Here is a 59,945-nt window from a genome sequence, read left to right as displayed (position 1 = left end):
GCCCCCTACCTTGTGGCCTCCTCCTTTGTTTCTTGACGTAGGGTCCAAGTCCTCTGGATCACGTTCGTTCTGAAAATCACGTTCCCAAAGGTTTCATTCCGTTTGGACTCCGTTTGATATTCTTTTTCTGCGAAACTCTCAAATAGGCAAAAAACAACAATTCTGGGTTGGGCCTCCGGTTAGTAGGTTAGTACCAAAAGTAATATAAAAGTGTATAATAAAGCCCAATAATGTCCAAAACAGAATATAATATAGCATGAAGCAATCCAAAATTATAGATACGTTGGAGACGTATCAAGCATCCCCAAGCTTAATTCATGCTCGTCCTACGCAACAAGGGGTTGGCAATCTGTCAAAGGTTATGTGCAAGAATAAATTGTATGGTGTTTGATAAATAGATAGATTGATCTATGCAAATAAAATAAAAGTAAATAAAGTGCGGCAAAGTGTTTTTAGTATTTTTGGTTTAATAGATCTAAAAATAATATGATGGAAATAGACCCGAGGGGCGTATATTTCACAAGAGGCTTCTCTCGAGAAAATAGCATACGGTGGGTAAACAAATTACTATGGGGCAATTGATAGGAAAGCAAATAATTATGACGATATCCAAGGCAATGATCATGCGTACATGCATCACGTCCAAGATTAGTAGACGGACTGCTACCTGCATCTACAACTATTAATCCACGCATTGACCGTTATCCAACATGCATCTAGTGTATTAAGTTCATAAAAAACAAAGTAATGCTTTAAGTAAGATGACATGATGTAGACAAGATAAACTCACGTATGAATAAACCCCATCTTGTTACCCTTAATAGCAACGATACATGCATGTTATGTCTTGTTCTGTCATTGAGATTGAGCACCGCAAGATCGAACCCATCACAAAGCACCCTTTCATGGCAAGAAAAATAAATTCAGTCGGCCAAACTAAACCAATAAACCGGACAAGAAACACGAGGGTACTCAAATCATGCATAAAAGAGTTCAGATAAAAATCAAATAATATTCATGGATAGATCTGATCATAAACTCACAATTCAACGAATCCCAACAAACACACCGCAATAAGTCATTACATCAATTAGATCTTGAAGAACATCGAAGAAAACATTGTGTTGAATATCAAAAAAAAAAGAAGCCATCTAGCTACTAAACTACGGACCGTAGATTTGTGGTAAACTACTCACGCATCATCGGAAGGGCAACAAGGACGATGAAGAACCCCTCCGTGATCGTTCCCCCCTCCGGTAGTGCCGGAAAAGGCCTCTAGATTGGATCTCGTGGTTTTGCAACTTGTGGCGGCGGAAAAAATATATCGTCGACTCCCCTAGGAATTTTGGAGTATTTATAGAGGCGGAGGTAGGTCAAGACGGTGCCCGTGGGCCCCACTACCAACCAGGGCGTGTCGGGGGCCTCTGGCTCACCCTGGTGCCTAGTGGGCCCCACGTCCATCTTCTCGTGGCCTCCAGAAGCTTCAAGGGTCTCTTATCACCAGAAAACAATCTCTAAAAAATTCGTACCATTTTTTCTTCGTTTGATATTGATATTCTGTAAAGCGAAAAAAACAAGCAAAAAACAGCAATTGACACTGGGCACTAAGTTAATGGGTTAGTTCCAAAAAATATATAAAGTTGCTTGTAAATGTATATATAAAACATCCAGAATTAATAATATAACAACATGAAACAATTAAAAATCAATGACATAGGACTTAAATGTGCTTTGATTATTACACATCCAGATGTGCTTTAGCAAAACCGTTTGCTCTTCCTCGCCAACACCGCCTTCTTCCTCGGCCGTTATCTCAGCTGAGCGAACTTCATCCTCGTCGGCAGCTGAGCGAACTTGGTCGTCGCGAGGCGAGCGAGCGGGGTAGTAATACACGCAGCAAGTATTTTAATTTCAAGTGACCTAGGAAAATACTCGGTGTTCGTACATCAATGGCAGTGAGTGCCAACTACTAAAATCAAACTGGAATCGGACGGCTAGCGGCCCTTATCTAATTTACGAGGAACAGGAATTCACGCACAGAGGCTTGATCTTTGATGCCACCTTTTCAATGCATCGATTATATCAAACCGCACCAAAGATAGACCCAGCAATATGATACGTCCATTGCCAACCAACATGTGGTTGTATAATTAGGCCACTTCCCGTGCGTAGATGCTTAGATAACAGTAATCCACTTCTGAGCCCAGGTTCAGCTGCACCCGCCCTGACAGAAAAAATCAAAACAAATACTAAAAAATTCAAAAAAATCCAAAAAACGATTGTGTGGTAGATAATTTGATGCGTGAGGTCCACTCCAATTTTCAAATGATTTGGACATCTGAGCAGCTCTCGGCAAAAAAAAAGAAATTCGAGGTCTGTAAAAATGTACACTGTTCATGCACTATTCTGACTCGATTTGTCTTTTTTGCTGAGAGTTGCTCAGAAGTCCAAATAACCTAAAATTTGGAGCGGACCTCACGTGATAAGTTGTCTACCATGCAAAAAAAATTGAATATTTTTATTTTTTTTTTAGATTTTTTTTCTGGACGGATGCAGATGAGCCTGGGTACCGAAACGCCGCACTCCTTAGATAAGGTGCTAAGCGTATTAAAAAGTTTAGCAACTAATGCTCACAATGCATAGGTGCTTTATTTGTTCCTGCTAAGCTCCCCTCATTTAATGCTTTATCAACTAAACTATTTTATTCATTTGTGGGTTTCTTTCATTTAATTATTTTTGCCTAGGTTCATGTATTTGGCATTCGTTCTTTCTGGGTCATAAACTCATATCTCTCCTTTTTATTACATTGTCATATCAGATTTTTTTTACCTACATGGCAGCCTTAGCACATGTACTACCTCTCTCTCAGTTTATAGGGCGCGCGTACCCCTAGGTCGTCAATTTGACCAATCTAATACAAGTCATATATTACAAAAAATATACCAACATAAACTTCGGAGTTTCTACTTTGAAAAGGTATAATTTTTGTGTTATATAGTTTATATTAGGGTGATAAAATTGACAACTTAGGTATACGTGTAGGACTTGTAAATTGAAACGGAGGTAGTACAAGATGAAGCATTGTGAAGGGCCTTAAAGCATGGTTAATAATATAGCCAGCTGCTGGCTACATAGACATGCCATGTCATTAAGAGTTAACATATTAATTACTCATACAATAGAGTTGGCTATAAGGTTGGCTATAAGCCCACAACGTTTTTTCATTTTCCATCTATATCTTTCTTCTCATCAAATGCTTCTACCTAAGAGCACTCACAGAGTCTGACTCTTGCATAAAAGCCCACTCCTTTACTTTTTTCTTGTCTCTCTTCTTCAACAAAAATGCCATGTAAGCAAGCTTATAGCCCACTATTATACTTGCTCTTAGGAGGATAGTGGTATCCTTAGCCCACGAAGGTTCGTATTTATTCTAAATTTATTTTAAGATTTCCGACAATGCACTATCAGTTAGGGAAGACGTTTCCGTCGTCGACTACGAGGCGCCTACAATGACTTTGTAAAATTTCAAGATTATATGCTGGCTCTATCTATCAGAGATGTTCATAAAAGTAAGGTGTGTGTGTGTTTTAATAAGGTTAAATGTATGCGCGTATATATGGACGCTTGCACGATTGCGCCTATGTTAAAAAAATGATACGCCCATTCTTCACTGCGCCCATCCAAAAAATGCCCCAAGCCTTGGCATCCGTCTCCAATGGACGGAAGAATGGTGCATTGGTCGAAAATGTTCGCAGTTCGCGGAAAGCTCCTCAATGATTCTTCGATTTGCATTTTGCAACATTACAAAGGGGGTCGCTACCAATCAAAGCCCGTACAACAAAGCATAACGAGTTCATATTTTCCAAACACCCAAAACGAGTTCCTCACTACCAAAATTGTATAGCTTAGTGTAGAGTCGCGCACGCAATCTCTACAATAAGCTATCATATGAGCGAAAACAAAAAAGCAAAACTGCAGTATGGTCCTCGTAAGCACGATGACGATAGCGTATCAGTTGGCCGAATATTTCTTTGACAGCGCGTCGAAGTGTTTCCTTTGCTGCAACCAAGAACAGCGGGAGATGTAAAGCCGGTGATATGACATTATTATATATACCAGTGAAGTACTATCGTAAGATCGACCTGTTGTCGGCATTTTTATCGTACCTGTTCAGATACCGAGGGCTTTACTTTAGAGAGAGCATGCTCAAAGTGCCGCAGTTTAATCTTATTAGTCAAGTCAGTACTCATTGACGAGTCCCCTTTCGCCAGGAATTCGCACCGCTCTTCCAATGCTGCCATCGCTGCTTCATTCACCTGAACAAGGAAGGCATGCTCAAACAGGTTAGCTCCATTTTGAACATTCCCAAATCAGATGCTTCGTATGCAAACAGATTGACACTTCTATTGATCCAGATATTTGGTGGCGTTTGGAAGAGCATCGCCCAAACATAAGCAGGCAAGCAAGCAGCGATGCAGCTTTCACAAACTCAAACAGCAGGGGAACTCAAGGAAAAATCAGAAAGCTCACCAGTGATGCCAGGTCGGCACCAGTGAGATTATTGCACTCCTCTCGACGTGCAATTGCGTTCAAATCAACATCTTCAGAAAGAGTTTTCTTTTCAGTATGTGCTTTCAATATCGCAACCCGCTCATCGGCACCAGGTAAAGGTACAAAGTGTTTCTTCCCAAATCTGCCAGGCCGTAGGACAGCCTCATCTATAACATCAATTCTGCACCAGAAATAAAGCAGTGGTATCAACCACCCACTCAGGTATAAGCATGTACAAAGAAGCAATCAGTAGCTGACAGTACCTGTTCGTAGCTCCAATAACATAAACACCATGACGCTGATCAGCACCATCGAGTTCAACAAGTAACTGCGAGCAGAGCATTTTCATTTTTGATTAACACAGAACAAAGAGAGAAAAAGTGTCAGAGAATCTCTGTATTGCAAACACAGGTGACCAAGACAATGTTCAAACCTGGTTTAGGAGACGTTCAACAACCCATCCTCCCTCTTTCCCTCTCTTTGTTGTCAGAGCATCTATCTGCCAAATCACATGGAACAAACACTTCACTTGAGCACGGTAATTCGAGAAGCATTTTCACACCCAACAGGTACAAGCTGCTTGACTACTTGCTGCAAGTTGCTTGTCTACATGCTGCAACTTGCTACCCAGTATTCATAATTGTTCTAAGCAACTACAGTGTTCCTCAAAAGAATAAATACACAATAGGCAAACAGCTAAACAAAAAAAAATACCTCGTCAAAAAATAGGATGCATGGGGAGTTAATCCTTGCACGGGTGAATATCTTCCTTACTTCTGATTCACTCTCCCCAACATACTTGTTCAGTAGCTCAGGCCCCTACAGTTCCAGAAAAAAGGAACATCTTAGCAGTCTATACACAATAGAAATTAGTGAAGTAAAAATACGGAAATGTAATCAATTACCTTAATGTGAATAAAATTTGCCCCTGCATCATGTGCAACTGCTTTTGCTATTAGTGTTTTCCCACAGCCTGGAGGTCCAAACAGCAAAAACCCAGCTTGCATGTTCACTCCGAAATCCTTGAAAGGCAGACAACAATAGGAGAACATGAAGACCAAATTAAGTATTTCTAGGAAACAAAAATTAAGCATTTAAAGCACCCATGAAGTGCTACACCTTATAAAATCCAAATAAGAACCACAGATGTCTATGAACTACCTTCAGTACGAATTCAGAAGCGGCTTAAACTTGCTGTTACTATGGTGACCAATTGACCAGGTTAAATGCAACAGACAGAAGAAAGTAGTGTAGAACGCAGCCCATGTGATTACCTTATAAACTTCAGGGTGCTTGATACAACGAACAATGCACCGGTCAAATTCTTTCTTTAACGAATCAAGACCTCCAACATCCTCCCATGTGACGTCAGGCACAGAAGAAAATCCTTCCCTTCTCAATGATGGTTGAACCATTGTGGCTGCTTCCTTCAGGGATTGAAGCAAGAAAGTGTGTCAAAGATGGAACACACTACTAAAAAGCTAATAGCAGAGGAGGACAAAAGGACAGGAACATGGCAGACAACAGACAATGAAAACGATATAATGTATGTTCAGACAGCAGGTGGTTAATAGAAGAAAGAAAAAATGATCCCATATGGCTTACCTCAAAGTCATCCATAGTGATACATAGGCTGTCCATTTCACCTTCACTCCAAGGATGTCTCCACCAGTCCTGCTTGTTGTTTAGATCACCCCCACCACTCTGCTTTTTTCTTTCAACAATTATTCTCTTCATTGCCAGATTCCCTGCTTTATCTACCAATGCCTTCAAGTCTGCACCAACAAATCCTGGGGTAGCCCTTGCTATCTTGAACAGGTCAAATTGGTCTTTCTCAAGTGTTAGGTTCTGAGTAAGCATCTTCAAAATCTGTTTCCGTCCAATCTCATCTGGAACACCAAGAGATATTTCTCGATCAAACCTCCCTGGTCTCCGAAGCGCTTGGTCAACAGCATCAGGCCTATTGGTAGCTCCAATGACAATGACATAGCCAGGCTTCTTTTCAGATGATTGCGAGTCCAAGTCACCACCATCTGATCCAACATTCTGGTGGAATTCATCCATGCATGTCATTAACTGTGTAACTATCCGCCGCTCCATTTCACGTTGCAAATTCTCCCTCTTGGATGCAATTGCGTCTATCTCATCTATAAATACAATTGAGGGAGCAGTTCTGTACGCCTTCTTAAACAAGACTCTAATATTTTCCTCAGAAGCTCCTGCACGAGTACAACGACTATGAGGCGAACTTCTATATTGGTCTGACAGATAAAATTTAAGTAGTAGGGGAGCTGAATATAAAACTATTGAAGACAAATGAGAAACAACTTAGAACAGTGGATGTATGAACTCCTTAAGTGTAAATTTCACATTCGGATCATGAAGCAGTATTGTTATTACTTCGCTAGTACTAGGGTAGTGGATGGTTGCAAATTATACCCTATTGATATGCACACACAAAAAAAATCCTCACTTCCCAGGAAAGCATCAAAGCACCTCTGAAAAATTATTCTTTAGTTAATCCTGGCTGGTGGGAAGATGGATCCATCACCATGTATCTAAACCTTTCACTACCTCTTTAAGTACAATGCTTTAGTGACCACTATATAGTTCTTGAGAAATATATGTCCAACTACTGGCAAATGGCAGTGCATAAAAGCAAAGCTTGGCCAGGTGCTTCACTTCCACAACTTGTTTTAGGGAGCTACACTTCGACAACTAAGTTCAATTATTCAAAGCAGCAAAAACCAATTTCACAATATAGAACTTAAACAGTAGCTAATTGAATTAAAGACCACTTGCGCACAATACTAACCTTAATCGCTGGCTATTTATTTGTCAGCAGTTTCAATTTCTAGTTGGAATGCACTGAGGAGCTTGCATTACAAAATACTAACATCTATAGAGTTCATCAGTTAGCATGTACGTATAAATTTTGCTCATCGGCCAGATGGGCTGTGATATTCTGCAAGTTGACCCCAAGAGAAACCAGCATAGTATTTCCAAAATCATCATTCCTTAAATACTGTTGCATTTCACTTGTTTCAAGCATGATACATGATGGGTAAATATCAAATTAATTTTCATATGCATACACAAAGGTTAAGAACTTCTGCAAATTTATAGTGCAAGGAATCAAATCAGATAGCATACCAGAGACCCCAGATACGACTTCCGGCGCGGATATCTTGTAGAATGGCACGCCAGTCTCATTGGCGATTGCATGGGCGAGCGTGGTTTTCCCACAGCCCGGCGGCCCGTGCAGCAGAATCCCCGCCACAGGCCGAACCCCGAGCCGCAGCGGCAGCTCCGGGTGGCACAGGGGAACCACCACCTCCATCATCAGCTCGTTAATCACGGACTGCATCCCCCCGAGATCAGAAAACCTGGGCCCCTTCGCCCCTCCGCCGCCGCCTCCTTCGCTGGCCCCTGCCTCCTGCTTGGGGTCGCCGCCGCCGCCGCCATCGGTCGTGACGCGCCGGCGGGGCTTCTCCGAGTTGAGCTCGATCTCGAGCTGCTGGCTGGCGGCCGCGGCGGCGGCCGCGGCGGGCTCCTTCCTGGGCGTGAGGGAGGCGTAGCGCGTGCGGAGCATGGCCTTGGTGACGTCGAAGGCGGGGGGAGGCGAGGGGGCGCGGGCGTCGTCGTCGTGCTCGGAGTAGGAGGTGGAGGAGGAGGCGGTGGCGTGGGCGTCGTGGCGCCGGCGGCGGGAGGAGGGGGAGGAGGCGCGGGAGTCCACGTCGGAGTCGGATCCGTCACCGTCGGCGCCGGGGGCGGGGGCGAGGGGGACGGTGAGGAGGGCGCGGCGGACGGCGGCGACGAGCGGGGCGTGCTGCTTGCGGCGCAGGTCCGGGTGGCGGGCGCGGAGCGCGGCGGCGACGTCGTCGGCGCAGCAGCCCGGCACGGCGAGCCCGGCCTCGGATATGACCCGCCGGAGGTAGGACTCGAAGGAGTTGGACCGCACCGCCCGGAAGTTGCGCGGGCGCTTCGCCATCGGCGGCGGCGGCGGCGGCTAGGGTTTGGGATGGGGAGGCTCGGGTGGTCTGGCGGGCGCGGCGAAGGGGGAGCTGTGATGTCGAAGGGAGAATATCATCAAAAGCCCCCTCCTTTTTGGCAAAATACCACTGAGGACCTTTTTGTACTTGATTGAGAACTACTTTGTGGCACAGGGACTCGGAAGCAAGAATGGCGCAACTTTTTATTTTTAATCTTTTTATGTGGTGACATGTTAGCTAGGGCTCCTTTGATTCAAGCAAGTTGTACAGGATTTTTGGAGGATTGAATCCTTGGGAATTTTGCCTACGTTGGTCCTTGATTCATATGATCATATTCCGCAGGAATTTTTCCTATGGAATCTTTTGTACTGCAATTTATAGTAAATCTAACATCCACTCCAACCTTTTTTCACCATTCCTTTATTTTTCATGTGGCATCAAACACTCCTTGATTCTATACTTTCCTATTTCTGTATTTTTTTTCAAAACCCTGTGAATCAAAGAGGCCCTTAATAGCTATGAGAAGTGAAAATGTGGGGCTTAATAATAGGAATTGTTTGGTTGGGGGAGAGTGGAAGAGATGAAATCTTTCAAAAAAAAATACTAGAAATTAAGCTAAAATGAATAAGTGAAAACTATGTTTCGAAAGTTTTTACTGCCTGTTTGAAACACGTGATAGGAAAATATATAGGAGTTGGATGTCTTGTGGGATCATGTACTATAAGCTAAAACAGAGGAATCTTACATCTTACATTCTTAAGAAGTTGATCCCCACTACTAAGAGTTCTCTCAACATGCACACACTCCACCTCAGCATGTATGCCACATCAGCTTTTTAGTTCCCACTACCACTATTTCCCTCACCATGCGGCATTCCAAGTCACCGGATATGCCATGTCAACAAGGAAATCAATTTCCACTACTATACTATATCCTGTACGAGAAACTCCTATACCTCTTTATTATGCGCAACAACTAATCCATTTCCTTCTTGCTCTTCATCTTCTCCTAATCAACGACGCCGACTCCTCTTCCGTTCCTCTCAGTTACCTCCACTTCAATTTGTTATAAATCTCCCCCTCCCAGCCCCTCTCCTCCCGTACTCCCAATTAAGGATGACACATCCCTGTTCCTCTCAGTTACCTTACCTTTATTCTGTTATTAATCTCCCCCTTCCTGCAGCGCCTTCCTCCCGTCATACCAATTGAGGTTGACGCTCCATGGCCGTCTTCTTGATCTGCACTTGTTGTTGCAAGGATAGATAACGATGAACTCTTAAGGAAAATCTCCTGTCCTGCCGAGCAAGCTGCTGCTGAACGCCAACTGCGACCTCAAGATCTGCCACTTCGGTCTGGTGTGGCCATCGTCGGAGAGCGACATGATGACAGAGTACATGATCACCCGGTGGTACCTGCCCTGGAGCTACTGCTCAACTCCATCGACTACTCCGCGTCCGCTACCATTGGCGTCTAATCCGCTGGTTGCATCTTCAGGGAGATCATCAACCACGCCCCGCTCTTCCCCCTGAGAAACCACAACGACCTGCGATTTATCCCGAGTTCCGGACGCGCGACGGTACATGAGGCACCTGCCGTAGTTCCCCCTCCTGCCCTTCCCGGGACAGTTTCTGAAGGTGCAGCCCGCCGCGCTGGACCTCATCGAGAGGATGCTCACCTTCAACCTGCTGCAATGGATCGCAGGTGAGTAATACGTTGGTGTCAATCTGCTTCAGTCTAATTTGGTCTTCACGTGTAAATTTTGTAGTACCACATGCATGCAATTTGCTGCCGTACGGGTGCCGTGCTTTGCACGACCAGTGTTGGGGTTAGTCCGCCAGTGTGTTGCTTATATAGATGCAATCAGCTGCCAGTTCAACCCCTATGTTTAAGATTATTACATGTGCACATGTGCTTCCTTTTTAGACAAAAATCAGGTGTTCTGCCTACTATATTAAAAAAATATCTTAGTATTTTTGGAGCTATCTTCTGTTTACTAAAGGACTATGTATGTAATGCAGAGTCACAGTTTTTTAGAAGAGCAAATCTCTATTTGGCAACAAATAGAAATTGAACATAGGCTACTCCTGAAGCATTGGTTCGGAAGTCAAGGAGGATTTTTTTTTTTTGAGGGACGGACGTGATGCCATGGAATCAGACCCAATCCTTAGGCCAATTCCCACATTGTCCATTTAATTCTTTTTTTTTTGTGTGTGTACAGGGAGTATCCATTTAACTCGGTATGAGTAGCGGTAGGATTTCTATAGGGGCACTTCCTTTTGGGTTGACGGGTTTTCTGCATGGATTTAATGCCATGCCTTTGATCAATTGGGTTCATCGATTCCCACTATTCTTATACATGCCAGTAAATTTCCATGATGCTAAGACAATTTATTTACTTGCACTCTTCTCCTGGTTTGGTTGCTCTGTATGTATGTTTTTACATGTTGTTTTTCAGTTTCTCAACATCCTTGGTTTGCTCATGAAGGTCGTTACAGTGAAGCAATCTCTAAGACGGGCTCCAAAAATCAATCAAGTTCAAGAGAAAATATTTCCTCACATGCATTCCTTCCCTAACCCCACACACATGCTGGTGGAGGACCCACGCTCAAAAACTTCCTGCTAGCATGTTACTACAATAATTTGAGGAACACTTAGAAGCCCATCCATATTGGCTCAAAAAACATGTATAGATTGTTAATGCGCATAGTGTAATGCATTGTAACAATCCAACAAATGGTAACACCCAAACATTCAGCCTATGTTGGTATGTGATTTTCCAAATAATACTCTTTTTTCATTTTCTATCTAATGTTGACTAAATAGTTTAAGTCTTAAGTCTTAGTTTAACCCGCCCCTTCAACTTATACAAGGAGGGGCAGGGCACCCCCAAACAGCATGTAGGGTTGTTACCGGATGATGTTTCCCGGTCTTGTGTTTGTTACGTATCTCGATTCCGCTCAACCCCTCTCAAGCTACCACATAGATGCGTTGGCCTCACGACTAAGTTCTCACACTAGGACATCTGTCGTGACAATTCCACGACAGGTACGACACAGGCAGTGCCGCCGCCCAATCTAAGGAGATTTTGGGTTTTCACACGAGCATGGGGTCGGGGTGGAGGGCAAGGACCTCGACGGCGCCTGCAAGGAGGAGAACGGCAACCCTGGTCGTCGCCATCGTCGGGATGAACGAGTCATCCAGAGTTTACTCCGGTTCGAGGTCACCTCGACCAGCCCCCGCGAACGCATCGAGGCCGACGACCGCGATCATAAGCCACCAAGTGCAGCGGGAGAGAGCCTGCAACGCGGAGGAGATCCACCGGCAACTCACCGCCCACGCGGTCAAGATGCTGTCCATCCACCCCCGCGAACGTCGCCAGCCGAGGGCGTCGTCGCCATGCCTAACGGGGCCGCCGCCCCAGGTCCAGGTTCCCCCACGATGGCCGGAGTGGCGAGATCCGCCACAAGCGACGAGATCCGGCACCGCGCGATCGACGCCATCGCCCAAGCCCGCCGTCGACCGAGCCCACCATCGCCGGGAGCCCGCACGCTGCCGGGAATCCCACACCCATGGATCTGTTGGGGAACGTAGTAATTTCAAAAGAAATTCCTATGCACACGCAAGATCATGGTGATGCATAGCAACGAGATGGGAGAGTGTTGTCTACGTACCCTCGTAGACCGAAAGCGGAAGCGTTAGCACAACGCGGTTGATGTAGTTGTACGTCTTCACGATCCGACCGATCAAGTACCGAACGTACGGCACCTCCGAGTTCAGCACACGTTCAGCCCGATGACGTCCCTCGAACTCCGATCCAGCCGAGTGTTGAGGGAGAGTTTCGTCAGCACGACGGTGTGGTGACGATGTTGATGTTCTACCGACGCAGGGCTTCGCCTAAGCACCGCTACAGTATTATCGAGGTGGACTGTGGTGGAGGGGGGCACCGCACACGGCTAAAAGATCAACTTGATCAATTGTTGTGTCTATGGGGTGCCCCCAGCCCCCGTATATAAAGGAGCAAGGGGGGTGTGGCCGGCCAGGAGGAGTCCTACTCCCACCGGGAGTAGGATCCCCCCCCCCCCTTTTCCTAGTTGGAATAGGATTCGGGAGGCGGAAAGAGGAGAGAGAGAAGGAAGGGGGGGCGCCGCCCCCCTCTCCTTGTCCTATTCAGACTAGGGGGGAGGGGCGCGCGGCCCAGCCCTGGCCACCTCTCCTCTCTTCCACTAAAGCCCACTAAGGCCCATTTACCTCCCGGGGGGTTCCGGTAACCTCCCGGTACTCCGGTAAAATCCCGATTTCACCCGGAACACTTCCGATATCCAAACATAGGCTTCCAATATATTAATCTTTATGTCTCGACCATTTCGAGACTCCTCGTCATGTCCGTGATCACATCCGGGACTTCGAACAACCTTCGGTACATCAAAACATATAAACGCATAATAAAACTGTCATCGTAACGTTAAGCGTGCGGACCCTACAGGTTCGAGAACTATGTAGACATGACCGAGACACGTCTCCGGTCAATAACCAATAGCGGAACCTGGATGCTCGTATTGGCTCCCACATATTCTACAAAGATCTTTATCAGTCAGACCGCATAACAACATACTGAAGGAAATATGCCCTAGAGGCAATAATAAAGTTATTATTTATTTCCTTATAATCATGATAAATGTTTATTATTCATGCTAGAATTGTATTAACCGGAAACATAATACATGTGTGAATACATAGACAAACAAAGTGTCACTAGTATGCCTCTACTTGACTAGCTCGTTAATCAAAGATGGTTATGTTTCCTGACCATGAACAATGAGTTGTTATTTGAGTAACGAGATCACATCATTAGTTGAATGATCTGATTGACATGACCCATTCCATTAGCTTAGCACCTGATCGTTTAGTATGTTGCTATTGCTTTCTTCATGACTTATACATGTTCCTATGACTATGAGATTATGCAACTCCCGTTTGCCGGAGGAACACTTTGGGTGCTACCAAACGTCACAACGTAACTGGGTGATTATAAAGGAGCATTACAGGTGTCTCCAAAAGTAGATGTTGGGTTGGCGTATTTCGAGATTAGGATTTGTCACTCCGATTATCGGAGAGGTATCTTTGGGCCCTCTCGGTAATGCACATCACATAAGCCTTGCAAGCACTGCAACTAATATGTTAGTTGTGAGATGATGTATTACGGAACGAGTAAAGAGACTTGCCCGTAACGAGATTTAACTAGGTATTGGATACCGACGATCGAATCTCGGGCAAGTAACATACCGATGACAAAGGGAACAGCGTATGTTGTTATGCGGTCTGACCGATAAAGATCTCCGTAGAATATGTAGGAGCCAATATGGGCATCCAGGTCCCGCTATTGGTTATTGACCGGAGACGTGTCTCGGTCATGTCTACATTGTTCTCGAACCCGTAGGGTCCGCACGCTTAAGGTTACGATGACAGTTATATTATGAGTTTACATGTTTTGATGAACCGAAGGAGTTCGGAGTCCCGGATGAGATCGGGGACATGACGAGGAGTCTCGAAATGGTCAAGACGTAAAGATTCATATATTGGATGATATGGTTAGGCCAAGGGGTCAAGCCCATGAGGCTTTAGATCGGTGCAAAAAGGAGTTTTGCGGAGGCCAGGGGGCCAAACGCCGGAGACCCTGGCGTCTGGCCCTGGGCCAGACGCCGAGGCCCATGGCGTCTGGGCCAGACGCCAAGGATTGTGGCGTTTGGTCCTGGAGTCCGAGTGGGACTCTTGCCTTTCGGGCAAAACCGACGTTGAGGAGGCTTTTGCTCCAAGTTTCGACCCCGGGGCTCAACATATAAATAGAGGGGCAGGGCTAGCACCAAAGACACAACAAGTTGATCCACGTGATCTATTCCTTAGCCGTGTGCGGTGCCCCCTGCCACCATATACCTCGATAATACTGTAGCGGAGTTTAGGCGAAGCCCTGCTGCTGTAGTTCATCAAGATCGTCACCACGCCGTCGTGCTGACGGAACTCTTCCCCGACACTTTGCTGGATCGGAGTCCGGGGATCGTCATCGAGCTGAACGTGTGCTCGAACTCGGAGGTGCCGTAGTTTCGGTGCTTGATCGGTTGGATCTTGAAGACGTACGACTACTTCCTCTACGTCGTGTCATCGCTTCCGCGGTCGGTCTGTGTTGGGTACGTAGACAACACTCTCCCCTCGTTGCTATGCATCACATGATCTTGCGTGTGCGTAGGAAAATTTTTGAAATTACTACGAAACCCAACAGTGGCATCCGAGCCTAGGTTATTTATGTTGATGTTATATGCACGAGTAGAACACAAGTGAGTTGTGGACGATACAAGTCATACTGCCTACCAGCATGTCATACTTTGGTTCGGCGGTATTGTTGGACGAGACAACCCGGACCAACCTTACGCGTACGCTTACGTGAGACCGGTTCCCTCGACGTGCTTTGCACATAGATGGCTTGCGGGCGACTGTCTCTCCAACTTTAGTTGAACCGAGTATGGCTACGCCCGGTCCTTGAGAAGGTTAAAACGGAGTCTATTTGACAAACTATCGTTGTGGTTTTGATGCGTAGGTGAGATTGGTTCTTACTTAAGCCCGTAGCAGCCACGTAAAACATGCAACAACAAAGTAGAGGACGTCTAACTTGTTTTTGCAGGGCATGTTGTGATGTGATATGGTCAAGGCATGATGCTGAATTTTATTGTATGAGATGATCATGTTTTGTAATCGAGTTATCGGCAACTGGCAGGAGCCATATGGTTGTCGCTTTATTGTATGCAATGCAATCGCGATGTAATGCTTTACTTTATTACTAAACGGTAGTGATAGTCGTGGAAGCATAAGATTGGCGAGACGACAACGATGCTACAATGGAGATCAAGGTGTCGCGCCGGTGACGATGGTGATCATGATGGTGCTTCGGAGATGGAGATCACAAGCACAAGATGATGATGACCATATCATATCACTTATATTGATTGCATGTGATGTTTATCTTTTTATGCATCTTATCTTGCTTTGATTGACGGTAGCATTATAAGATGATCTCTCACTAAATTATCAAGAAGTGTTCTCCCTGAGTATGCACCGTTGCCAAAGTTCGTCGTGCCCAGACACCACGTGATGATCGGGTGTGATAAGCTCTACGTCCACCTACAACGGGTGCAAGCCAGTTTTGCACACGCAGAATACTCAGGTTAAACTTGACGAGCCTAGCATATGCAGATATGGCCTCGGAACACGGAGACCGAAAGGTCGAGCGTGAATCATATAGTAGATATGATCAACATAACGATGTTCACCATTGAAAACTACTCCATCTCACGTGATGATCGGTCATGGTTTAGTTGATTTGGATCACGTAATCACTTAGAGGATTAGAGGGATGTCTATCTAAGTGGGAGTTCTTAAATAATATAATTAATTGAACTTAAATTTATCATGAACTTAGTACCTGATAGTATCTTGCTTGTTTATGTTGATTGTAGATAGATGGCTCGTGCTGTTGTTCCGTTGAATTTTAATGCGTTCCTTGAGAAAGCAAAGTTGAAAGATGATGGTAGCAATTACACGGACTGGGTCCGTAACTTGAGGATTATCCTCATTGCTGCACAGAAAAATTACGTCCTGGAAGCACCGCTGGGTGCCAGGCCTGCTGCTGGAGCAACACCAGATGTTATGAACGTCTGGCAGAGCAAAGCTGATGACTACTCGATAGTTCAGTGTGCCATGCTTTACGGCTTAGAATCGGGACTTCAACGACGTTTTGAACGTCATGGAGCATAGGAGATGTTCCAGGAGTTGAAGTTAATATTTCAAGCAAATGCCCGAATTGAGAGATATGAAGTCTCCAATAAGTTCTATAGCTGCAAGATGGAGGAGAGCAGTTCTGTCAGTGAGCATATACTCAAAATGTCTGGGTATAATAATCACTTGATTCAATTGGGAGTTAATCTTCCGGATGATTGCGTTATTGACAGAATTCTCCAATCACTGCCACCAAGCTACAAGAGCTTCGTGATGAACTATAATATGCAAGGGATGAACAAGACTATTCCCGAGCTCTTCGCAATGCTGAAAGCTGCGGAGGTAGAAATCAAGAAGGAGCATCAAGTGTTGATGGTTAACAAGACCACTAGTTTCAAGAAAAAGGGCAAAGGGAAGAAAAAGGGGAACTTCAAGAAGAACGGCAAGCAAGTTGCTGCTCAAGAGAAGAAACCCAAGTCTGGACCTAAGCCTGAAACTGAGTGCTTCTACTGCAAGCAGACTGGTCACTTGAAGCGGAACTGCCCCAAGTATTTGGCGGATAAGAAGGATGGCAAGGTGAACAAAGGTATATGTGATATACATGTTATTGATGTGTACCTTACTAGAGCTCGCAGTAGCACCTGGGTATTTGATATTGGTTCTGTTGCTAATATTTGCAACTCGAAACAGGGACTACGGAATAAGCGGGCACTGGCAAAGGACGAGGTGACGATGCGCGTGGGAAATGGTTCCAAAGTTGATGTGATCGCGGTCGGCACGCTACCTCTACATCTACCTTCGGGATTAATATTAGACCTAAATAATTGTTATTTGGTGCCAGCGTTGAGCATGAACATTATATCTGGATCTTGTTTAATGCAAGGCGGTTATTCATTTAAATCAGAGAATAATGGTTGTTCTATTTATATGAGTAATATCTTTTATGGTCATGCACCCTTGAAGAGTGGTCTATTCTTATTGAATCTCGATAGTAGTAATACACATATTCATAATGTTGAAGCCAAAAGATGCAGAGTTGATAATGAAAGTGCAACTTATTTGTGGCACTGTCGTTTAGGTCATATCGGTATAAAGCGCATGAAGAAACTCCATACTGATGGACTTTTGGAACCACTTGATTATGAATCACTTGGTACTTGCGAACCGTGCCTCATGGGCAAGATGACTAAAACACCGTTCTCCGGTACTATGGAGAGAGCAACAGATTTGTTGGAAATCATACATACCGATGTATGTGGCCCGATGAATATTGAGGCTCGTGGCGGATATCGTTATTTTCTCACCTTCACAGATGATTTAAGCAGATATGGGTATATTTACTTAATAAAACATAAGTCTGAAACATTTGAAAAGTTCAAAGAATTTCAGAGTGAAGTTGAAAATCATCGTAACAAGAAAATAAAGTTTCTACGATCTGATCGTGGAGGAGAATATTTGAGTTACGAGTTTGGTGTACATTTGAAAAACTGTGGAATAGTTTCGCAACTCACGCCACCCGGAACACCACAGCGTAATGGTGTGTCCGAACGTCGTAATCGTACTTTACTAGATATGGTGCGATCTATGATGTCTCTTACTGATTTACCGCTATCATTTTGGGGATATGCTTTAGAGACGGCCGCATTCACGTTAAATAGGGCACCATCAAAATCCGTTGAGACGACGCCTTATGAACTGTGGTTTGGCAAGAAACCAAAGTTGTCGTTTCTTAAAGTTTGGGGCTACGATGCTTATGTGAAAAAGCTTCAACCTGATAAGCTCGAACCCAAATCGGAGAAATGTGTCTTCATAGGATACCCAAAGGAGACTATTGGGTACACCTTCTATCACAGATCCGAAGGCAAGACATTCGTTGCTAAGAATGGATCCTTTCTAGAGAAGGAGTTTCTCTCGAAAGAAGTGAGTGGGAGGAAAGTAGAACTTGACGAGGTAACTGTACCTGCTCCCTTACTGGAGAGTAGTTCATCACAGAAAACTGTTTCAGTGACACCTACACCAGTTAGTGAAGAAGCCAATGATAATGATCATGAAACTTCAGATCAAGATACTACTGAACCTCGTAGATCAATGAGAGTAAGATCCACACCAGAGTGGTATGGTAATCCTATTCTGGAAGTCATGATACTAGATCATGATGAACCTACGAACTATGAAGAAGCGATGGTGAGCCCAGATTCCGCAAAGTGGCTTGAAGCCATGAAATCTGAGATGGGATCCATGTATGAGAACAAAGTATGGACTTTGGTTGACTTGCCCGATGATCGGCAAGCAATTGAGAATAAATGGATCTTTAAGAAGAAGACTGACGCTGATGGTAATGTTACTGTCTACAAAGCTCGACTTGTCGCAAAAGGTTTTCGGCAAGTTCAAGCGATTGACTACGATGAGACCTTCTCACCTGTAGCGATGCTTAAGTCCGTCCGAATCATGTTAGCAATTGCCGCATTTTATGATTATGAAATTTGGCAGATGGATGTCAAAACTGCATTCCTGAATGGATTTCTGGAAGAAGAGTTGTATATGATGCAACCGGAAGGTTTTGTCGATCCAAAGGGAGCTAACAAAGTGTGCAAGCTCCAGCGATCCATTTATGGACTGGTGCAAGCCTCTCGGAGTTGGAATAAACGTTTTGATAGTGTGATCAAAGCATTTGGTTTTATACAGACTTTCGGAGAAGCCTGTATTTACAAGAAAGTGAGTGGGAGCTCTGTAGCATTTCTGATATTATATGTGGATGACATATTGCTGATTGGAAATGATATAGAATTTCTGGATAGCATAAAGGGATACTTGAATAAAAGTTTTTCAATGAAAGACCTCGGTGAAGCTGCTTACATATTAGGCATTAAGATCTATAGAGATAGATCAAGACGCTTAATTGGACTTTCACAAGCACATACCTTGACAAGATTTTGAAGAAATTCAAAATGGATCAAGCAAAGAAAGGATTCTTGCCTGTATTACAAGGTGTGAAGTTGAGTAAGACTCAATGCCCGACCACTGCAGAAGATAGAGAGAATATGAAAGATGTTCCCTATGCATCAGCCATAGGCTCTATCATGTATGCAATGCTGTGTACCAGACCTGATGTGTGCCTTGCTATAAGTTTAGCAGGGAGGTACCAAAGTAATCCAGGAGTGGATCACTGGACAGCGGTCAAGAACATCCTGAAATACCTGAAAAGGACTAAGGATATGTTTCTCGTATATGGAGGTGACAAAGAGCTCACCGTAAAAGGTTACGTTGATACAAGCTTTGACACTGATCCGGACGATTCTAAATCGCAAACCGGATACGTGTTTACTTTAAACGGTGGAGCTGTCAGTTGGTGCAGTTCTAAACAAAGCGTCGTAGCGGGATCTACATGTGAAGCGGAGTACATAGCTGCTTCGGAAGCAGCAAACGAAGGAGTCTGGATGAAGGAGTTCATATCCGATCTAGGTGTCATACCTAATGCATCGGGTCCAATGAAAATCTTTTGTGACAATGCTGGTGCAATTGCCTTGGCAAAGGAATCCAGATTTCACAAAAGGACCAAACACATCAAGAGACGCTTCAACTCCATCCGGGATCTGGTCCAGGTGGGAGACATAGAGATTTGCAAGATACATACGGATCTGAATGTTGCAGACCCGTTGACTAAGCCTCTTCCACGAGCAAAACATGATCAGCACCAAAGCTCCATGGGTGTTAGAATCATTACAGTGTAATCTAGATTATTGACTCTAGTGCAAGTGGGAGACTGAAGGAAATATGCCCTAGAGGCAATAATAAAGTTATTATTTATTTCCTTATAATCATGATAAATGTTTATTATTCATGCTAGAATTGTATTAACCGGAAACATAATACATGTGTGAATACATAGACAAACAAAGTGTCACTAGTATGCCTCTACTTGACTAGCTCGTTAATCAAAGATGGTTATGTTTCCTGACCATGAACAATGAGTTGTTATTTGAGTAACGAGATCACATCATTAGTTGAATGATCTGATTGACATGACCCATTCCATTAGCTTAGCACCTGATCGTTTAGTATGTTGCTATTGCTTTCTTCATGACTTATACATGTTCCTATGACTATGAGATTATGCAACTCCCGTTTGCCGGAGGAACACTTTGGGTGCTACCAAACATCACAACGTAAGTGGGTGATTATAAAGGAGCATTACAGGTGTCTCCAAAAGTAGATGTTGGGTTGGCGTATTTCGAGATTAGGATTTGTCACTCCGATTGTCGGAGAGGTATCTCTGGGCCCTCTCGGTAATGCACATCACATAAGCCTTGCAAGCACTGCAACTAATATGTTAGTTGTGAGATGATGTATTACGGAACGAGTAAAGAGACTTGCCAGTAACGAGATTGAACTAGGTATTGGATACCGACGATCGAATCTCGGGCAAGTAACATACCGATGACAAAGGGAACAGCGTATGTTGTTATGCGGTCTGACCGATAAAGATCTTCGTAGAATATGTAGGAGCCAATATGGGCATCCAGGTCCCGCTATTGGTTATTGACCGGAGACGTGTCTCGGTCATGTCTACATTGTTCTCGAACCCGTAGGGTCCGCACGCTTAAGGTTACGATGACAGTTATATTATGAGTTTACATGTTTTGATGAACCGAAGGAGTTCGGAATCCCGGATGAGATCGGGGACATGACGAGGAGTCTCGAAATGGTCGAGACGTAAAGATTCATATATTGGATGATATGGTTAGGCCAAGGGGTCAAGCCCATGAGGCTTTAGATCGGTGCAAAAAGGAGTTTTGCGGAGGCCAGGGGGCCAAACGCCGGAGACCCTGGCGTCTGGCCCTGGGCCAGACGCCGAGGCCCATGGCGTCTGGGCCAGACGCCAAGGATTGTGGCGTTTGGTCCTGGAGTCCGAGTGGGACTCTTGCCTTTCGGGCAAAACCGACGTTGAGGAGGCTTTTGCTCCAAGTTTCGACCCCGGGGCTCAACATATAAATAGAGGGGCAGGGCTAGCACCAAAGACACAACAAGTTGATCCACGTGATCTATTCCTTAGCCGTGTGCGGTGCCCCCTGCCACCATATACCTCGATAATACTGTAGCGGAGTTTAGGCGAAGCCCTGCTGCTGTAGTTCATCAAGATCGTCACCACGCCGTCGTGCTGACGGAACTCTTCCCCGACACTTTGCTGGATCGGAGTCCGGGGATCGTCATCGAGCTGAACGTGTGCTCGAACTCGGAGGTGCCGTAGTTTCGGTGCTTGATCGGTTGGATCTTGAAGACGTACGACTACTTCCTCTACGTCGTGTCATCGCTTCCGCAGTCGGTCTGTGTTGGGTACGTAGACAACACTCTCCCCTCGTTGCTATGCATCACATGATCTTGCGTGTGCGTAGGAAAATTTTTGAAATTACTACGAAACCCAACACATACGTTGTTCCCTTTGTCATCGGTATGTTACTTGCCCGAGATTCGATCGTCGGTATCTCAATACCTAGTTCAATCTCGCTACCGGCAAGTCTCTTTACTCGTTTCGTAATACATCATCCCGCAACTAACTCATTAGTTGCATTGGTTGCAAGGCTTAAGTGATGTGTATTACCAAGAGGGCCTGGAGATACCTCTCCGACAATCGGAGTGACAAATTCTAATCTCGAAATACGCCAACCCAACATGTACCTTCGGAGACACCTGTAGAGCTCCTTTATAATCACCCAGTTACGTTGTGATGTTTGGTAGCACACAAAGTGTTCCTCCGGTAAACGGGAGTTGCATAATCTCATAGTCATAGGAACATGTATAAGTTATGAAGAAAGCAATAGCAACATACTAAACGATCGTGTGCTAAGCTAACGGAATGGGTCATGTCAATCACATCATTCTCCTAATGATGTGATCCCGTTAATCAAATGACAACACATGTCTATGGTTAAGAAACATAACCATCTTTGATCAACAAGCTAGTCAAGTAGAGGCATACTAGTGACACTCTGTTTGTCTATGTATTCACACATGTATTATGTTTCCGGTTAATATAATTCTAGCATGAATAATAAACATTTATCATGATATAAGGAAATAAATAATAACTTTATTATTGCCTCTAAGGCATATTTCCTTCAGTCTCCCACTGACACTAGAGTCAATAATCTATATTACACAGTAATGATTCTAACACCCATGGAGCCTTGGTGCTGATCATGTTTTGCTCGTGGAAGAGGCTTAGTCAACGGGTCTGCAACATTCAAATCCTTATGTATCCTGCAAATCTCTATGTCTCCCACCTGGACTAGATCCCGGATGGAGTTGAAGCGTCTCTTAATGTGCTTGGTTCTTTTGTGAAATCTGGATTCCTTCGTCAAGGCAATTGCACCAGTATTGTCACAAAAGATTTTCATTGGACCCGATGCACTAGGTATGACACCTAGATCGGATATGAACTCCTTCATACAGACTCCTTCGTTTGTTGCTTCTGAAGCAGCTATGTACTCCGCTTCACATGTAGATCCCACCACAACGCTTTGTTTAGAACTGCACCAACTGACAGCTCCACCATTCAATGTAAACACGTATCCGGTTTGCGATTTAGAATCGTCCGGATCAGTGTCAAAGCTTGCATCAACGTAACCATTTATGATGAGCTCTTTGTCACCTCCATAAACGAAAAACATATCCTTAGTCCTTTCAGGTATTTCAGGACGTTCTTGACCGCTGTCCAGTGATCCACTCCTGGATTACTTTGGTACCTCCCTGCTAGACTTATAGCGAGGCACACATCAGGTCTGGTACACAACATTGCATACATGATAGAGCCTATGGCTGAAGCATAGGGAACATCTTTCATCTTCTCTCTATCTTCTGCAGTGGTCGGACATTGAGTCTTACTCAACTTCACACCTTGTAACACAGGCAAGAACCCTTTCTCCGCCTGATCCATTTTGAACTTCTTCAAAACTTTGTCAAGGTATGTGCTTTGTGAAAGTCCAATTAAGCGTCTTGATCTATCTCTATAGATCTTAATGCCCAATATGTAAGCAGCTTCACCGAGGTCTTTCATTGAAAAACTCTTATTCAAGTATTCCTTTATGCTATCCAGAAATTCTATATCATTTCCGATCAATAATATGTCATCCACATATAATATCAGAAATGCTACAGAGCTCCCACTTACTTTCTTGTAAATACAGGCTTCTCCAAAAGTCTGTACAACAAATGCTTTGATCATACTATCAAAGCGTTTATTCCAACTCCGACAGGCTTGCACCAGTCCATAAATGGATCGCTGGAGCTTGCATACTTTGTTAGCTCCCTTTGGATCAACAAAACCTTCCGGTTGCATCATATACAACTCTTCTTCCAGAAAACCATTCAGGAATGCAGTTTTGACTTCCATCTGCCATATTTCATAATCATAAAATGCGGCAATCACTAACATGATTCGGACAGACTTAAGCATCACTACGGGTGAGAAGGTCTCATCGTAGTCAATCCCTTGAACTTGTCGAAAACCTTTTATGACAAGTCGAGCTTTGTAGACAGTAATATTACCGTCAGCGTCAGTCTTCTTCTTGAAGATCCATTTATTCTCAATTGCTTGCCGATCATCGGGCAAGTCAACCAAAGTCCACACTTTGTTCTCATACATGGATCCCATCTCAGATTTCCTGGCCTCAAGCCATTTTGCGGAATCTGGGCTCACCATCGCTTCTTCATAGTTCGTAGGTTCATCATGGTCTAGTAATATGACTTCCAGAACAGGATTACCGTACCACTCTGGTGCGGATCTTACTCTGGTTGATCTACGAGGTTTTGTAACAACTTGGTCTGAATTTTCATGATCATCATCATTAACTTCCTCACTAATTGGTGTAGGTGTCGCAGAAACCGATTTATGCGATGAACTACTTTCCAATAAGGGAGCAGGTACAGTTACCTCATCAAGTTCTACTTTCCTCCCACTCACTTCTTTCGAGAGAATCCTTCTCTAGAAAATTTCCAAACTTTGCAACAAAAGTCTTGCCTTCGGATCTGTGATAGAAGGTGTATCCAATAGTCTCCTTTTGATATCCTATGAAGACATATTTCTGCGATTTGGGTTCGAGCTTATCAGGTTGAAGCTTTTTCACATAAGCATCGCAACCCCAAACTTTAAGAAATAACAACTTTGGTTTCTTGCCAAACCACAGTTCATAAGGCGTCGTCTCAACGGATTTTGATGGTGCCCTATTTAACATGAATGCAGCTGTCTCTAAAGCATAACCCCAAAACGATAGCGGTAAATCAGTAAGAGACATCATAGATCGTACCATATTCAAGTAAAGTACGATTACGACGTTCGGACACACCATTACGATGTGGTGTTTCGGGTGGCGTGAGTTGCGAAACTATTCCGCATTGTTTCAAATGTAGACCAAACTCGTAACTCAAATATTCTCCTCCACGATCAGATCGTAGAAACTTTATTTTCTTGTTACGATGATTTTCAACTTCACTCTGGAATTCTTTGAACTTTTTAAATGTTTCAGACTTATGTTTCATTAAGTAGATATACCATATCTGCTTAAATCATCTGCGAAGGTGAGAAAATAACGATATCCGCCACGAGCCTCAACATTCATCGGACCACATACATCAGTATGTATGATCTCCAACAAATCTGTTGCTCTCTCCATAGTACCGGAGAACGGCGTTTTAGTCATCTTGCCCATGAGGCACGGTTCGCAAGTACCAAGTGATTCATAATCAAGTGGTTACAAAAGACCATCAGTATGGAGTTTCCTCATGCGCTTTACACCGATACGACCTAAACGGCAGTGCCACAAATAAGTTGCACTATCATTATTAACTCTGCATCTTTTGGCTTCAACATTATGAATATGTGTATCACTACAATCGAGATTCAACAAAAATAGACCATTCTTCAAGGGTGCATGACCATAAAAGATATTACTCATATAAATAGAACAACCATTATTCTCAGATTTAAATGAATAACCATCTCGCATTAAACAAGATCCAGATATAATATTCATGCTCAACGCTGGCACTAAATAACAATTATTTAGGTCTAAAACTAATCCCGAAGGTAGATGTAGAGGTAGCGTGCCGACTGCGATCACATCGATTTTGGAACCATTTCCCACGCGCATCATCACCTCGTCCTTAGCCAATCTTCGCTTAATCCGTAGTCCCTGTTTCGAGTTGCAAATATTAGCAACAGAACCAGTATCAAATACTCAGGTGCTACTGCGAGCATTAGTAAGGTACACATCCATAACATGTATATCACATATACCTTTGTTCACCTTGCCATCCTTCTTATCTGCCAAATACTTGGGGCAGTTCCGCTTCCAGTGACCAGTCTGCTTGCAGTAGAAGCACTCAGTTTCAGGCTTAGGTCCAGACTTGGGTTTCTTCTCCTGAGCAGCAACTTGCTTCCTGTTCTTCTTGAAGTTCCCCTTCTTCTTCCCTTTGCCCTTTTTCTTGAAACTATTGGTCTTGTTGACCATCAACACTTGATGCCCCTTCTTGATTTCTACCTTCGCAGCTTTTAGCATTGCGAAGAGCTCGGGAATCGTCTTTTCCATCCCTTGCATATTATAGTTCATCACAAAGCTCTTGTAGCTTGGTGGCAGTGATTGGAGAATTCTGTCAATGACGCTATCATCCGGAATATTAACTCCCAGTTGAATCAAATGATTATTATACCCAGACATCTTGAGTATACGCTCACTGACAGAACTGTTCTCCTCCATCTTGCAGCTATAGAACTTATTGGAGACTTCATATCTCTCAATCCGGGCATTTGCTTGAAATATTAACTTCAACTCCTGGAACATCCCATATGCTCCATGACGTTCAAAATGTTGTTGAAGACCCGGTTCTAAGCCGTAAAGCATGTCACACTGAACTATCGAGTAGTCATCAGCTTTGCTCTGCCAGACGTTCATAACATCTGGTGTTGCTCCTGTAGCAGGCCTAGCACCTAACGGTGCTTCCAGGACGTAATTCTTCTATGCAGCAATGAGGATAATCCTCAAGTTACGGACCCAGTCCGTGTAATTGCTACCATCATCTTTCAACTTTGCTTTCTCAAGGAACACATTAAAATTCAACGGAACAACAGCACAGGCCATCTATCTACAATCAACATAGACAAGCAAGATACTATCAGGTACTAAGTTCATGATAAATTTAAGTTCAATTAATCATATTATTAAAGAACTCCCACTTAGATAGACTTCCATCTAATCCTCTAAGTGATCACGTGATCCATATCAACTAAACCATGTCCGATCATCACGTGAGATGGAGTAGTTTCAATGGTGAACATCACTATGTTGATCATATCTACTATATGATTCACGCTCGACCTTTAGGTCTCCGTTTTCCGAGGCCATATATGTTATATGCTAGGCTCGTCAAGTTTAACCTGAGTATTCCGCGTGTGCAACTGTTTTGCACCCGTTGGATTTGAACGTAGAGCGTATCACACCCGATCATCATGTGGTGTCTCAGCATGAAGAACTTTCGCAACGGTGCATACTCAGGGAGAACACTTATACTTTGATAATTTAGTGAGGGATCATCTTATAATGCTACCGTCAATCAAAGCAAGATAAGATGCATAAAAGATAAACATCACATGCAATCAATATAAGTGATATGATATGGCCATCATCATCTTATGCTTGTGATCTCCATCTCCGAAGCACCCTCATGATCACCATCGTCACCGGCGCGACACCTTGATCTCCATCGTAGCATCGTTGTCGTCTCGCCAATCTTATGCTTCTACGACTATCGCTACCGCTTAGTGATAAAGTAAAGCATTACAGGGAGATTGCATTGCATACAATAAAGCGACAATCATATGGCTCCTGCCAGTTGCCGATAACTTGGTTACAAAACATGATCATCTCATACAATAAAATTTAGCATCATGTCTTGACCATATCACATCACAACATGCCCTGCAAAAACAAGTTAGACATCCTCTACTTTGTTGTTGCAAGTTTTACGTGGCTGCTACGGGCTTAGCAATAACCGTTCTTACCTATGCATCAAAACCACACCGATAGTTTGTCAAGTTGGTCTTGTTTTAACCTTCGCAAGGACCGGGCGTAGCCATACTCGGTTCAACTAAAGTGAGAGAGACAGACACCCGCCAGTCACCTTTAAGCAACGAGTGCTCACAACGGTGAAACCAGTCTCACGTAAGCGTACGCGTAATGTCGGTCCGGGCCGCTTCATCTCACAATACCGCCGAACCAAAGTATGACATGCTGGTAAGCAGTATGACTTATATCGCCCACAACTCACTTGTGTTCTACTCGTGCATATGACATCTACGCATAAAACCTGGCTCGGATGCCACTGTTGGGGAACGTAGTAATTTCAAAAAAATTCCTACGCACACGCAAGATCATGGTGATGCATAGCAACGAGATGAGAGAGTGTTGTCTACGTATCCTCATAGACCGAAAGCGGAAGCGTTAGCACAACGCGGTTGATGTAGTCGTACGTCTTCACGATCCGACCGATCAAGTACCGAACGCACGGCACCTCCGAGTTCAGCACACGTTCAGCCCGATGACGTCCCTCAAACTCCGATCCAGCCGAGTGTTGAGGGAGAGTTTCGTCAGCACGACGGTGTGGTGACGATGTTGATGTTCTACCGATGCAGGGCTTCGCCTAAGCACCGCTACAGTATTATTTAGGTGGACTATGGTGGAGGGGGGCACCACACACGGCTAAAAGATCAACTCGATCAATTGTTGTGTCTATGGGGTGCCCCCCGCCCACGTATATAAAGGAGCAAGGGGGGGTGGCCGGCCAGGAGGAGGGCGCGCCAGGAGGAGTCCTACTCCCACCGGGAGTAGGATCCCCCCTTTTCCTAGTTGGAATAGGATTCGGGAGGGGGAAAGAGGAGAGAGAGAAGGAAGGGGGGCGCCGCCCGCCTCTCCTTGTCCTATTCGGACTAGGGGGAGGGGCGCGCTGCCCAGCCCTGGCCACCTCTCCTCTCTTCCACTAAAGCCCACTAAGGCCCATTTACCTCCCGGGGGGTTCCGGTAACCTCCCGGTACTCCGGTAAAATCCTGATTTCACCCGGAACACTTTCGATATCCAAACAAGGCTTCCAATATATCAATCTTTATGTCTCGACCATTTCGAGACTCCTCGTCATGTCCGTGATCACATCCTGGACCCCGAACAACCTTCGGTACATCAAAACATATAAACTCATAATAAAACTATTATCGTAACGTTAAGCGTGCGGACCCTACGGGTTTGAGAACTATGTAGATATGACCGAGACACGTCTCCGGTCAATAACCAATAGCGGAACCTGGATGCTCATATTGGCTCCCACATATTCTACGAAGATCTTTATCGGTCAGACCGCATAACAACATACGTTGTTCCCTTTGTCATCGGTATGTTACTTGCCCGAGATTCGATCATCGGTATCTCAATACCTAGTTCAATCTCGTTACTGGCAAGTCTTTTTACTCGTTCCGTAATACATCATCCCGCAACTAACTCATTAGTTGCATTGCTTGCAAGGCTTAAGTGATGTGCATTACCGAGAGGGCCCAGAGATACCTCTCCGACAATCTGAGTGACAAATCCTAATCTCGAAATACGCCAACCCAACATGTACCTTCGGAGACACCTGTAGAGCTCCTTTATAATCACCCAGTTACGTTGTGACGTTTGGTAGCACACAAAGTGTTCCTCCGGTAAACGAGAGTTGCATAATCTCATAGTCATAGGAACTTGTATAAGTTATGAAGAAAGCAATAGCAACATACTAAACGATCGTGTGCTAAGCTAACGGAATGGGTCATGTCAATCACATCATTCTCCTAATGATGTGATCCCGTTAATCAAATGACAACACATGTCTATGGTTAGGAAACATAACCATCTTTGATCAACAAGCTAGTCAAGTAGAGGCATGCTAGTGAAACTCTGTTTGTCTATGTATTCACACATGTATTATGTTTCCGGTTAATACAATTCTAGCATAAATAATAAACATTTATCATGATATAAGAAAATAAATAATAACTTTATTATTGCCTCTAGGGCATATTTCCTTCAGGATCTGGGCGCCCGTGCACCGCCGCGAGCCCGCTGCCTCCGGGATCCGCCACGCCGTCGGGAGGGCCGCACCCCGTGGATCAGGACGCCTGCGCCGCCGCGGATCCGGGAGAGGGAGGAGAGACCCTCCGCCGCCGCCGTCGCACGCACGGGCTTTGCCCGGTGCCGACCATTTGCAGCGGCAGAGGGGGAGAAGGGCGCAGGAGGGTTACTAGGCGGCGGCAGCTGAGCCCTCCCAAGCCGCCCGCGGGGGAGGCGACGCGAGAGTGAATGCGATAGGGGACGCGAGAAGAAACCAATATCACTTGATAAGTTCTTTAGTGGCGAGCGATTTTCTGGTTTAGGAGACGCCGAGAGCGTCGAGAAAGAAAAAAGGTTAAGAGAGTTTGAATTTGTCGCTGTTTGATGAAACCAGATGTCATGGTGCTTAACACGTATTTTTGAATTAAAATAACAATCTGATAAATGTGTATATTTCTATTATTTCATAGCAATGCACGGTCATCCGGCTTTTGCCCGTAGCAATGTAGAGTGGTTGCTGATTCTCAACATCGTTTTATGTCTTTTTTAGGATATACTATATAATAAATCTGTTTAATGTCTTGGAAAACGAAACACACTTTAAAAAGAAAAAAAAAACAAAGTTCTACTAGTATTTGAGTAGTGCTCGGACGAAAACTCCGTGACGTCCCGTGGTCTCGGCCTAATCTAGACTCTGAAATTTTGAGGTCTCATCCTCTGAGAAGCCAAGCGCTGCCGCCGGCGTCCCCATCAACCGTTGCCGACGTCGCCCTAAACCCAGGTACCCATCACCGATCACCACGCGGGTCGATTTTTCCTAGCCAGATCCATAATTTCCTCTCTCCATCTGCAGTCGTCGTGATCCCGGTGTCGCCTGCCTACGCCCTCCCATGGAGGAGAAGGAGGGGACCTTCGAGAGGAACACCAAGCCGAGGCTAGACGACCATCCCGGGGCGATGTCGGCCAGCCTGCTCACCGACGACCTCATCCTGGAGATCCTCTCCCGCCTCCCCGCCAGATCCCTCAACCAATTCAAGTGCGTCTCCGTGCCCTGGCGCGACCTCATCACCGACCCCACCAACCGCAGGAAGCTGCCCCAGGCCCTCGCCGGCTTCCTCTACATGGCCGTCAGCAACAATCGTCGGATCCACCACCACTTCGCCAGCGTCTACGGTGCCGTGGCCCCGTTCGACCCTGCACTCCATTACCTGCGCCCTAACAAGGACGAGGGCATAACCCAGGTGGACGCCTGCAATGGCCTCCTTCTCTACCGCCGCTACAAGAAGAACAAGGCGACCCCTTGGATAGAGGACGCTTGCCATTTTGTGGTGTGCAATCCCGCCACCGGGAGGTGGGTGGAGCTGCCCCATCCACCTCAACCACAGGAGCCAGCCAACAGCCGTAACCATACCACAGGCCTGGCTTTCGATCCAGTGGTCTCGTCTCATTTCCACGTTCTTTGTTTCGAGTACAACTTTCCAGGAGCTTACATCAAGGGAGTGAACATCTACTCGTCGAGGGCAGGAGCTTGGAGTCGCAGGGATAGTGGGATGGTCGAAAAAGTTATCCTGTGTAGTAAATGTGTCTATGTCGGTGGTATGCCATACGTTATAGGCAACCTGAAGCACATCAACGGCGAGTATGTGCTGGTCGGTGTGGACATGGAGGGGAAAGTGTGGAAAACTATCCGCGTGCCGTATGGTCGAAGCTTTGGTACGATTGGGGTGTCGCAGGGGTGCCTACACTATGCTATAGCTTCTGTCGATGATAACAATAAAATCCTGGTTTCTGAGATAGCGCTCTGGTGCCTCAAAGATCATGACAGTAAAGAATTGGTCCTGAAGCACACTGCCAGCCTCGATAAGCTTATGAGCATGACGGGGCTGGTGTACCAGGTGGCTGAGATTCATCCAGATTGCGACACCATTTTCCTGGTTCAGCTTGGAGGTGATACCTTGGTATCATATGATATGCGGCATCAGAAAGTTGGTTGTATCCTTAATCTTAAGAAACACAGTATACACAAATTTCTACCTTATGTTCCTCTGTTCTCAGAGTCATTAGCAGGTGCTGATGGGCACTAATTTTACCTTTGAACCACGCTTGTGCTTCCTTCGGGAATTGGCTATTCTGTCGGCTGAATTACTTGTTTGTGTACGTCTGAATCTGCTTCAATCATGCTGGTGCTTACACTCCGGCTTGCTTGATTTCCAGTTCAGAACAATGGCTGGTAAACCTACAGATTAAGTATATTGTCATTTTGAAATAACATTGTTACCCTTGTTCTTGTTTGCCTAGCACTCACAGTTGTTCTGGACATGTATTACTTCCATGAGGCTAAATTATTTTGTAATCAGCTTTCTTGTCCATAACAATCAGTTATTTGATTATCCTAAATCTTAAGTCATATTGTCAACCTTCTAGTGTACTAAAGGGTTCAATCAGACTGGTTACTCGTGCGATCTCTAGTTGACTTTGTGCATTCTGTATTTTGGCAAAGCAATACCTTTGCGCAGATTCTTTATTTTGTTTGCTGTGGCTAATGATTCGATAGATGCCACAGATAAATTATGCATTCTGTATTTTGGCAAAGCACTACCTTTGAGCAAATTCTTTATTTATATGTGTCGTACCATCGATGATTTGGTACGATTGGATCACCACATGGGTGCTTACACTATGCTATAGCTTCTGTCGATGATGACAACAAAGTCCTGGTTTCTGAGATAGCACTCTGGTGCCTCAAGGATCGCAATAGTAAAGAATTGGTCCTGAAGCATACTGTCAGCATCGATAAGCTTATGAGCATGACCGGGCAGAAGCATGAGGTGGTTGGGATTCATCCAGATTGCGATACCATTTTCCTGGTTTCATATGAACTTGATACATTGGTATCATACGATATGCGGCATCAGAAAGTTGTTCGTATCCTTAATCTTGAGAAAGAGAACGCACAACGGTTTCTGCCTTATGTTCCTCTGTTCTCAGAGTCATTAGCAGACGCAGATGGGCAGTAGCTTTACCTTCAAACCAAGAATGTGCTTCCTCCCAAGAACCGTCTCTTCTTCCGGCTGAACAATTTGTCTGTGTACTTCAGAATCTTCTTCAATCATACTGCTCAATTTGCTACTGCTTACACTCCTGCTGGCTTGGTTTTCTGTTCAGAGCAATGCCTGGTAAACCCCACAGCTTAAGTATAATGTCATTTCCAAAGAACGTTGTTACCCCTGTTCTTGTTTGCCTAGCACTGGCTGTTGTTCTGGACATGTATGTATTAGCTCCAGGGGCTAAATTATACTGTAATCGGCCTCCTTGTCCATGAAAATCAGTTATTATGATTATCCTAAATCCTAGTGCATATTGTCAACCTGCTAGTGTACTACAGTCTTCAATCAGACTGGTTATTGCCTTACTCGTGCTATGTCTAGTTTATTTTTGCAAATGCTACCTTTGAGCTAGTTATTTTTATTTATGATTTCTGTAGATAATGGATTCAGTACATCTTTGGATCTGTTAACCACAGATAAATCACATTGTAATGTGCAAATATGAAATAAAATTGCAAGCTTTGATGCAAAAATTTCGTGCTGGGTGTATGCGCATTTGGTCCCTTCTCAGGTGATAAACCAAGGTAGTACTTAACATATAAGTTTGTGCTTCAACTATGAAAATAGGATTTTTGACAGGTGCCAGGACAGAGCATTTGTTGTGCTAGAAGGTAGTGGCCATAACATATAGGCCTGTCTGTCTGGCTTAGACGCTTAGCGTTGTGCACTCTTAACTTAACAGCCATATACTGCAGCCTGGGTAATGCAGCAGAGTCTGCCATGTGGCTGTATGCATCGAAACTGTACCCGGCAAGAAAGAAAAATCACCGTGTACATCATCAGACTCCAAAATTCTATCGAAAATGGAAATCCTAATGTCAATTTCTTGCTGTGCTTTAACTACCATGGAAACCTGCAAGTTTGAGAATCTTATTTAGTAATAGCAAACAAATCAGCATACTGCCGGAGTGCCGGTGCTTCATGATTTGGTAGAGAGGCAAAAAAGCAGAATGAAGCAAAGGGCCCTGCATACACTGTGAAGACAGCAAGGCAGTGGATTGTTCAGTCCTTACTTAGGGAGGAGGAAATTTGCCAAAGCGCGCTTGCAGCTTGGGAGCCTCATACTCTAATTACACATGTAATTAATTAGTACTAGTGGATAACAGTGACCGAGCACAAACATAACATTGTTTCCACATGTTGGCAGTGGAAAGATATTTTTATTAGCTCATTCGATTCAATCTGCTGTTGTGCATTAATCACTCATCTTACTGAATGTGTAGTAGTACTACTGTTCGTTGTATGTCGAATGGTTTTCTTTTATCTAGGAGTTATTCAGTTCAGCAATTCATGGTCATATATGCCAATATTTTCAAACCGTGCATTTATATGTATATTCGATATAACTGACTGTGAGATGACATTAGCCTAACAAACACAACTGTACACATATAGCTCGTTACATGGCTTGATCTATCTGGGGAATGCTGGGAAAAGAAATATGGTGGTGGCCTTTTGATAGTATTGTAATCACTTCACTCTAAAATGAATTAATACAAGAGTACATACAGTAATATCTATACCATCTCTCTCTGCTAGTGTCATATGTGCCAGTACGGTCCTAAACTGATTTAATATTTTTGCATGGAGTCCCTGATCACATGGTTAGTTATGTTGTTCTAGTCGCATTCGATGATTCTTACAGAGAGAAAAAATCAGTGATGTGTGGTTTTCCATTTGGTTCTTTTAGGTAAGATGCTCAAGTAAAATTCAGAAGTGATTAGTGGAGTACTTTTACAGGAAAAAACCATAGCCACGATTTGCCATTGGATGATCCCTCTGGCAGCTCCTTTGTTTTGATGCTGCACGCATCTTCGACACCCTTCCGGTAGATGGCCATGCCTTTCCCAAAGCACTATATTGGGTGAGCCTGTTTGTTGACTAAAATCAGAAGTGCTTCCACCGGAGCTGGTCCATGCAGCAATGGGAAGGTCCTTTGGCCCACTATGCAAGCCAGGACTCAGGGGGCGCTGTCTAAGCTCAGTCTTCAGATGTAAAACTTGCGAAATGAACAAGATTTTACTAGGTACGACAAGACAATGAAGTGTATTATTTTTGCTAGGTACGTCAAATGAGAAGAAAGAAAAAAAAATGTTTCGGAATAGGCCCATCTTGGCCGACATAGGGGAGAAATAGAAACGTATTATTTTTCGCTGCTCCACAATTGAATTGAAGAAAGAAAAAGTGTGGAGCAGCCTAGCTCAGCCCACGCGTCAGAGAAACATAAAAGGGTGTGTGGTATATTGGTAGATAGATGACGGCCGAAACTATAATTGGACGGAAGAATCCTTCCTTCCTTTAATATTAGTATAATAATTAGTATATATAAAAAATGGATTAGGGTAACAAAGTGACAGGAATTTTATATCGGTGCAAAATTTCAATAACCCCATCGAGGCGATGACGGACTTTGCGACATCTGGTTCATGACCATGGATGGCACGGATCATGTTGCTTGCAGCCAACAACAACAATCAAACCATCAACAAAATCTAGGAGGTTGACGGCATCTCGACGAATATTGTTGTGAGTAATTGGAAATTTTCTTACAGAGCACGATGATTAATTTTTGAATGGATGCACATTTTTTTATAACTTGCATTTTTTAATAGGCACGCATTTTTGGGATTGGTGAACATTTTTTGAAATTAATAAACATTTTTTATTGATGAACATTATTTTCTAATGCATGAAGATTTTTAATCAGCGGACCTTTTTTGAATCGATGAACTTTTTTGAAATTCATGATCATTTTTTATTTTGTGTACATTGTTTTAAAAATCCATGAACATGTTTTGAATTCACAGAATTTTTGTTAAATTCATAAACATTTTACTACTTCTGGAACATTTTTCAAAATTCACATTTTTTAATTTGAAACTTTTCTGAAATCCCAAATTATATAAAGAAGAAAAAAAGAAAAAACGAAATAAGAAAACAGTGGCGTCCCTCCCCGCTCATGGGCCAGCCTAATAGGGCGCACGGTTTCTAAAACATCTTTTAATATTCAGACTTTCTTTTGAAATTTGGAACTTTCTGAAATCCCAAATCATTTTAAATAAGGAAAAATAGAAAAAATGAATAAAAAACGAAATAAGAAAAAGGGGAGTCCCGCCCCACTAATGGACCGGCACAATAGGGCACACCGGAGAGGAGCGTATAAATGGTAATATTCCTCTATGTTTCCAAACGACTTGTTGTTCCATTCATGCTCAACATTAGCAGGCAGGGGTTCGAGTCCGTGGGGAAGCATTTTTTTATACTTTTTAACGTAAAAAACGGCGATGGACGGAAAAACATAAAACATATGAAAAATATGTGATGGATCAAAAAAGTGGAGAAACAATCCGTCCTTTTAATATATAGGGATTGACTATTCGTCACCCTGGGTGAGGAATAGTTATTCTTCACCCCCCTCTATTTTACTACCAATGCACTGTAATTTTAAGTTCCGTAAATTTTGTCTTATTTCTGACGTAAAAAGAGACCGTAAGAAAATATATAATCACCGTAAAAAATATTTTATGTTATGTAAAATTACAAACGTAAAAATATAGTGTAAAATATACATAAAATCTAAATTTTCTTGTCTTAGTATTATATATATATATATATACATATATATATAAGTTATTCTTACATTTGTATATATATATATATACATATAATAGTGATGCTATTCAGCACCCAGGGTGCAGAATAAGTTATTCTTCACCCGAGGTAATTTTACGATCACTTCATAATTAAATTATATTTGGAATTAAAATAGTTACATTCTTATTGATTCACTATGTAAAATTTGGTATAAGAAAATGAAAATATAAGTCATAAGACAAGAAAATTTGGAGTTTATGTATATTTTACACTATGTTTTTACGTTTGTAATTTTACATAACATAAAATATTTTTTACGGCGATTATATATTTTCTTACGGTCTCTTATTACGTCAGAAATAAGACAAAACTTATGGAACGTAAAATTACAGTGCATTGGTGGTAAAATATAGGGGGTGAAGAATAACTATTCCTCACCCAGGGTGACGAATAGTCAATCCCTATATATATATTCGTCACCCTGGGCGAGGAATGCTTATTCCTCACCCCAGCCTATCTCTCACGGACAGAACTCAAAATGTAAGAAACAAAAGCATGTGGGGTAAAGTTACAGCTTGGAAAAGGAACTTCTCTCTTCCGTAAAGCAAAGGAGAGCACCATAATATTACCTCATGCATGCCAGTAATTTTACATCATGCATGTGTGCAACCTATATGGCGCATAAAAGTGGAAGTAAAGAAATCAAATGATGTTACCGTAATTTTACGGAGTGAGTAGCTGATGATGTGTTCCTATTTTTTAGGTATGTCTGGCTATTTTATGGATAATAATTTATATGGAACTTTTTTTATGTGACCGAGGAGGGGATTGGCATCATGTAGTTGTGGTCATGTATTTTCCAATCTTTGGACAATGAAGATTTTCCAAATATCTTTGTGTGTCTCACGGTCTGCCTCCTCAAACATATTTGTGGGCGTCTTCTCCTGGTGAAAGAACAGAGATATCATGATCACTATAAAAAGACACTACTGTTTCTTTTCGCACTACTGTTTCATCTTCTACCACAACATTTTCCAGATCGAGAGATATGGCAACCAGAGAGAGCATTTTACAAAGAAAACCATGCACAAACATATCTCTTATCATGCAAACCGAGCAATACCCAACCATTTTGTTGGTGTGACCAGAATGATGATACATAGTCCAGCAAAAGCATGCGAGAAAAGCACACAAGTAGGTAGAGCCTTGCTAGCTATCCTTAACCCCAGATAAAACATGAAAAAAAGACTCATTTGTACAAATCAGTGGGAAGATATCTAAAAAAATTCTTGCAAATCAGTTTAAGTGGCATACTCTTGTTTTGTGTGGCAATCGCCCGTATACATAGTCCATTGTACGATAGTAGAATAATGACTTTGTTATAGTGAGAAGAAACAAGAAGTTTTTAGATATTTGTCATACTCTGGTTTTGTGTGGCAATCACACGTATACACAGTCCATTATACGATAGTAGAAGAATGACTTTGTTGTAGTATATTCTTCTCACTACAACAAAGTCATTCTTCCAATATCTTATAATGGACTGTGTATACATGCGATTGCCACACAAAACAAGAGTATGACACTTGAACTGATTTGCAAGGATATTTCCTGGACCATGCTCTATATATTTGATATAGAATGGATTGAACAAGTAACTAATAAATATGGTCTGAGCTGGAGGCTACTAGACATTATATCATGAAGGAAAGAATAAGCCCCAATACTTGAGCTTGTAGGCACAATTTTTGATACCGGTTCAAATTTAGTAAGTTGACTAAATTAATTCACTTGAAAGCGTGGTAAGTTTGCTACATACACAACTAATTTTATTATGACAAATTACTATGTTGACTGAAAACAAGGAGGGTAAACATGTGTTATTGTCTAGTAGCTAGTAGTTAAGTAGATCGAAGCTTAGTTTGGGAAACTGAAGGCGATGCAGTGCAACTGACCTTGTATGGAAAACTGGATATATATATACGACACCTATCAGATTATGATTTTATCGATGTTGCCGCTGCACCCAACCTCAAGGCGGCTCGATGGCCTTTTTCCTCGATTCTTCATAAAAAAGACTAGCGTGTACAAGTAGTTGAACACTTCTCATATGAATATGACTATTTCGGAGCAGCAATAATACTGAACTTTGATATCCAAACGACAAAGATATCCGAAGGTTTTTCAAACAAAATCTCATGTTTCCCTAAATCTAACTACATTTACACATTTTGTAGAAAAAGGAGTGGGAAGTATTGAAGTAAGTACACAACAATAATCTTAGCATGCAGTGGTATGGTGCCTAAACAACAGTATTTTTTACAAGAAACTTTTGTTAATTTTACAATCATCTAACATAACCAAACAAAAGAATCAGGAGAAGGGGAGCCTGGGAGAGATGGAAATCTGAAAAACCTAGATTTTCGGGCAACGAAAAGGAAGACAAGTAAGAGGATGATGGAGGAATACTTACAGGAGAGAACCAAGCAGTTGTTGATGCAGGTATCACTGGCAATCGTTTATGGAGAGGGGAAGGTGGTGACACATAATCTCAGCTCGAAACGAGTATTTAGCTTGTAGGACAGCTATGCCCTAAAAAGTAAATATGGGGCTGAGATCAAAATAAAAAATACAATCCTTAACGTCTGCATATGGACAATCTATTCAAATTCAAATAACTGCATTTCTTACTAAATGTGACCAAACTGGAGCATGGAGCAGATACATCCCGTGGGAGAATAAATCAATACATGCTCATGGCATGGAAATCAGATCAGTCCACAATTAAATTCAGTTAACAACAGTATACCTATAACATTCTAAAATCATAACATAAAGACGAGAAGGTTGCTATTTTTACATGACATGGAAAGAAGATCATTCTATGATTTAATTCAGCTAACAACAGTATAACTAAGCTCTGAGAGAAATGCATCATCAAACCAACAAAAATAAAGGAAGAAATAGGATTTAGATAGACAGCCAAGCACAAATGCAGATTTAAGCCAACATGTATATGTCTAGCCTATGAGAAACATTACATGGCATTTGAAAAATGGAAACATCAAGGTTTGCAACCATCAAATCAACAAGTTTTGTTTGAGGATTCTCCAATCATGTCATAAATTAAATGATCAATATAGGATTTCTAAAATAAATTTGAGATTCAGAATGGGAGACATGCTACTGTGGTACAGTAGCTGATTCCTAATTGGGAATAAACATATACAGAGGCCAAAGCCAAACAATACTATATAATAAACCTACTAATGGGGCTTCCTGCAAAATACTCGTCCTGCATAACATGCCAATTAATCTAACCATCAGTACTTGACTAATCGGAAGAATACAGACGCACTCATGCACACACATACAGAGGGGGAGAAGGAAACAGGAAAAGAGAGAAACCTGTCCGGAGGGTAGCAGCTAGGACACGAAGGCCATGGAGCCTCGTCTAGCTCGTTAATGAAGTAAGGGCATCTTACGCAAGGTCTGCTTTCAAAGGTTGTAGGAAGGGGGTCGCTGTCGTCGCTACATACAGAGACTCCCTGTTGTTATGCGAAACAAAAAGGAAGTGGGATGGATTCCGGCCCCGATGGGACGACAACAGGATATGGCAGGGCTCGGGGGCGGGGAATCGCCAGCGCGACGAAGGGAGCGGAGGGTGGAGGCGGGTCGTGTCACGGCCGCCGGCCGACGAGGAAAACGCTGCTCGCCTCGACGCTGCACCCAGCCAACAGGGCCACTCCCAGCGTCGCGCAGATCCGAATCCACCGGCAGCTGCCGTCGGCACGCCGCGGAAACCTAGTCGCTCATCTCCGAACCGCTCTCCGCTTCCGTTCCCAAATAGCATCAAAAACTGGTGAATAAAAAACATTTGGTAGTGAATAAATTACTTCATCTTTTTTTTGAAGCTTATAAATCACCTCATCTGGTGAGCGGTGCGGGCGGGTGGGTGAGATGGAGTCCAGTCGCCTGAAGAGTGGTTGGGTCGATCGACTGGGGTGAGGAATTATTTATTCTTCACCCAGGGTCTTGAATAGAGTTTTTATATATATATATATATACTACAATAGCTTGCCACAGAACTAGTTAAGGGTTTCAACGGTGCAAAAGTTCTCAAAAATTCTGAAAAAAATACTGAACCAACACACCTATAATATAACATGATTCAACGGAGGGATTAACAAAATACAACTGCATGTGTCCTGGACGAAAAAAACAAATAGTTCAGTATATATTTATGTCGCAGTGAGCTGAAATGCTTGTTATTTTTGCCGAGGAAACATAAATGCATATTTTGAAAATCCCTCCGTTGGATCATCTTATTACATTAGAGAGATGTTCCCATATTTATTTCATATATTTTGAAAACTTTTAAACTGTTAAAAGTTTAGAAAGCCTAAACAAGTTCTGTGGCAAGCTATGGTAAACACAGTTTTACCTATATATATATATATATAGACTTGTTTGTATTTACAGAAGTTTTGGCTTCTCTGAAGTGTCTCTTAAAAAAATTGGAATGGAGAAAGTACCCTTAAAGTCTCATTTACAACATTTTTTTGAGACATGTCTCATTTACAACATGGCTCATACTCAACCGACTGGTTACTCGTGCGCGTTGGCCTTTCTGCGGCCGTCCAATCCGATTTTAATCGTAGAGTGTGCAGTGCAACATGGGGCCTGTAGCGTGCGCACGAAGAGAGAAATGCTCCCATGGTCGGCAACCCAGCTCCTCCAAAAAGGCTGACGGGTGCTACTGCGTGACATGGCGTAGTGCCGTGAGTGGGTGGCGCCACGATGGCGCCCGGTGACGCGGTCGGGCTGCAATGCTGCGAGCGGACTTCACCATGCAGGAATTCATCCGGTGATGCAACAAGGGTTATTGCGCTTCTTCGAGAGCATCGGAGTTTGCTGTGACGGCTACCAACGGTGGCGCCTGCCCAAGGTCTACATGCTTGACCCTCTCCCATTGCTATTACATGAGGAGTTGCCCACATCGCGGTCGATCATCATCCTCAATCTGTGGAAGGAGCAGGAGGAGTGTCTGGACTCGACACCCTCCAGATGTTGCCGAAGGGCAATGGTGTGTTGCGGCGACTTTCTTTTTGAATGATGGCAGTTCAACATCACACGGGGTTGTGTGGGGTAGAGAGGGGTCACGTGTCGATGTTGCCAATGGGGGCCACAGAAGCTCGCCCAAGTTGCAAGGATGAGTTGTTGGGATCCGCCATTGTTGGCAATGGTGGTCGCCAGTGCTCGTTTGCAACACCAACAATGTTTGCAGAGTGGTCTTTCTCAACCTTGTTTGTGTGTTGCAATGGGTGATGGTAATGTCGACCGTGTTGTGATGGTAGGTGACTAATCTGACGGCCACACGGTACAAATTCGTGACCCGACTGCAAAGCTGGCATCTGGTCGTGCCATCCAGACTGACTCGCTAGCACGACTGACACGACCCGTCATGGGTTAGCCACGACACGGGCTAAACGCGCCGTGCCTAACACGCGGCACGACAGGGGGCTGTGCTTGGGCCTAGAGGCTGGGCAGACAGGACGACATGACATGGCCTGTTTATCAAACTGGCGCCCGCTGCCGCACCTTGTGGGTCGGCCCAGGAACACTCACGGGATTTGTAGCGCGAAAACCTCCAAAAAATTTGCTCCAACGAGGATTCGAGCTTGAACCGCTCAATTAAAGACCGCAGTGCCTAAGCACTCGTGCTACTATGACGTAGTGATTGATAACAACGCGAAATGTTTAAAACATAGCTCTCCTATTTCTTGCACATACATTTCAAGGGGAAAAACGTGATTTTTTTGAAACAAATCGAACAAAAGTAAAGAAAATATGAATTAGAAAAATTTCATGCATTCAAAAAAGTTCACAAATTAGAAAAAAGTTCATCGATTTTGCAAAAAGTTCATTGATTTCGGAAAAAAGTTCATCAATTTTTCAAAAAAGCTCATGGGTTTCAAAAAAAGTTCATCGATTTGAAAAAAAGCTCATGGATTTAAAAAAAATGATCGATTTAAAAAAAAGTTCAAAGATTTTGGAAAAAGTTCATAAAATTAGTAAAAAATTCATCAAATTTGGGAAAAGGTCATCGATATTAAAAAGTTCACTGAAAAATGGAAAAAAATCAAAAAAATTATGAGAAAGTTCATCGATTTTAAAAAAAAAATCATCAATTTGGAAAATCAAGTTGATAAAAAAAGTTCACCAATTTTAAAAATAAGTTCACAACATTGAATTGTTTTCATCGATTTGAAAATAAGGAAGAAGAAAAAAGGGAAAGAAAGAAAAAAGGAAAAAGTAGAAGGAATAAAAGAATGGGAAAGATAAACATTATCAGACAAGGTAGGATAGAGGCCCAGGTACCCATCACCGACCACCACCCCGGTTTTCCCATCCAGATCGATAATTTCCTCTCTCCATCTGCAGATCGGCCTGACCTGACCCTGTGCCGGTGTCCCATGGAGGCGGAGACGGAGGGGACCTTCGAGAGGAACACCAAGCCGAGGCTGGACGACCATCCGGGGGCGACGGCGGCCAGCCTGCTCACCGACGATCTCATCCTGGAGATCCTCTCCCGTCTCCCCGCCAGATCCGTCCACCGCTTCAAGTGCGTCTCCGTGCTCTGGCGCGACCTCATCGCCGCCAACCGCAACAAGCTGCCCCACACCCTCGCCGGCTTCCTCTACAGGACCATCAGGAACGCTCGCCGCCACCACTTTGCCAGCGTCTCCGGCGGCGCCATCCCGTTCGACCCTTGCCTTCAGCCTAACAAGTACAAGGACATGACCCAGGTAGACTCCTGCAATGGCCTCCTCCTCTACCGCAGCTGTGCCAACAGGGATGATTTCCGTCTTGTGGTGTGCAATCCCGCCACCGGGAGGTGGGTGGAGTTACCCCCAAAGCCACAGGCGCCGGCGAGTACAAGTAGCCGTACCATAGGCTTGGCTTTCGATCCGGCGGTATCGCCCTATTTCCACGTTCTTTGTTTCGAGCAGACCTTGCAGGAAACTTACATGACAGGAGTGAACATCTACTCGTCGCAGACAGGAGCCTGGAGTCTTAGGGACAGTGGGACGGTTGAGAAAGTCACCCTCTTCCTCGGGAGTAGTAAATGTGTCTCTGTCGGCGGTATGCTGTACCTGAATGGGAAGCTGCACATCCGCGGCGATTTTGTGCTGGTGGGCGTGGGCATGGAGGGGAAAGTGTGGACAACCACCCCCTTGCCGTACCCTCGAATGTTTGGTATGACTGGATCGTCTCAAGGGTGCTTACACTATGCTATACCTCCTGCCGATGATAACAATAGAATCCTGTTCTCTAAGAGAGAAATCTGGTGCCTCAAGGATCGCAATAGTAAAGAATTGGTCTTGAAGCATACTGCCAACATTGATAAGCTTATGACCGGGCATAGTTATAGGGTGGTTGGGATTCATCCAGATTGCGATACCATCTTCCTGATCTCATATGAAGATGATACCTAGGTATCGTACGACATGCTGCATCAGAAAGTTGACCGTATAGTTAATCTTGAGAAAGATGATGCAGACCAATTTCTACCCTATGTTCCTCTGTTCTCAGAGTCATTAGCAGATTGACGCGGGCAGTTTTTTTTAACGTTCAAACCATGCTTGCGCTTCCTCCGAGAATTGGCTCTTGTGCCGGCTTAACTATCTGTCCGTGTGCTTCTGCATCTGCTTCAATCATGCCGGTGAATTTTCTGGTGCTTACACTCCTGCTTGCTTGATTTCCAGTTCAGAGTTCAGAGCAATGCCTGGTAAACCTACACATTAAATAGAACGTCCTGTCGAACTAACATTGTTACCCTAGTTCTTGTTTGCCTAGCACTGGCAGTTGTTCTGGACATGTATTACTTCCATGAGGCTAAGTTATACTGTAACCGGCCTTCTTGTCCATAACAATCAGTTATTATGATTATCCTGAATCTTAGTGCATATTGTCAACCTGCAAGTGTACTAAAAGGTTCAATCAGTCTGGTTACTGCCTTACTGGTGTGATATCTAGTTGTCTTTATTCATTCAGTATTTTGGCAAAGAGCTACCTTTGAGCAAGTTATTTTATTTACGTTTGTTTCTTGTGAATTCAGTACACTATTGATCTTTTAACCACAGAGAAATCACCTTAATACCAAAAATGAAATAGAATTGAAACCTTTTGATGGTTTTTTTTAGTGCCGGGTGCATGTGTGTTTCTACCTTATGTTCCTCTGTTCTCAGAGGCAGTAGGTGCATATGGGCAGTAGCAGTAGTTTTACCTTCAAACCATGCATGTCCTTGCTCTGAGAATTGGCTCTTCTCTCGGCTGAACTATTTATCTGCGTACTTCTGAATGTACTTGAATAATGCTGCTCAATTTGCTGGTGCTTACCCTCCTGCTAGCTGGATTTTTAGGTCAGAGCAATGTCTGATAAACCTACAGATTAAGCACAATGTCATTTCTAAAGAACATTGTTATCCTTGTTCTTGTTTACCTAGCACTGGATGTTGTTCTGGACATGTAATCTCTAGTTGAGTTTATGCATTCAGTATTTTGGCAAAGCACTATCTTTGAGCAAATTCTTTATTTATGTTTACTGTAGCTAATGATTCAGCAGAGCTTAGGATCTGTTGACCACAGAGAAACTGTAATAGTATAAAAAAATGAAATAGAATTGTGAGCCTTGATGAGAAAAAAATCGTGCCAGGTGTATTATTTGGCCCGTTGTTGTTATGTCAGGTAGGAACATATCATGTAAGCTTCACGTATGAAAATATGATTTTGGCAGGTTCCAGGACAGGGCATTTGCTGTGCTAGAAATGTAGTGGCCATACCAAACATTTAGGCTTGTCTTTCGGTTTAGACGCTTACTGTAGTGAGCTCTTAACAACCATATACTGAAGCCTGTGTAATGCAGTGCTGATGTGCCTTGCGGCTGTATGTGTCGAAACTGAGTCTTGTAATGCAAGGAAGAGGCAATGGAAAATTGCCAAAGTGTGCTTGCAGCTTCGGAACCGCGCACACTTGTATACTCTTCATTTCTGCTCTAATTTTGGGGTGCACTGGCAGTGTAGCAGTACCTGCATAATCGGACTATTTCAAAGATTTCAATCCGAGTTTTTCTTTCTTGTCAAGGTACATGTGTACTAGTAGCATTTACTAGCTTCCTTTCTTCTTGTACTCTAATTATCATTTAATTAATTTGTAGAACTAATGGTTAACAGTGGCGTAGCACAAAGATAACATGATGATGGGTTTATCACGAATCTTTCTGGATGTGTAGTATACTCCTGTTTATTCTATGTAGAATTGTTTTTCTTTTAGATAGGAGACATTCAGTTGAGTATTTTTTTTTTCAGATCATCCATGTATGTGTTGTTCGATATCACTGATTGGAATAATATCCATCGCCCATACATACCGTCACTCCCTGGTAGAATTATATATGCCAGAGGGATCCTAGACTATATTCAGTTGTTTTTGCATGTGGAATGCGTGAGGTGTAGGATTAATGTCACATTCCTGATCCCATGGTTTGCTCTGTTGTTTTAGTTCAACAATGCTTACAGAGAAAAAAAAAAACAATCACTGATGCATGGTTTGTCAGAGTATTTTTTCTGGCCTACAAGATGGTGAAGTAAAATTCAGAAGTGGTTACTGCAGTACTTATAGAGCAGCAACCATAGCCACGATTTGCCATCGGCTGATCCCTCTGGCATCTCTTCTGCTTAGAACTTTAGATGCTGCATGCGGCTTTGATACCCTTCTGGTAGATAGCCATGTCTTTTCCAGTGCACTACATGGGTGCGCTTGCTTGTAGATTAAACTCCGAAGTTAAACACATGGCTTCGGTGTCACAGTCCCATGCAGGGTATGATCCTTAGAGATCACGCTGGATCAATCATCTTTACATCATGCAGGCACCTTTGCTCATGCAGAGATATATTGGAAGCTGAGTTGTTGGCATTAAAATAAGGAATTTCTTTGGCAATGCAATGGTTAATTTACACATTGACATTGTAACAGATTTTTTAGAGGCTATCACCATGATAAAGAGAAGGAGCTGGAAACAAATCAAAATATGCTTTTATAGTGAGAGAGTTCATTGATAGTATGAGAGAGAGAGAGGGATTCTTGCATTACTCATTCTCGTCAGAATTGCAATAGGGCCAGTCATTTCATGGCTAATTTTGGTAGGTTGCAATGCTGAACTGCTGTTTCCTGTTTGGCTAGGCTCTGGTCCGGAAGAGGTCGTGGAGATTGTTGAACGAGATGTAAACTAAACTTCGAGTAATGCAAGAATTATTTTCGAATAAAAAAGAGACTAAACTCCTAAGTTTTTCCACCCTGCTAATGCTCTCTGCAAAAATAATCTGCTCGACTGGACGTTAAGCAACAGATCCGCACGATTCTCTCGCGATCCACTTCTTCCGCCCCGCGCGCAATCTCTGATTTTTCTGGCGATCCCACCACTTCTGCCGCTTTCTTTTTATTTTCGATTCTCTCGCGATCCACTTCTTCCGCCCCGCGCGCAATCTCTGATTTTTCTGGCGATCCCACCACTTCTGCCGCTTTCTTTTTATTTTCTGGCGTGGTAGAAAAAATGTGATAAAAATATTGTAAGAGGTGGGAGTTGAACTCACTACCTCTTTGTCCATCATCACTTGTCATATCCACCTAGTCTAGTTTTGACTTGTGATTACAAAGAAGATCGATAGATATTTAATCTAGTATATACGCGACTAGAGAAACAAGCCATTTTCCTTTCTTTCTTTTTATCATTTTTTCTTCCCTTTTGTACACAGTAATTCATGCATCATAGACCTAATAACTCACGCACGGCTGTAACATTTTTTACCCTAGGTAAAAAATTGTTGTAATACACCCCGATAGCTTATCTGTAAAAGAGTGTGGTAATGTCACAAACCTAATAACTCACTCACAAACACCGTGGTAACTATTGATCCGAAGAAAAAAAATGTTGTTGTAACACATCCCGATAACTTATCTATAAAAAGATCATGGTAATTTATATGCTATGAATCAGATAACTCACACACAAACACTGTGGTAATGTTTTTTACCACATGAATTTTTTTGTAACACACGCCAATAACTCTCTATAAAGAGCATGGTGATATATACGCCACGAACCCGATTACTCACTCACAAACACTGCGGTAACTTTGGTCCCAGAGAAAAAAAGTTGTTTTTTTGTGGGAAAGAAAGTTATCCCCCCGTGCCAAAGTTATCTCCTCCCTTGCGCTGACCTTCTCTTTTAAAAACTTGGAGCAAATGGTTTTGTGCGATGTGTGAGTTACCATGCTATTCACACAAAAGCTACCGAGGGGATGTTTCATCAACTCCCCCCACCCCCCGTGCCAAAGTTATCAGGACCGGGGTCCATAAGTTATCAGGTCTAGATGTGTGAGTTATCATGATATTGACACAAAAATGTACCGCGGGGATATTTCATCAACTCCCCCCCCTCGTTGCCAAAGTTAACGGGATGGGGTGCATAAGTTATGAGATCCGCGATGTGCGAGTTATCGTGCTATTCACGAAAAAGTTCGTCAACTCCCCCCCCCCTTCGGCCGCCAAAGTTATTAGGTCAGGGGTACATAAGTTATCAGGGCTGCAATGTGTGAGATACCATGCTATTCACAGAAAAGTTATCGGGGGATATTTGATCAACTCCCCTCCCCCGGTCGCTGAAGTTACCAGGACGTTGGTGCATAAGTTATCAGGTATGCGATGTGTGAGTTCCATGCTATTCATATAAAAAAGTTATCGAGTGTATGTTTACATTAGTTTTTTTTGGGTCAAAACACCTACTACGATATTTGTACATAAACTATCAGGTTTGTGGTGCGTATAATTATCGGGCTCATTACAGAGAATTTACCGAGGTATGACAAATGAGAAAAAGACCGTTCTTCAAATTCTATAGGATGAAACATTTATTTCTCTAGAAAAAATTCATCAATACAACAAAGAGACAAGTGGAGTACAAAACATGTTGCACTGGTCCTTTTAAAAACTTGAAGCAAATGGTTTTGTCTCCTCATCAAAGGCGTTGTGGTATTTCTTTCTCGCTCTCATTTACTAAAGGTAGAAATACCAGTTAATCTGGATTTAAAAACTTGGAGCAAATGGTTTTATATGGTGAATAAGAACAAAAAATGGTACAACACAAGGGAGGAGAAAAAAACAGAGATATGTTTGTTAGTGCGTTGCCAGGGAAGGTCAAATTGTTAAACTTGCTGTATATGACAACAATAGCAAAGTAGCTCAGTTGGTCAGTGAGATATCCTAGAGCTAGGGCGACCAGAGTTTGAATCCTGGCAACGCAGTTGGTATTTATTTTTTTCTACCGTGGGAAAGAGAACGTCGCGAGCTATCAATGTGAAATTGCGGGAACAAACACAGCCGCGCGATCAGGATCCGACGAAGCTCGGGTCGTTCGGACCTATCGCTAAATTACACTTGACTGGAGTTTAGCTTTGCTGTTATTTATTTTGACTCCTCTAAATTTGATACAAGCTGTAGTTAGAGCATCTCCAGCCGCGCTCTCAACAGGCCCCCTAGGCAATTTTTTAGCGCCGGCGCCTAAAAATCGATCCAGTCGCGTCCCCAGGAATCTGTTTTCGCCGGTTTGGGCTGAAACTGGAGCCGGCGGACCCAGGCCGAACCCGGCGCGCTGGGGTAGCCCGGGGGCGTCGGGGTAATCGTTTTTTGCGTGAAAGCTCGGCGGGCCCGCCAAGTCAGCGACCCACGCGCCTCGTCGTCCTCATCACCTCGGTTTCCCGCGGGCAATCAATGTCAAGGCTGCCGTCGGTCAGCCTTCCATTGATTCCTCACGGGCGGCGCGGCGACGCCCCCCTCCCGCCACATGTACACACGGTGTCCACCCCCGGCCGCTATAAAAGCAATGCCTCCCCCTCGCCTGTGGCCACACCCGCCCATAGCCGCCGTGCTCTTTGTCTTCGCCGTGATCTGCCTCTCTCGCCCCATGCACAGCTGCCGCCGATGTTTCCTCCCCTCTCTCCTCGAGCCCAGCCCCGACGATGGGTGAGCAATTCCCCGGCGATGAGGCGGTGGCCAATGGCTTTGGCCGCCGCACGCTGCACGGCTGGGAAGCCCACCTGCTCTTCGAGGCCAACATCCAGGCGCTTGATACGTCTCCAACGTATATATAATTTTTGATTGCTCCATGCTATATTATCTACTGTTTTGGACAATATTGGGTTTTATTATCCACTTTTATATTATTTTTAGGACTAACCTATTAACCGGAGGCCCAGCCCAGAATTGTTGTTTTTTGCCTATTTCAGTGTTTCGAAGAAAAGGAATATCAAACGGAGTCCAATTGACCTGAAACTCCACGGAACTTATTTTTGGACTAGAAGAAGCCCACAGAGTACCGGAGTTGCACCAGGGGAGTCCAGGGCTGCCCATGAGGGTGGGGGGCGCGCCCACCCCCCTAGGGCGCGCCCCCTGCCTCGTGGATAGCCCGGAGGTCCACCGACGTACTTTTTCCTCCCATATATACCCATATACCCTAAAAACTTCGGGGAGCAGAATAAATCGGGAGTTCCGCCGCCGCAAACCTCCAGAGCCACCGAAAACTAATCTAGACCCGTTCCGGCACCCTGCCGGAGGGGGAACCCTCACCGGTGGCCATCTTCATCATCCCGGCGCTCTCCATGATGAGGAGGGAGTAGTTCACCCTCGGAGCTGAGGGTATGTACCAGTAGCTATGTGTTTGATCTCTCTCTCTCTTTCGTGTTCTTGATTTGGCACGATCTTGATGTATCGCGAGCTTTGCTATTATAGTTGGATCTTATGTTTCTTCTCCCCCTCTACTCTTTTGTAATGAATTGAGTTTCCCTTTTGAAGTTATCTTATCGGATTGAGTCTTTAAAGATTTGAGAACACTTGATGTATGTCTTGCCGTGTGTATCTGTGGTGACAATGGGATATCACGTGATTCACTTGACGTATGTTTTGGTGATCAACTTGCGGGTTCCGCCCATGAACCTATGCATAGGGGTTGGCACACGTTTTCATCGTGATTCTCTGGTAGAAACTTTGGGGCACTCTTTAAGGTTCTATGCGAGATTGTGTGATGCATATCATATAATCATGCCCACGGATACTTGAGGTGACATTGGAGTATCTAGGTGACATTAGGGTTTTGGTTGATTTGTATCTTAAGGTGTTATTCTAGTATGAACTCTAGGGTTGTTTGTGACACTTATAGGAATGGCCCAACAGATTGATTGGAAAGAATAACTTTGTGGTGGTTTCGTACCCTACCATAATCTCTTCGTTTGTTCTCCTCTATTAGTGACTTTGGAGTGACTCTTTGTTGCATGTTGAGGGATAGTTATATAATCTGATTATGTTATTATTGTTGAGAGAACTTGCACTAGTGAAAGTATGAACCCTAGGCCTTGTTTTCTAGCATTGCAATACCGTTTACGCTCACATTTACCACTAGTTACCTTGCTGTTTTTATATATTTCAGTTTACAAAAACCTATATCTACCATCCATATTGCACTTGTATCACCATCTCTTCGCCGAACTAGTGGACCTATACAATTTACCATTGTATTGGGTGTGTTGGGGACACAAGAGACTCTTTTTTATTTGGTTGCAGGGTTGCTTGAGAGAGACCATCTTCAACCTATGCCTCCTACGGATTGATAAACCTTAGGTCATCCACTTGAGGGAAATTGTGCCAAAGTGTTAGAAGAAGAATGCATTAAAATGTTTGGCACTAAATCTTTGAATGATCAGCATGATTGCAATGTTGTTAGTATGAACTCCTTGAATATCCATGGTACTAACGATGATTGCACTAGCTATGATGAAAATATCTCTTCTAAGCATGTCGATTTTTGTGGAGTATATTGGGTTTGCAAGTACAGGCCAAATAGGGAAGATAGATATTGCAAGAGGCATAAGTATTTAGAAACTAAATGGCTGCAAGAAAGGCTAAATGTGAGTGCTGAAAATTTAAAATATCTTTACCGTACTTGTGAACTTTGCAATGAACATGGTCATTTAAATATCAAATGCAAATTGTTTCATGATCGAATCGTGTCCAAAAATTGTGATGACTTGATTTCCCTTGCACATTATAATGAACTTAGTTTGCTCTTGGGTTATGAAGAAATGAAACGTCAAACTAAGCATATTCCAGAATATAACATTAAGAAATTCCTCGATATTGATCTAGAGAAGATTTATATGTATTGTGCGGTGAATTGCATTGAAAATCCTTATATTGCCAATTACATAAAGAAAAGGTGACAAATAGAAGACGAAGAGAATGCTAATGAAAGGGAAGAGACTTCCCAATATCCTCCTATTATTTCTTATGATGAATCAGGTAACGAGGATGAGCCTTCTATTCAACCAATCTCATTAATAAGGAGCTCCAAAAAGAGGATTGAACCCACACATGATGTGGTGAAGAAGAAGAAAAGAAAAAGGAAGAGAGGTAAAAAGATATCCTCCCAAATAATGTTGCTCCTATTATTGTTGTGCCTCATGAAAATGAATCAAAAATAATTGTGGAAGATGATGCACTTGATGATGACCTCGTTATGCCTATTGCTTGTTGTGATGATTATGATTGGGAAGATAATGATACTTCTTATGATCTTGAAAATCTTTTTGGCACTTGCTTGGAAGAATATGATAATTTCTATACTATTGGTGCTATCCATACTATTAATGATGAGAGTGATTATGCTTATGATATGAAAAGGCCCAAGCTTGGGGATGCTATGTTTGATGAGAATGATGTGTTTGAGAATATATTTGCTGCAATTAATGTTTGTCCCAAGCTTGGGGATGCTATGTTTAATGAAGATGGTATTTTTAGCCTCTCAAGTTTCGATATGCAAAGTTGTTATGATGATAGCATGCCTTCTAACTATGATGATTATATTGATGAAAGTGGGTTTGGAAGAGTGTCAACTTTAGGAAGTAATGATCCCACTATTTTGGACGATGTTGAATCTTATAATATTTATGAAAGTGGATTTGGAGAGGTCATGACTTTATTTAGTGATGAGTCCACTATCTTGGAAGAGGTTTCAATCGATTATGATGAGAACAAAGTTGCTACTTATGATGATTATTGTGATGAAACTTATGCTATAAAAAGTAGTGATGATTATATTTATAAAACTTATCATGATTATGATTACCCTTTTTTTGAACATTACTCTTTTAATGTGGAAACAATTTATAGTATTCAAGTCTCTTATGATACTCCCACTATTCCGAATGAGAAGAATTTTGCTTATGTGGAGAGTAATAAATTTTCTATGCAAGTAGATCATGAAAATAAAACCTAGGCTCGGATGCCACTGTAGGGTTTCGTAGTAATTTCAAAAAATTTCCTACGCACACGCAAGATCATGGTGATGCATAGCAACGAGAGGGGGAGAGTGTGATCTACGTACCCTTGTAGATCGACAACGGAAGCGTTAACTTGGTTGATGTAGTCGTACGTCTCCACGGCCCGACCGATCAAGCACCGAAACTACGGCACCTCCGAGTTCTAGCACACGTTCAGCTCGATGACGATCCCCGGACTCCAATCCAGCAAAGTGTCGGGGAAGAGTTCTGTCAGCACGACGGCGTGGTGACGATCTTGATGTACTACCGTCGCAGGGCTTCGCCTAAGCACCGCTACAATATTATCGAGGACTATGGTGGAAGGGGGCACCGCACACGGCTAAGAATATGATCATGTGGATCAACTTGTGTCTCTAGGGGTGCCCCTTGCCTCCGTATATAAAGGCTCAAAGGGGGGGTCCGGCCGGCCAAGAGGAGGCGCGCCAGGAGGAGTCCTACTCCTTCCGGGAGTAGGACTCCCCCCCTTTTCCTAGTTGGAATAGGATTCGCGGAGGGGGGGAAAAGAGGAGAGAGAGGAGGAAGGGGGGCCGGCCCCCTCTCCTTGTCCTATTCGGACCAAGGGGGGGAGGGGCGCGCGGCCCATATCTGGCCACCTCTCCTCTCTTCCACTAAGGCCCACTAAGGCCCATATACCTCCCAGGGGGTTCCGGTAACCTCCCAGTACTCCGGTAAAATCCCGATTTCACCCGGAACACTTCCGATATCCAAACATAGGCTTCCAATATATCAATCTTTATGTCTCGACCATTTCGAGACTCCTCGTCATGTTCGTGATCACATCCGGGACTCCAAACAAACTTCGGTACATCAAAATGCATAAACTCATAATGTAACTATCATCGTAACCTTAAGCGTGCGGACCCTACGGGTTCGAGAACAATGTAGACATGACCGAGACACGTCTCCGGTCAATAACAAATAGCGGAACCTGGATGTTCATATTAGCTCCTTCATATTCTACGAAGATCTTTTATCGGTCAGAACGCATAACAACATACGTTGTTCCCTTTGTCATCGGTATGTTACTTGCCCGAGATTCGATCGTCGGTATCCCATACCTAGTTCAATCTCGTTACCGGCAAGTCTCTTTACTCGTTCCGTAATACATCATCCCGCAACTAACTCATTAGTTGCAATGCTTGCAAGGCTTCAGTGATGTGCATTACCGAGAGGGCCCAGAGATACCTCTCCGACAATCGGAGTGACAAATCCTAATCTCGAAATATGCCAACCCAACATGTACCTTTGGAGACACCTGTAGAGCTCCTTTATAATCACCCAGTTAGGTTGTGACGTTTGGTAGCACACAAAGTGTTCCTCCGGCAAACGGGAGTTGCATAATCTCATAGTCATAGGAACATGTATAAGTCATGAAGAAAGCAATAGCAACATACTAAACGATCGGGTGCTAAGCTAATGGAATGGGTCATGTCAATCAGATCATTCAACTAATGATGTGATCCCGTTAATCAAATGACAACTCTTTGTCCATGGTTAGGAAACATAACCATCTTTGATTAACGAGCTAGTCAAGTAGAGGCATACTAGTGACACTCTGTTTGTCTATGTATTCACACATATATTATGTTTCCAGTTAATACAATTCTAGCATGAATAATAAACTTTTATCATGATATAAGGAAATAAATAATAACTTTATTATTGCCTCTAGGGCATATTTCCTTCAGTCTCCCACTTGCACTAGAGTCAATAATCTAGATTATACTGTAATGATTCTAACACCCATGGAGCCTTGGTGCTGATCATGTTTTGCTCATGGAAGAGGCTTAGTCAACGGGTCTTGCTACATTCAGATCCGTATGTATCTTGCAAATCTCTATGTCTCCCACCTGGACTAGATCCCGGATGGAATTGAAGCGTCTTTTGATGTGCTTGGTTCTTTTGTGAAATCTGGATTCCTTCGCCAAGGCAATTGCGCCAGTATTGTCACAAAAGATTTTCATTGGACCCAATGCACTAGGTATGACACCTAGATCGGATATGAATTCCTTCATCCAGACTCCTTCGTTTGCTGCTTCCGAAGCAGCTATGTACTCCGCTTCACATGTAGATCCTGCCACGACGCTTTGTTTAGAACTGCACCAACTGACATCTCCACCATTTAATGTAAACACGTATCCGGTTTGCGATTTAGAATCGTCCGGATCAGTGTCAAAGCTTGCATCAACGTAACCGTTTACAATGAGCTCTTTGTCACCTCCATATACGAGAAACATATCCTTAGTCCTTTTAAGGTACTTCAGGATGTTCTTGACCGCTGTCCAGTGATCCACTCCTGGATTACTTTGGTACCTCCCTGCTAGACTTATAGCAAGGCACACATCAGGTCTGGTACACAGCATTGCATACATGATAGAGCCTATGGCTGAAGCATAGGGAACATCTTTCATTTTCTCTCTATCTTCTGCAGTGGTCGGGCATTGAGTCTGACTCAACTTCACACCTTGTAATACAGGCAAGAACCCTTTCTTTGCTTGATCCATTTTGAACTTCTTCAGAACTTTTTCAAGGTATGTGCTTTGTGAAAGTCCAATTAAGCGACTTGATCTATCTCTATAGATCTTAATGCCTAATATGTAAGCAGCTTCACCGAGGTCTTTCATAGAAAAACTCTTATTCAAGTATCCCTTTATGCTATCCAAAAATTCTATATCATTTCCAATTAGTAATATGTCATCCACATATAATATCAAAAATGCTACAGATCTCCCACTCACTTTCTTGTAAATGCAGGCTTCTCCGAAAGTCTGTATAAAACCAAATGCTTTGATCACACTATCAAAGCATTTATTCCAACTCCGAGAGGCTTGCACCAGTCCATAAATGGATCGATGGAGCTTGCACACTTTGTTAGCTCCCTTTGGATCGACAAAACCCTCTGGTTGCATCATATACAACTCTTATTCCAGAAATCCATTCAGGAATGCAGTTTTGACATCCATCTGCCAAATCATAAAATGCGGCAATTGCTAACATGATTCGGACAGACTTAAGCATCGCTACGGATGAGAAGGTCTCATCGTAGTCAATCCCTTGAACTTGCCGAAACCCTTTTGCGACAAGTTGAGCCTTGTAGACAGTAATATTACCGTCGGCGTCAGTCTTCTTCTTGAAGATCCATTTATTCTCAATTGCTTGCCGATCATTGGGCAAGTCAACCAAAGTCCACACTTTGTTCTCATACATGGATCCCATCTCAGATTTCATGGCTTCAAGCCATTTTGCGGAATCTGGGCTCACCATCGCTTCTTCATAGTTCGTAGGTTCATCATGATCTAGTAGCATGACTTCCAGAACAGGATTACCGTACCACTCTGGCGCGGATCTCACTCCGATTGATCTACGAGGTTCAGTAGTATCTTGTTCTGAAGTTTCATGATCATTATCATTAGCTTCCTCACTAATTGGTGTAAGTGTTACAGAAACAGTTTTCTGTGATGCACTACTTTCCAATAAGGGAGCAGGTATAGTTACCTCGTCAAGTTCTACTTTCCTCCCACTCACTTCTTTCGAGAGAAACTCCTTCTCCAGAAAGTTTCCGAACTTAGCAACAAAAGTCTTGCCTTCGGATCTGTGATAGAAGGTGTATCCAATAGTCTCCTTTGGATATCCTATGAAGACACATTTCTCCGATTTGGGTTCGAGCTTATCAGGTTGAAGCTTTTTCACATAAGCATGGCAGCCCCAAACTTTCAGAAACGACAACTTTGGTTTCTTGCCAAACCATAGTCCATAAGGTGTCGTCTCAACGGATTTTGATGGTGCCCTATTTAACGTGAATGCGGCCGTCTCCAAAGCATAACCCCAAAACGATAGCGGCAAATCAGTAAGAGACATCATAGATCGCACCATATCTAGTAAAGTACGATTACGACGTTCGTACACACCATTACGCTGTGGTGTTCTGTGTGGCGTGAGTTGCGAAACTATTCCGCATTGTTTCAAATGTACACCAAACTCGTAACTCAAATATTCTCCTCCACGATCAGATCGTAGAAACTTTATTTTCTTGTTACGATGATTTTCAACTTCACTATGAAATTCTTTGAACTTTTCAAACGTTTCAGACTTATGTTTCATTAAGTAGATATACCCATATCTGCTTAAGTCATCTGTGAAGGTGTGAAAATAACGATATCCGCCACGAGCCTCAATATTCATTGGACCACATACATCTGTATGTATGATTTCCAACAAACCTGTTGCTCTCTCCATAGTACCGGAGAATGACGTTTTAGTCATCTTGCCCATGAGGCACGGTTCGCAAGTACCAAGTGATTCATAATCAAGTGGTTCCAAAAGTCCATTAGTATGGAGTTTCTTCATGCGCTTTACACCGGTATGACCTAAACGACAGTGCCACAAATAAGTTGCACTATCATTATCAACTCTGCATCTTTTGGCTTCAACATTATGAATATGTGTGTCACTACTATCGAGATTCAATAAGAATAGACCATTCTTCAAGGGTGCATGACCATAAAAGATATTACTCATATAAATAGAACAACCATTATTCTTTGATTTAAATGAATAACCGTCTCGCATTAAACAAGATCCAGATATAATGTTCATGCTTAACGCTGGCACCAAATAACAATTATTTAGGTCTAATATTAATCCCGAAGGTAGATGTAGAGGTAGCGCGCCGACCGCGATCACATCGACTTTGGAACCGTTTCCCATGCGCATCGTCACCTCGTCCTTAGCCAATCTTCGCTTAATCCGTAGTCCCTGTTTCGAGTTGCAAATATTAGCAACAGAACCAGTATCAAATACCCAGGTGCTACTGCGAGCATTAGTAAGGTACACATCAATAACATGTATATCACATATACCTTTGTTCACCTTGCCATCCTTCTTATCCGCCAAATACTTGGGGCAGTTCCGCTTCCAGTGACCAGTCTGCTTGCAGTAGAAGCAGTCAGTTTCAGGCTTAGGTCCAAACTTGGGTTTCTTCTCTCGAGCAGCAACTTGCTTGCTGTTCTTCTTGAAGTTCCCCTTCTTCTTCCCTTTGCCCTTTTTCTTGAAACTAGTGGTCTTGTTGACCATCAACACTTGATGCTCCTTCTTGATTTCTACCTCCATAGCTTTCAGCATTGCGAAGAGCTTGGGAATAGTCTTATTCATCCCTTGCATATTATAGTTCATCACGAAGCTCTTGTAGCTTGGTGGAAGTGATAGGAGAATTCTGTCAATGATGCTATCATCCGGAAGATTAAATCCCAGTTGAATCAAGTGATTACAATACCCAGACATCTTGAGTATATGCTCATTGACAGAACTGTTCTCCTCCATCTTGCAACTATAGAACTTATTGGAGACTTCATATCTCTCAATCCGGGCATTTGCTTGAAATATTAACTTCATCTCCTGGAACATCTCATATGCCCCATGACGTTCAAAACGTCGTTGAAGTCCCAGTTCTAAGCCGTAAAGCATGGCACATTGAACTATCGAGTAGTCATCAGCTTTGCTCTGCCAGACGTTCATAACATCTGGTGTTGCTCCAGCAGCAGGCCTGGCACCCAGCGGTGCTTCCAGGACATAATTCTTCTGTGCAGCAATAAGGATAATCCTCAAGTTATGGACCCAGTCCGTGTAATTGCTACCATCATCTTTCAACTTTGCTTTCTCAAGGAACGCATTAAAATTCAATGGAACAACAACACGGGCCATCTATCTACAATCAAACATACATAAGCAAGATACTATCAGGTACTAAGTTCATGATAAATTTAGGTTCAATTAATCATATTACTTAAAGAACTCCCACTTAGATAGACATCCCTCTAATCCTCTAAGTGATTACGTGATCCAAATCAACTAAACCATGTCCGATCATCACGTGAGATGGAGTAGTTTCATTGGTGAACATCACTATGTTGATCATATCTACTATATGATTCACGCTCGACCTTTCGGTCTCCGTGTTCCAAGGCCATATCTGTATATGCTTGGCTCGTCAAGTATAACCTGAGTATTCTGCGTGTGCAACTGTTTTGCACCCGTTGTATTTGAACGTAGAGCCTATCACATCCGATCATCACGTGGTGTCTCAGCACGAAGAACTTTCGCAATGGTGCATACTCAGGGAGAACACTTCTTGATAATTAGTGAGAGATCATCTTATAATGCTACCGTCAATCAAAGCAAGATAAGATGCATAAAAGATAAACATCACATGCAATCAATATAAGTGATATGATATGGCCATCATCATCTTGTGCTTGTGATCTCCATCCTCGAAGCACCGTCGTGATCACCATCGTCACCGGAACGACACCTTGATCTCCATCGTAGCATCGTTGTCGTCTCGCCAATCTCATGCTTCCACGACTATCGCTACCGCTTAGTGATAAAGTAAAGCATTACAGCGCGATTGCATTGCATACAATAAAGCGACAACCATATGGCTCCTGCCAGTTGCCGATAACTCGGTTACAAAACATGATCATCTCATACAATAAAATTTAGCATCATGTCTTGACCATATCACATCACAACATGCCCTGCAAAAACAAGTTAGACGTCCTCTACTTTGTTGTTGCAAGTTTTACGTGGCTGCTACGGGCTTAAGCAAGAACCAATCTTACCTACGCATCAAAACCACAATGATAGTTTGTCAAGTTGGTGCTGTTTTAACCTTCGCAAGGACCGGGCGTAGCCACACTCGGTTCAACTAAAGTTGGAGAAACTGTCACCCGCTAGCCACCTTTGTGCAAAGCACGTCGGGAGAACCGGTATCGCGTAAGCGTATGCGTAATGTCGGTCCGGGCCGCTTCGTCCAACAATACCGCCGAACCAAAGTATGACATGCTGGTAAGCAGTATGACTTATATCGCCCACGACTCACTTGTGTTCTACTCGTGCATATAACATCAACACATAAAACCTAGGCTCGGATGCCACTGTAGGGTTTCATAGTAATTTAAAAAAAAATTCTACGCACACGCAAGATCATGGTGATGCATAGCAACGAGAGGGGGAGAGTGTGATCTACATACCCTTGTAGATCGACAACGGAAGCGTTAACTTGGTTGATGTAGTCGTACGTCTCCACGGCCCAACCGATCAAGCACCGAAACTACGGCACCTCCGAGTTCTAGCACACGTTCAGCTCGATGATGATCCCCGGACTCCGATCCAGCAAAGTGTCGGGAAAGAGTTCCGTCAGCACGACGGCGTGGTGACGGTCTTGATGTACTACCGTCCCAGGGCTTCGCTTAAGCACCGCTACAATATTATCGAGGACTATGGTGGAAGGGGGCACCGCACACGGCTAAGAATATGATCACGTGGATCAACTTGTGTCTCTCGGGGTGCCCCTTGCCTCCGTAT

At 43.4% G+C, this 59,945-nt stretch overlaps 2 protein-coding genes across 2 annotated transcripts; one reads left to right on the top strand and one right to left on the bottom strand.

Moving 5' to 3' along the window:
* Window positions 1-3,755: 3,755 nt before the first annotated feature.
* On the bottom strand, window positions 3,756-8,612 carry LOC123150540 (cell division control protein 48 homolog C). Its single transcript, XM_044570382.1, has 10 exons — window positions 7,705-8,612; window positions 6,157-6,770; window positions 5,826-5,978; window positions 5,457-5,573; window positions 5,266-5,370; window positions 4,985-5,050; window positions 4,815-4,879; window positions 4,531-4,732; window positions 4,167-4,316; window positions 3,756-4,059 (listed from the first exon to the last, which is right to left on the bottom strand). Exons 1-10 carry the CDS (start codon window positions 8,540-8,542, stop codon window positions 4,012-4,014), a joined length of 2,358 nt encoding a protein of 785 aa, XP_044426317.1. The 5' UTR covers window positions 8,543-8,612; the 3' UTR covers window positions 3,756-4,011.
* Window positions 8,613-30,107: 21,495 nt separating this feature from the next.
* LOC123154049 (putative F-box protein At3g17480) lies at window positions 30,108-31,756 on the top strand. Its single transcript, XM_044572852.1, has 2 exons — window positions 30,108-30,212; window positions 30,285-31,756. Exon 2 carries the CDS (start codon window positions 30,322-30,324, stop codon window positions 31,513-31,515), a length of 1,194 nt encoding a protein of 397 aa, XP_044428787.1. The 5' UTR covers window positions 30,108-30,212; window positions 30,285-30,321; the 3' UTR covers window positions 31,516-31,756.
* Window positions 31,757-59,945: the final 28,189 nt, after the last annotated feature.

This window comes from Triticum aestivum, chromosome 7A, assembly GCF_018294505.1.
Source record: "Triticum aestivum cultivar Chinese Spring chromosome 7A, IWGSC CS RefSeq v2.1, whole genome shotgun sequence".
NCBI lineage: Eukaryota > Viridiplantae > Streptophyta > Magnoliopsida > Poales > Poaceae > Triticum > Triticum aestivum.
The sequence above is the reverse complement of the archived record's forward strand: the minus strand, read 5'-3'. Positions and strand labels throughout refer to the sequence as shown.

Excerpts from the sequence above, each read along its gene's own strand:
- LOC123150540 (XM_044570382.1), bottom strand. The coding sequence starts at position 8,542 with ATGGCGAAGCGCCCGCGCAACTTCCGGGCGGTGCGGTCCAACTCCTTC. Across the intron at positions 5,574-5,825 it reads AGCACCCTGAAGTTTATAAG|GATTTCGGAGTGAACATGCA; the intron begins GTAATCACATGG and ends CTGCCTTTCAAG. Across the intron at positions 4,733-4,814 it reads GTTATTGGAGCTACGAACAG|AATTGATGTTATAGATGAGG; the intron begins GTACTGTCAGCT and ends TTTCTGGTGCAG.
- LOC123154049 (XM_044572852.1), top strand. The coding sequence starts at position 30,322 with ATGGAGGAGAAGGAGGGGACCTTCGAGAGGAACACCAAGCCGAGGCTA.